The sequence below is a fragment of the Argopecten irradians genome, chromosome 3, assembly GCF_041381155.1.
Source record: "Argopecten irradians isolate NY chromosome 3, Ai_NY, whole genome shotgun sequence".
Classification (NCBI taxonomy): domain Eukaryota; kingdom Metazoa; phylum Mollusca; class Bivalvia; order Pectinida; family Pectinidae; genus Argopecten; species Argopecten irradians.
The window spans coordinates 64,337,973-64,406,139 of record NC_091136.1 but is presented as its reverse complement, the minus strand read 5'-3'; the positions used below and the strand labels follow the sequence as shown (position 1 = coordinate 64,406,139).

At 36.0% G+C, this 68,167-nt stretch overlaps 1 protein-coding gene across 1 annotated transcript; it reads left to right on the top strand.

The window, feature by feature from the left end:
* Window positions 1–40,292: 40,292 nt before the first annotated feature.
* On the top strand, window positions 40,293–59,848 carry LOC138320113 (serine/arginine-rich splicing factor 7-like). The gene is made up of 3 exons (XM_069263179.1): window positions 40,293–40,325; window positions 40,812–41,959; window positions 59,098–59,848. Exon 2 carries the CDS (start codon window positions 40,834–40,836, stop codon window positions 41,953–41,955), a length of 1,122 nt encoding a protein of 373 aa, XP_069119280.1. The 5' UTR covers window positions 40,293–40,325; window positions 40,812–40,833; the 3' UTR covers window positions 41,956–41,959; window positions 59,098–59,848.
* Window positions 59,849–68,167: the final 8,319 nt, after the last annotated feature.

Genomic DNA, 68,167 nt, shown 5'->3' with positions numbered 1-68,167 from the left:
TGTTTCCATTTCTCTCAAAAGTCGGATAGAACCATCATTAACTTAAACTGTATGACGTTGGCTGACTTATACGACAAACAAAAAAACTGCATGTACATCTACATATGGTCCCCAACAATACTGCCTAGTTTCATTGAAATCTGTCCAGTAGTTTAGGAGGAGTTGTCGGGACAAAAGTTATCTACATTAACTTGTGTAAAGTGACTTGGATACCATGACAACCAAAATTTCGACAAACAAAAACCTGAATGCACATCTACACTGTCCGAAACAATACTGCCAAGTTTCATTGAAAATTACTAAGCAGCGTAAGAGGGGTTGTCCGGACAAAATTAACCTGTATATAGTGACCTGATTAACATGGTAACCAAAATTTCGACAAACAAAAACCTGCATACACATCTACACATGGTCGCTACAATACTGCCTAGTTTCATTGAAATCGGTGCAGTAGCTTAGAAATTTTCAGGACAAAGTTTTTTTACGGACAGACAGACATGCAAGCTGATTCCTTACCAAGAAATTTGCCAATAGGATCTTTTAGAATCTACATATACCATAGCTCTTAGGCAAAGATACAGTGACCAACGTCATCAAAATGATGTTTAACCAAGAGAATATGCTTCTGATCAGATGTAAGACAAAATCACCTGGGACAAATGTATTGTACCAAGAAGTGATTTACCAGTGGAGGAAATGTCGCCACAGACATGGGAGATATTCTTGGTGAAGTTATTGTCCATAGCATCCGACAACAAAGATCAAACAACAGTCATCCAACTGGACTACTATAAAAAAAAACTAATCGGTAGTTTCCTAGTTTTCACTAATGCTATTCCTAAGATATCAGATCTGTTACCTAACTATTTATTAATGATATATATAATTCTATGGTAGAAGTGATTCAGAACTGGGCTATCAAAGGAGTTACCAATAAGATTGATGCTCTGAAAAATGGTATATCGGTTTCATGTTATAGAAATATTGAAATCTGCATTTCTGACACAAGAAAACCTCAAACCTTGTTTGCTATAAGTGCAACTCTTTACAGAACGTATCGAAGAGTTTATAACACCCATGCCCCAACATATGTACACCCTGTCTTTAGCTCGCTTATCTACATTGATCTATCGTTGTGCCATCCACCAATTCTTCTGGATTATGATTGGAGGGTCAACGATGATCTTTGTGGGAGAGATTACTTTCCAATTATACTAAAAAAAAAAGTAGGCCACCGATATTTTAGGAGCCCATTCTTCGTTAGAGTTTACATTAGGCGGACTGGGTCCAATTTAAAAAAAAAAAAAACTTATTCGCCGAGGAGCTCAGCGAAGATACATTTTAGAACCTCAATGCCACCATTACTCTGAAGGGCTCGCTTCTATCGCTACAAAAACTATATCAAAACCCCTCCCAAAACCTACAAAGTTCCTTCTCTCAAATGATTCATTTATCAAAGGATCTGGTAGAAAGCGGTACTTGCTTCGCCAACTGTCTCAAACTATAACAATTTTAAAATCTGGAGAGCAAAAAGACAAAAAACACCACCCTCCCACCTCATTAACAAAAATAATATTTTCTTCAAAATCCGAAATTGCCGACGCCTTTGCCAAAAATTTTGCTGAAAATTCACCTGTCAAAAATCATTTTAACAAGAGGCCCATGGGCCTTAACGGTCATCTGACTCATGGCACAAAACTAACAAAGTCACAGTATAAAGTAGTGGTTAACAATTAATATAAACTATACAAGGAACTCCTTAGTTGAATGTGTAAGTTTCTGAAATAGGTAAATGTCATTTGTTGAACAAACTTGGTAGCCCTTCATCCATATATGGTTGTAACCCATTCAAGGATTAATATATGGAGTCAGATTTTAAAGCCAAATTTCAGCAAAGCTCCCTTTTTGGCGAGGATCACCTCGCCATTGTGATCGTGGTTGCAAAATTCTCTTTCAGTCAATTTCCTCAATATGATTGGCTTAGAACTTGCTCGCAGATACTAGCGCTCCTAACGGCAGTGTATTCAACAACTTTGATTTTACCGGGAATTTTAAATAGCAAATTTTGAATATGAAAGTTACTGAAATAAGCGTATCTGTAATGTTGAAATAGGAGAAGTAGATAACTGCTTTCATATCCTTACCATATACACTATCCAAATGATCTTAGGTTGGAAAATTTTCACTTGAATTGTTTACAATGTATCTCGACTTTCCGTCCCGAAAATGTTGTTAACAATGCATGAAGACGTTTCGTCCCGAAAATGCTTCGCTTCGCCCCACGCGTTTTGTACCTATTAGTGACAATTATCCCGCAACGGAAAAATGAAATCAATGTTTCACCTCAAACATCAAAATTTTTACAATAATGATTTTTGTAATTTGAATCATATTAGTTCGGGAGCAAATAAATCTCAGGACGAAATGGAGATTTGTTTATCACGGCTGCGTTATGCCACATGTACGTGTAAATCCACAATGGAAGAAAGACAACTCTAAGAAAATTTAGGATAAACCTTTTAAACTGATCAAATAGCGCGTGAGAGACGATGAACATTTTCTAAATGTCCAAGCTGGCGTAATCTTCCAACTTACGGCAGTTAATAAGGTATGAATATTTACCACATCCATAATTATCGATAATTTTATAAGCACATGTATACATTATCAGATTATATATACATATTAAAGCACGTATAGAGGTTGTCACTAAAAACATTTTAGCCACTTTCATCACATGTAGGCCCACAGGAGCTTGACGTTCTGATAATATATATAACGTATTCAGTAAACTACGTAATGAACGAAGTATTTTTGGTCCGAATGACAAAAATCATACATAAAATGTTCGTATAACTCGAACTGAGATTTTTTTGGACTACTTCATTTGTAGATCGATGAAAATGCCGATTTCTTCTTCATAATTCTTCCGTAGAACGGCACTTAAAAAGCTGTTTCAATCTACAACAAACGTGGAGAAAACGGTTAAATGTTTAGCAATTATCCTGAGTTATATTTTATCAACAATCATCAGAGATTAGTAATTAAAACTTACATAAACATACTCCCGATTTTCACTTGCATTGTGTGATCACTCGAGCGGAACTAATCTCTACCACCTGGCACAGTCTTACAAAGGGGTGTTCTCTTAACGCCAACATATTTATCAACAACAGGTAGGTGTTGTTTTAGGAAACAATAGGAAGGCAATTATATACTGTTTCATATAAGCTGTCTTTATTTTCACCTGTAAAGTCACTTGAGATTTACCTGTATTTCAATCAGTATCATAGGTAACATTGGTGGGTTTTGGATAAAAATTCCTTCAATATATTCCGTATTATATACAACGTAAATTATTAATCAAAGATAATCAGTGCTTTAATATGCTAAGAATTAATATGGAGCTACATGTGGATTATTAAGAACGATGCATTTTGAGTTCCAGGTGAAATATTTTTTTACAAATCATATCTCAATTTTATCAGAAAACAGGTTTCTTGATCAGTGTATATTCTAATGTAACAGTATTCTGTTTTGACATAGGAGTTCCAGTAGGGCTACATTCTTAGCCAACTTTCATTTCTTGTGACCGTGCATAGTTGCGCATGATTTCTCTTATCGCATAGACGTACACCTTGAAGTATTTGGTTAGAAAATGAGTGAAAAAAACAATATCACAAAAGTTTAAATTAATATTGTCGGAAATTTTGACCTGTTGATTATAGTTTAAGTTGGTAATCTATTGAAGCCGACACAAACACACATATATGATGTTTTATAAACATTGGTAATAATATATCATTGGGGTTTAATGCTCTATATGTATTTTTGATACAAAATATTTTTAGAAGTCACTTAATAATGTAAAAATACTAAATGAAATGAGATTGAAGACTGTTACTTAGGGTCTTAACCATATTCATTTTAATACACATTATAGATGTTAATGTTGCAATACTGGCAAAATTATTTCAAGTCCATATGTTGAAGGTCTTGTAATTCTCAAAATGTTGCAAACTTTTAGTGCTCAGAATACCAAATTAACAGTTTTCTAATTTTTTCTGTTTAAAGATTATAGTACATATACCAATTTGTATCTAGTAACAATGTTTGACCGAAATTCAACCATAGGAAAGAAATTTATATGTTATTTCTAACATGCACAAAAATATATAATTTTACTGCGCTGTTAACGGACAACAGTTTAATTATTGGGTGCTCTTTAACTATAATGACATACATGTACATTTACATTATAATGTAACATCACGCTGATCTAGAAATACCATCTTAGGATAAGAAAACAGGAAAATTATATAATAATGATAAATGATGCATCCTAATGCAACTTTCAAAATATATTGTATGTTCTGTTAACTTAAAAAGGTCAGTCAAGTACAAGTAAAATTTGGAAATCATATTTGACATAAATTCACTTACTCTTTGGTAGGTTATTTACGCAGATGTTACATGTACATGTACTATATATGTATATAAGGTCACTTAACAGACATAAATGGAAGACCTTGTGGAAATATATCACGTTTCAACAGGCAAAAGGCTTATATTATTTCAAACTTTTAATCAAATTGGTGTTACACTAAGTTGAAATTGGATAATTCCTTTTTGGATTTTTTCTTTGATATTACTGAATGGTAAAGTTACTTCCATGTGAAATAAGTTTCAAAGAATTTTGCTTGATTTTAGTATCAATCTATTGAAAATCTAATGAGATTTATACCGGAGATTTTAGATATATCAAGGAAATCTTTAAAATTCTTGAAATAAAATCATTGTGAATTTAATTTAATTTCATTCATAGATTCTATTGTTATATTTTCATAGATATTAACAGAAAAATATATATTATGTATATATGTATCTGATATTAAATATGAACACTTATTGAAATGAAAATTAATCAATATACACTTAGATAAGTATCAATACAGGTAACTTTTATAGGTAAATTTACCTGTGGCATTGGGTCTGCCTTTAGGAAAAAGACTATAACCACTGTCACAACAAACTACCCTACAGCTAAATCAAAAATGTTGGCGTTCAGAGATACACCCCTTACAAATGCAATCACACAAAAGCCTACACGATCACTGTTTTTAGTGCGATTACATCTTTGAGTATGAACAATACTAGTTCTTTGAACTTTTTACTCGGCAAAATAAATTTATCACCGTGCCCATGCACACATGCATATGCATATACTTATACTTCTGTGTGCACATTATCAGATACATTATATGACAACTGCTGTATTACAATCAATTTATGAAGGACAAAACTCTAAAGAACAGGAGGACTAAAGAACAACAGAAAATAAATTTCAATAATATTTACTCTAAACTGGTATTGTTATTTATATATAAAAAAAAGTTTAATTATATGATATTAGCCTTTTCGGTAATTTCTCTGTTAATACATTTATTTTTTTCTTATGTTTTACAGAATGTCTACATGCAAGTATCATTTCAATTGGAACCAGTCCAGGAGAAAAAATGTGTGAACAAAATGAAAGAAATCATTTTCAACTGTGGTAGCTTAATACTGTAATAGTTTTTGATATGAAAATAATTACTATCATCATATTCAAATTCCATATATATAATACATTTAATGTTGTAAACATTTTTGATCCAAATAATTACCATCATCATCTTCATTCCATATATACAATACACATTAGTGTTGTGATTTGTGAATTTTACTTTAATATGCATATACTTGGTATTTGTTTATTTTCTATGACATCTACATGCTTGAAATAAAAAGAATAAATAAAACATTAAATTTATAACACAATATGACATTAGTTGTTCATATTTTTAGAAAACATATTAAGATTATTGTTAATAGTACACTAATCATCATCTTCGGCATACTTTTTCAAAATAAATTAGATATTAATTTGCATAACACAGGTTGTCTTATGTTTTCCCTCCTTGACTATCAATCTTCTCTGATCACTCTGAAAATGGTGATTTTACCTTTTTCGGTCGCCACATGAACTGCCTTAAATCAATTATATCCAATGCAATGAGACAACTGCATTTATTATAACGCTGTAAGGCAATTCTGCAAGATCAGCTTACATTGTTAATTTACATTGAAAATATACATGCACAGTATGGTACCTTATTTATATCTCCTTTCCTATTTTCAATATACCTTGATGACTTGGAATCTTATCTGGCGGAAAAAGAATGTTAATTGTCTGACAACTATTGACAAATTATTTACAGATAATATTGAAATGTATCCCAAACTTTTATCATTTTATATGGCGATGACACTGTTCTACAACAAATGTTAAACGGATTTGAATAATATTGCATTACAATTATTGCATTACATGGAAATTATAATCTAATATATCAGAAAGATAAAAGTTGTAATATTCTCAAAACGTAAATTGGCCCAACAACAAGAAGGGTATACATATCTATGATGTATATTTTTTAACATTAATGGTAGCGTTTTTAAAGAAAAGGAAAAAACTGCTGAACAAACAATTAAATCAGTGTCTACTATTTTTAAGAAACAAAGGAATGTATCCCTTCCTGTTGATTTTAAACTGAAAATATTTTAGTCACTTGTAATGCCAGTTTTATTATACTCATCAGAAGTATGGGGATTTGAAAATACAAATATTGTAGAAAAACTCATTTGTAATTTCCTCAAGTTAAAAAAGTGCATAAAACAATTCATGGTTTATGGCGAGCTAACAAGATACCCAATTGATATTGGAATAAAATGTAGAAGATTACTTTTTGGCATAATGTATACTTAACATGAAAATAGACCAGACGATTTTAGCTCGCCTATTCGAAGAATAGGGGGAGCTAATGTTGTCACCCCGGCGTCGGCGTCAGCGTTGGCGTCCCATTTCACGTTAAAGTTTTTGAGCAAGCTTCTGTTTCGTCAATTGTTTAAGCTTAAGTCATCATAAATGTTTCTGATTTTATTTTCCTAATGTGTATGGATGCTGAATGTGATAATACAACCAATTTTGGGCCCTTTAGGGGTTTTTTGAGTCTGTTAATTTGTCATATTTCACGTTAAAGTTTTTGAGCAAGTTTCTATTTTGTCTATTGTTTAAGCTTAAGTCATCATACATGTTTATGATTTTATTTTCCTAATGTGTATGGATGCTGAACGTGATAATACAACCAATTTGGGGCCCTTTAGGTTTTTTTAGTCTGTTAATCTGTCATATTTCCATGTTTAAATAGTAAATACTTGAACAACAACTTCTTCTGAATAGGCGAGCTTTGCTGTTCTCCGACAGCTCTTGTTTAAATGGCTATAAGATGTTTAAGATATTTTATCAGAGCTAGTTTAAATCATGTTTGGATATATCAATCAACTTGCTGTTTTACAAAAGACTAATTACAAAAACTTGTTAAAAGTAGACCAATTGACCAGTTTATTCAGAAATGGTATGACTATATTGATAAGTCTTCTTGAGGACTGACATATTCTATATTTAAGACATTTTGGCATAGAAAAATATGCCTCTTGTCTGTCTCTGCTGCAAAACAATACTTGTTAACTGATACTTTGGTCCCAGGAACTTAATGAGAATAGCAATTCAGAATGGATATTTTAATTGACATCAAATTAACAAGGAAAAGGTTAAAGATGCTATAAAGTCATTTGGCATATAACACCATAGGAAATATTAGAATGGGCTCCTAAGAGTTTAGTATATGCTTCTTATTTAACACCTTGGTGTCCAAGGAATCCTCAAAAGTCCAAACTGGAAGGAACACTAGCAAACTTTATTTCTTATTGTCCAAAAAATGTTGACTTTAGAAATATATCCTCCAATCATTGAGACCGAGCCATTTAGTACTTTCAGTACTTTGATTTTTTTTACCTCAGCCGTACTATCCGAATCCCCATGGGTCTTAGCTCGGTCCTTTATAAAATATTATTGTACTCACATAAAGTTCCCCCTTCTGAATCAATTAAAACCCATATAGACCAATTTTCATTGAGATATCGGAGATTGAACCCGAACACAGGAAGTGGGCCAGCGGCCATCTTCGAATACCAAAATATTATCGTAAATGTTTGCATGTTATTCAGCATCAATTAAAACCCCTATAGACCAATTTTCATTGAGATCGGAGACTGAACCCGAACACAGGAAGTGGCCCAGCGGCCATCTTGGAATACCAAAATATTTACGAAAATGTTTGCATGTTGTTCGGCATCAATTATAACCCCTATAGACCAATTTTCATTGAGATCAGAGACTGAAACCTTAAAACAGGAAGTGGGCCAGCAGCCATCTTGGAATACCAAAATATTTACGAAAATGTTTGAATGTTGTTCCGCATCATTTAAAACCCCTATAGACCAATTTTCATTGAGATCGGAGACCGAAACCTGAAAACAGAAAGTTGGCCAGCTAAAATTAAGAAAATTTGCCCTTTTGGGGCCTACCCCTCAGCTCCTAGGGGTCGGACCAGACTCATTTATATAAAATATGATTGTCCTTCCCCAATGATGTTTCACACCAAATATGGATGAAATTCATCCACGGATGAAGGAGGAGTAGGATTTTAAAGCTAAATTTAAGAATATTTCCCCATTTGGGGCCCCACTTCTCAGCCCCTAGGGGTTAGACCAGGCTCATTTATATAAAATATGATTGTTCTTCCCAAATGATATTTTACACCAAATATGAATGAAATTCATCCAAGGATGAAGGAGGAGTAGGATTTTAAAGCTAAAATTAAGAAAATTTGCCCTTTTGGGGACCACCACTCAGCCCCTAGGGGTCGGACCTATCTCATATATATAAAATATAATTGTCCTTCCCCAATTTTTCACACTAAATATGGATGAAATCCATCCAAGGATGAAGGAGGAGTAGGATTTTAAAGCTAAAATTAGAAAATTTGCCCTTTTGGGGCCCCACCCCTCAGCCCCTAGGGGTCGGACCAGGCTCATTTATATTAAATATGATTGTTCTTCCCAAATGATATTTTACACCAAATATGGATGAAATCCATTAGAGGATGAAGGAGAAGTAGGATTTTAAAGCTAAAATTAAGAAAATTTGCCCTTTTGGGGCCCACCCCTCAGCCCCTAGGGGTCGGACCAGGCTCATTTATATAAAATATGATTGTCCTTCCCGAATGAGGTTTCACACCAAATATGGATGAAATCAATCCAAGGATGAAGGAGGAAGAGGTTTTTTAAGCTTAAATTAAGAAAATTTGCCCTTTTGGGGCCCCACCCCTCAGCCCCTAGGGGTCGGACCTATCTCATATATATGAAATATGATTGTCCTTCCCCAATGATGTTTCAAACTAAATATGGATGAAATCCATCTAAGGATGAAGGAGGAGTAGGATTTTAAAGCTAAATTTAAGAAAATTTCCCCATTTGGGGCCCCACCCCTCAGCCCCTAGGAGTCAGACAAGGCTCATTTATATAAAATATGATTGTACTTCCCCAATGATGTTTAACACCAAATATAGATGATATCCATTAGAGGATGAAGGAGAAGTAGGATTTTAAAGCTAAAATTAAGAAAATTTGCCCTTTTGGGGACCACCACTCAGCCCCTAGGGGTCGGACCTTTCTCATATATATAAAATATGATTGTCCTTCCCCAATGATGTTTCACACTAAATATGGATGAAATCCATCCAAGGATGAAGGAGGAGTAGGATTTTAAAGCTAAAATTAGAAAATTTGCCCTTTTGGGGCCCCACCCCTCAGCCCCTAGGGGTCGGACCAGGCTCATTTATATAAAATATTATTGTTCTTCCCAAATTATATTTTACACCAAATATGGATGAAATTCATCCAAGGATGAAGGAGGAGTAGGATTTTAAAAGCTAAAATTAGAAAATTTGCCCTTTTGGGTCCCCACCCCTCAGCCCCTAGGGGTCGGACCAGGCTCATTTATATTAAATATGATTGTTCTTCCCAAATGATATTTTACACCAAATATGGATGAAATCCATTAGAGGATGAAGGAGAAGTAGGATTTTAAAGCTAGAATTAAGAAAATTTGCCCTTTTGGGGCCCACCCCTCAGCCCCTAGGGGTCGGACCAGGCTCATTTATATAAAATATGATTGTCCTTCCCGAATGAGGTTTCACACCAAATATGGATGAAATCAATCCAAGGATGAAGGAGGAGTAGGATTTTAAAGCTAAATTTAAGAATATTTCCCCATTTGGGGCCCCACTTCTCAGCCCCTAGGGGTCAGACCAGGCTCATTTATATAAAATATGATTGTCCTTACCTAATGATGTTTCACACCAAATATGGATGAAATCAATGCAAGGATGAAGGAGGAAGAGGTTTTTTAAGCTTAAATTAAGAAAATTTGCCCTTTTGGGGCCCCACCCCTCAGCCCCTAGGGGTCGGACCTATCTCATATATATGAAATATGATTGTCCTTCCCCAATGATGTTTCAAACTAAATATGGATGAAATCCATCTAAGGATGAAGGAGGAGTAGGATTTTAAAGCTAAATTTAAGAAAATTTCCCCATTTGGGGCCCCACCCCTCAGCCCCTAGGAGTCAGACAAGGCTCATTTATATAAAATATGATTGTACTTCCCCAATGATGTTTAACACACAAATATAGATGATATCCATTAGAGGATGAAGGAGAAGTAGGATTTTAAAGCTAAAATTAAGAAAATTTGCCCTTTTGGGGACCACCACTCAGCCCCTAGGGGTCGGACCTTTCTCATATATATAAAATATGATTGTCCTTCCCCAATGATGTTTCACACTAAATATGGATGAAATCCATCCAAGGATGAAGGAGGAGTAGGATTTTAAAGCTAAAATTAGAAAATTTGCCCTTTTGGGGCCCCACCCCTCAGCCCCTAGGGGTCGGACCAGGCTCATTTATATAAAATATTATTGTTCTTCCCAAATTATATTTTACACCAAATATGGATGAAATTCATCCAAGGATGAAGGAGGAGTAGGATTTTAAAGCTAAAATTAGAAAATTTGCCCTTTTGGGGCCCCACCCCTCAGCCCCTAGGGGTCGGACCAGGCTCATTTATATTAAATATGATTGTTCTTCCCAAATGATATTTTACACCAAATATGGATGAAATCCATTAGAGGATGAAGGAGAAGTAGGATTTTAAAGCTAGAATTAAGAAAATTTGCCCTTTTGGGGCCCACCCCTCAGCCCCTAGGGGTCGGACCAGGCTCATTTATATAAAATATGATTGTCCTTCCCGAATGAGGTTTCACACTCAAAAATATGGATGAAATCAATCCAAGGATGAAGGAGGAGTAGGATTTTAAAGCTAAATTTAAGAATATTTCCCCATTTGGGGCCCCACTTCTCAGCCCCTAGGGGTCAGACCAGGCTCATTTATATAAAATATGATTGTTCTTCCCAAATGATATTTTACACCAAATATGAATGAAATTCATCCAAGGATGAAGGAGGTGTAGGATTTTAAAGCTAAAATTAAGAAAATTTGCCCTTTTGGGGCCCACCACTCAGCCCCTAGGGGTCGGACCAGGCTCATTTATATAAAATATGATTGTCCTTCCCCAAATTTTCACACTAAATATGGATGAAATCCATCCAAGGATGAAGGAGGAGTAGGATTTTAAAGCTAAAATTAGAAAATTTGCCCTTTTGGGGCCCCACCCCTCAGCCCCTAGGGGTCGGACCAGGCTCATTTATATTAAATATGATTGTTCTTCCCAAATGATATTTTTACACCAAATATGGATGAAATCCATTAGAGGATGAAGGAGAAGTAGGATTTTAAAGCTAAAATTAAGAAAATTTGCCCTTTTGGGGCCCACCCCTCAGCCCCTAGGGGTCGGACCAGGCTCATTTATATAAAATATGATTGTCCTTCCCGAATGAGGTTTCACACCAAATATGGATGAAATCAATCCAAGGATGAAGGAGGAGTAGGATTTTAAAGCTAAATTTAAGAAAATTCCCCATTTGGGGCCCCACCCCTCAGCCCCTAGGAGTCAGACAAGGCTCATTTATATAAAATATGATTGTCCTTCCCAATGATGTTTAACACCAAATATAGATGATATCCATTAGAGGATGAAGGAGAAGTAGGATTTTAAAGCTAAAATTAAGAAAATTTGCCCTTTTGGGGACCACCACTCAGCCCCTAGGGGTCGGACCTTTCTCATATATATAAAATATGATTGTCCTTCCCCAATGATGTTTCACACTAAATATGGATGAAATCCATCCAAGGATGAAGGAGGAGTAGGATTTTAAAGCTAAAATTAAGAAAATTTGCCCTTTTGGGGCCCCACCCCTCAGCCCCTAGGGGTCGGACCAGGCTCATTTATATTAAATATGATTGTTCTTCCCAAATGATATTTTACACCAAATATGGATGAAATCCATTAGAGGATGAAGGAGAAGTAGGATTTTAAAGCTAAAATTAAGAAAATTTGCCCTTTTGGGGCCCACCCCTCAGCCCCTAGGGGTCGGACCAGGCTCATTTATATAAAATATGATTGTCCTTCCCGAATGAGGTTTCACACCAAATATGGATGAAATCAATCCAAGGATGAAGGAGGAAGAGGTTTTTTAAGCTTAAATTAAGAAAATTTGCCCTTTTGGGGGCCCCACCCCTCAGCCCCTAGGGGTCGGACCTATCTCATATATATGAAATATGATTGTCCTTCCCCAATGATGTTTCAAACTAAATATGGATGAAATCCATCTAAGGATGAAGGAGGAGTAGGATTTTAAAGCTAAATTTAAGAAAAATTTCCCCATTTGGGGCCCCACCCCTCAGCCCCTAGGAGTCAGACAAGGCTCATTTATATAAAATATGATTGTACTTCCCCAATGATAGTTTAACACCAAATATAGATGATATCCATTAGAGGATGAAGGAGAAGTAGGATTTTAAAGCTAAAATTAAGAAAATTTGCCCTTTTGGGGACCACCACTCAGCCCCTAGGGGTCGGACCTTTCTCATATATATAAAATATGATTGTCCTTCCCCAATGATGTTTCACACTAAATATGGATGAAATCCATCCAAGGATGAAGGAGGAGTAGGATTTTAAAGCTAAAATTAGAAAATTTGCCCTTTTGGGGGCCCCACCCCTCAGCCCCTAGGGGTCGGACCAGGCTCATTTATATAAAATATTATTGTTCTTCCCAAATTATACTTTACACCAAATATGGATGAAATTCATCCAAGGATGAAGGAGGAGTAGGATTTTAAAGCTAAAATTAGAAAATTTGCCCTTTTGGGTCCCCACCCCTCAGCCCCTAGGGGTCGGACCAGGCTCATTTATATATAAATATGATTGTTCTTCCCAAATGATATTTTACACCAAATATGGATGAAATCCATTAGAGGATGAAGGAGAAGTAGGATTTTAAAGCTAGAATTAAGAAAATTTGCCCTTTTGGGGCCCACCCCTCAGCCCCTAGGGGTCGGACCAGGCTCATTTATATAAAATATGATTGTCCTTCCCGAATGAGGTTTCACACCAAATATGAATGAAATCAATCCAAGGATGAAGGAGGAGTAGGATTTTTAAAGCTAAATTTAAGAATATTTCCCCATTTGGGGCCCCACTTCTCAGCCCCTAGGGGTCAGACCAGGCTCATTTATATAAAATATGATTGTCCTTACCTAATGATGTTTCACACCAAATTTGGATGAAATCAATCCAAGGATGAAGGAGGAAGAGGTTTTTTAAGCTTAAATTAAGAAAATTTGCCCTTTTGGGGCCCCACCCCTCAGCCCCTAGGGGTCGGACCTATCTCATATATATGAAATATGATTGTCCTTCCCCAATGATGTTTCAAACTAAATATGGATGAAATCCATCTAAGGATGAAGGAGGAGTAGGATTTTAAAGCTAAATTTAAGAAAATTTCCCCATTTGGGGCCCCACCCCTCAGCCCCTAGGAGTCAGACAAGGCTCATTTATATAAAATATGATTGTACTTCCCCAATGATGTTTAACACCAAATATAGATGATATCCATTAGAGGATGAAGGAGAAGTAGGATTTTAAAGCTAAAATTAAGAAAATTTGCCCTTTTGGGGACCACCACTCAGCCCCTAGGGGTCGGACCTTTCTCATATATATAAAATATGATTGTCCTTCCCCAATGATGTTTTCACACTAAATATGGATGAAATCCATCCAAGGATGAAGGAGGAGTAGGATTTTAAAGCTAAAATTAGAAAATTTGCCCTTTTGGGGCCCCACCCCTCAGCCCCTAGGGGTCGGACCAGGCTCATTTATATAAAATATTATTGTTCTTCCCAAATTATATTTTACACCAAATATGGATGAAATTTCATCCAAGGATGAAGGAGGAGTAGGATTTTAAAGCTAAAATTAGAAAATTTGCCCTTTTGGGTCCCCACCCCTCAGCCCCTAGGGGTCGGACCAGGCTCATTTATATTAAATATGATTGTTCTTCCCAAATGATATTTTACACCAAATATGGATGAAATCCATTAGAGGATGAAGGAGAAGTAGGATTTTAAAGCTAGAATTAAGAAAATTTGCCCTTTTGGGGCCCACCCCTCAGCCCCTAGGGGTCGGACCAGGCTCATTTATATAAAATATGATTGTCCTTCCCGAATGAGGTTTCACACCAAATATGGATGAAATCAATCCAAGGATGAAGGAGGAGTAGGATTTTAAAGCTAAATTTAAGAAATTTCCCCATTTGGGGCCCCACCCTCAGCCCCTAGGGTCGTCAGACCAGGCATTTATATAAAATATGATTGTTCTTCCCAAATGATATTTCACACCAAATATGGATGAAATTCATCCAAGGATGAAGGAGGAAGTAGGTTTTTAAAGCTTAAATTAAGAAAATTTGCCCTTTTGGGGCCCACCACTCAGCCCCTAGGGGTCGGACCTATCTCATATATATGGAAAATATGATTGTCCTTCCCCAATTTGATGTTCAAACTAAATAATGGATGAAATCCATCTTAGGATGAAGGAGGAGTAGGATTTTAAAAGCTAAATTTAAGAAAATTTCCCCTATTTGGGGCCCCACCCCTCAAGCCCCTAGGAGTCAGACTAGGCTCATTTATATAAAATATGATTGTACTTCCACAATGATGGTTAACACCAAATATAGATGAAATCCATTAGAGGATGAAGTAGAAGTAGGATTTTAAAAGCTAAAATTAAGAAAATTTGCCCTTTTGGGGGACCCACCCCTCAGCCCCTAGGGGTCGGACCTTTCTCATATATATAAAATATGATTGTCCTTCCAATGATGTTTCACACTAAATATGGATGAAATCCATCCAAGGATGAAGGAGGAGTAGGATTTTAAAGCTAAATTTAAGAAAATTTCCCCATTTGGGGCCCCACCCCTCAGCACCTAGGGGTCGGAACTAGGATCATTTATATTAAATTCTTTTTGTTTTCACAATATTATTACTTTACACCTAAAATATGGACTGAAATCCATCCAAAGGTTGAAGGAGGAGTTGGTTTTAATAGGCTAAAATTAGAAATTTGACCTTTTGGGTCACCCCACCCCTTCAAGCCCTGGGGTCGTAACAGGCCTCATTTATATCTAAATATGATTGTTATTCCACCAAATGTATTTTTACACTTAATATGGATGAAATCCATTACGAGGATGAAGGAGATACGTATGATTTTAAAGCTGAGAATAAAGAAAATTTTGCCTTTTGGGGCCCACCCCACAGCCCCTAGGGGTCGGACCAGGCTCATTTATTTAAAATTATGATTGTCCTTCCCCCCAATGATGTTTCACACTAATTATGGTTGTAAATCCATCCAAGGAATGAAGGAGGTGTAGGTTTTAAAAGCTAAAAATTAGAAATTTTGCCCTTTTGGGTTCCTCCACCCCATCAGCCCCTAGGGGTCGGACCCGGCTCAATTAATTTTAAAGTTTTATTGTTACTTATGCCCAATTATATTTAAACCACACAAAAGGATTAATTCCTAGAAGGATGAAGGAGAACTAGGATTTTAAAGCTTGACATTAAGAAAAATTTAGCCACTTGGTTGGGCCCCACCACCTCAGCCCTTAGGGGTCGGACTCACAGGCTCCATTTATAAAAATTATTATTGTTCTACCCTCGAATAATATAATTACACCATAATATGGATTAAATTCAATCCAATTGATGAAGGAGGAGTATGAATTTTAAGACAGCTAAATTTAAGAAAATTCCCCGCCATTTGGGAGACCCCACCACTCAGCCACTAGGAGTCAGACAAGGATCATTTATATAAAATATGATTGTACTTCCCAAATGATATTTTAACACCAAATATAGAATAGTTATACCATTTCCAGAGGATGAATGGAGAAGCTAGGATTTTAATGTCTAAAATTAAGAAAAATTTGCCCTTTTGGGAACACACCGTACTCAGCCCTAGGGGTCGGACCTTTTCTCATATATTTAAATATATGATTGTCCCTTCCCAATGAGTTTTTCACACTAAATATGGATGAAATCCATCCCAAGGATGAAGGAGGTGTCAGGATTTTTTTAAGCTAAAAATTAGAAAATTTGCCCTTTTGGGGCACCCACACCCTCAGCCCATAGGGGTCGGTACAAGGCTCATTTATTATTATATATGATTGTTCTTCCCAAATGATATTTTACACCAAATATGGATGAAATCCATTAGAGGATGAAGGACGAAGTAGGATTTTAAAGCTAAAATTAAGAAATTTTGCCGCTTTTGGGGCCCACCCTCAGCCCCTTGGGGTCGGGACCAGGGCTCATTTTATATAAAATATGAATTGTCCATTCGAATGAGGTTTCACAAGAAATATGGATGAAATCATCAAGGATGAAGGAGGAAGTAGGTTTTTTCAAGCTTAAATTTAGATATTTGCCCTTTTGGGGCACACCCCTCAGCCCCTAGGGGTCGGTCCTATTCTCTATGATTATGAAATATATGATTGTCCTTCCCCAATGATGTTTTCAAACTAAATAAGGATGAAATCAATCTTAGGATGAAGGAGGAGTCAGGATTTTAAAGCTAAATATTAAGAAAATTTCCCCATTTGGGGCCCCACCCTCAGCCCCTAGGGAGTCAGACAAGACTCATTTATATAATATGGATTGTACTTCCACAATGTGTTTACACCAAATTTAGATGATTTTCATTAGGAGGATGAAGGAGTGAGTTGGATTTGAAAGATAAATTAAGAAATTTGCCCTGTGGGTCCCCACTCATGCCCATAGGGGTCGGACCCTTTATCATATATATAAATATATGTTTGTCCTTCCCAATGTGTTTAACAACTACAATTGGATGTATGAATTCCATACCTAAGGATGAGGTAGGGAGTAGGTTTTTAAAGCTAAAAAAATAGAAAATTTGCCCTTTTGGGCCCCACCAACTCCCTCAGCCCCTAGGTGGTCGAGACAAGGCTCTTTTTTATAAAATATTATTGTTCTTCCCAAATTATACCTTTACACCAAATTATGGATGAAATTCATCCATAAGATGATGGTGGAGTAGGGATTTTATAGCTAAAATTAGAAAATTTGCCCTTTTGGGTCCCCACCCATCAGCCCCTAGGGGTCGGACCAGGCTTATTTATATTAAATTATGATTGTTCTTCCATCATGATATTTTTACCACCCAAATATGGGATGTAAATCCATTTGAGGATGAAGGTGAAGTAGGATTTTTAAAGCTAAAATAATTGAAAATTTGGCCCTTTTTTGGGGCCCCACCTTCAGCCCTAGGGCGTACGGAACCAGGCTCATTTATATAACATATGATTCGTCCTTCCCCGAATGAGGTTTCACACCAATAATATGGATGAAATACAATCCATAGGATGAAGGAGGAGTAGGATTTTAAACGCTCTATATTTAAGAAAATTACCCATATTTGGGGCCCCACCCCTCAGCCCCAAGGAGTCAGACAAGGCATCATTCTTTATATAATATGATTGATACTTCCCCCAATGATGTTTAACACCAATTATAGATGAGTTTTCCAATAGAGGAAATGTAAGGAGAAGTTAGGATTTTAAAGCTAATAGTTATGAAAATTTGCCCTTTTGGGGGTGACCACCACTCAGTACCCCCTATGTGGTCGGTCCTTCTCATCACACAAACAACAGCATGACCTTGTCTCACACCATTAGATGGTTACTCCACACTATATAAGGATCTGAAAAAATCATCCACGGATGAAGGAGGCGTAGGATTATAAAGGCAAAAAATTATGATATTCAGCCCGTTTGGGGCCACCACCACCCCACTAGCCCCTAGGGGTCGGGACAGGCTCATTTATATAAAATTTTATTGTTCTCATCCCAATTAAAATTTATATACTCGCCAAATAAGGATGAAATTCATCCACGGATGAAGTATTGAGTAGGTTTTTAAAGCTAAAATTAAGAAAATTTGCCCTTTCGGGGCCCGTCCCCTCTGAACCAAAGGAGTCGGTACCAATAGCCTCATTTATATTAAAATATAATTGCCCATCCCCAATGATGTATCACAGACGGACAGCCAGCAAATATGGGATGAAATCAACGCCCAAGTAATGAAGGAGGAGTATGATTTTAAAGCGTAATTTACTTGTAAGAATATTTTGTCCCTATTGGGACCCTCATACCCTACAGCCCCTTAGGGATAAGGTCGGTCCAAGGATACAACTCAAATAAAAATATGATTGTCCTTCCCCAATGTTGGGGTTTTCAAACAAAAAATAAAGGAAGAACACCCTTTAAAGGATGAGGGAGGAGTAGCATTATGTTTAAATTGTATTACGCACGACGACAAGGCGGGTTGACGGCGGACGGCGGACGGCTGACGCTCACGGCGCACGACGACGGATAAAACTCGATGACAATAGATCATCATGACCTTCGGTCAATGACCTAAAAAATAAATATGAGAAGGAAAAAGAGTGGACGTCTGATTGGATTCATCCAATGATGAATAGTTATAACAGGCCTTTCGAGTTACCAGAAACTGCTCGATAAACACCAAAGGAATTTTAAAAACAAATACCCGACCTTTTACTAAAATGCATTTTAATTACATGTATATTTAACGAAGTTTATTCTTCTGACAAAATTTCGGGTCTTTGAAGGAATTATTACTATTATACCCTTCCGTAGCCCGGGAAGGATGCCTACTGATTGCCAATAACTATCGTCCCTATTTCATACCGAGCTGCATTTATAAAACACATTGAACGTGTGATAAATACTAGTATTAGGTTTCGGTTTCCTAGAACCAAACAATATTTTAAGTCCACCTGCAAAAAGCGACTTCAGAAACAGTAGAGGTACGGTAGTAAGACCACCAGTGAGGCTAGAAACATTGATACGAGAAGCTTTTGCCAAGAAAAAAACATCTTGTAGTCGTATTTGTTGCAACTTTGAAAGGCATACGACACAACTTTGCAATATGGAATCATGTGACGATCTCCACGATGTTGGCATACGTGGTAATTTGCCACAATTTATTTCGAGTTTTATATCCAATAGATATTTTCGGAAACAGGAGATGGGTGTCCCTCGTGTTTGCATCCTGTACTGTAACATAACCTAAATGTCTCGGAATCTAATTTCTAGATCAAAGAACATGAACGACACGCACAACAATGCTTTAGGCAAATTTACAAAATTGAGCTGACGAAAATGGCAATAGATTTTCAAGATCATAAACTGTCTGCATGCATTTTATGTCAGAAACGAAAACCACAAAACTATCAGACCTCACCCTCAATGGTATTGAAATTCCAGTAGTTGACAATACTAAATTCCTCGGACTCATATTTGATTCGAAACCGTCCTTTAATTATTCCATACATCTAGTATTTGAAGGATAAGTGTTCGAATATTCTACGTGTCCTTTCCAATATTGATTGGTTTGCAGACCTGAAATGCTGCTGTGTATCTACAAAGCCCTTATCAGATTAATACTTGACTACGGACCTTGATTGTCTGTGGATCCTACAGATGCGTCTTGCACTTGGAGCTTTTCAAACATCACATGTGAAGAGTCTCCATGTGGAAGCTAATGAGCCATCTCTAGATGATCGAAGAAAGAAACTATTGTAACGTACCGGCGGGGGTTGTCACCAAGATATACTTGGGTCCTCTATTCAATGATTTACAAAACTATACTACAGCAGCCAATATATAAAGATCAGCTAGGTTTACAACCAGTAACACTAGTCAAATCTTCTATGTGACCAATACACGTTATAAGCACAATATGACAGAGTACCTCTCTGTACTACAATGAACTAGATGAAGGGAGACAACTCCCTATAAACAATAGAGCGCAACACACTGTCGGTTAAATGTGTACACCGACACACTTGTTAGCTCGTAGCCACGCTGACATGCGAGAGTGTCGCCAACACTAACACAGCTAGCTGTTACCCAAGCCCTACTCACGAACTACCTATGTCATGACCCTACTCACTTACTACCTATGTCGTGACCCCTACTCACGACTACCTAGCTAGAGGGTCGTGAGCTGATGTTCTGCGAGTAACCTCGCAACTTGTAGTCGATATGTGTGTACCAACTAAACTGTATAGCTAAGAGCTGCAAGCTCTAACCTTAACAGCTATACAATAACGACTACTGGTCCTGTCGCTCGGTATAACACTGATCACAGGCAAGACTTGTTCAGCACCACTTCTATATTCAGTACCTACTACCTTGTCGATGTTAACAGCTCGGACGTTCAGGACCAAAAAGTGACACAATCGCCAGCTCGCTCCCTCTTTATACTGCGAGAGAAAGCAGCGCCCCCCTAGCGGCAATTCATCGTAATTATATCGGAACTCATCGGGTTTAATTAAACGTATTAGAGGTGTTCGCGACATTAAAGTCACCCAAACTCTGTATATTGCCCTGACAATGAAGCGTCTGCCTAACGCTAACAATAACAACACACGTACAGCGAAGCACAATGTGTTACACATGACACTAGCGGTAAGGCCTATTTTCGCCACACTACCCATGCATCCGAAAAAACAAGCGACCTCGCTTGCCAAACCAACATTCATTAAGCATGAAACCAACGAAACTATGTAAAACAATTACAACCACCTTCACCACCGATATGTACCTCTGATATGTATTTCCTGGACAGTGGCTCAAGGAAACAGAAGTAAAGAATCCCTTGCTCATAAAGCTAATATGTTTTGCAAAGTCAGAGTGCCACGCTGGTGGACGTCTCGCTCGCCCAGTCCCGCCCTGAGGTTACTAAGCGTATCTCATCCTTCGATGAAGGTGTTGTCTGCCAACTCGGCATGAAGAGTTTGCATATGGCATGTCTCCTGTGATGTTGTAGCATCTTCTATTAAACAACTTCATCGACCTGGACCTTTGCATCTTCAGCTCCTCTTACGATCATCTGGGCACTCTCCCTTGGAGAATTTGCGGCTGTCGTCGCTTCAGCCGATCCGCATGTTTTTTTGTTACCAAATGGGATATCGACTGTCATTTTGCGACACATCACCGTACCCGCTGGTATGGTACATCAGTTAGCTTTGATAGTACTCTATAATCACAGGGACCTGGCACGATTTTTTTAATATCTAACAGTTATTTATTAATATATAATTTATAGTATCAAGGGTAATGGCAACTCGGCGATCGAGCAAAAACGACTAGATTTTTTTAAAACCGTGAATTATTTTAATAAATGGGTTCTATACAACATTGACGGATATCTTACCGTAAAGAGAAATAATTTCTATCTTTCCAATCGATGGCATGTATGTTTTATACCAAAAATGGCACAAGTATTGCCGAAGTTATGACTTGATGAATCGGGGCAATTTACGCAAAATTTGCTAGGTTGAACATTACCTGTCCGGTCGAAATGTCGTCTCGGCTCACATGGGCACCATCAAAAACCAAGCCAAAATCACAAAATCTAACGCGTTGATGTGAGTAAACAGAGTACGCCATAATTGTGATCTTCTACAATCTCCGTTGGAAGGTGTCATCAAACCGTACTTGTAGAAACTCCACTTTACACATCGTGTAAGCTCACGATACTTTAACCGTCACCGCCATGTTCCATTTTGTTTTTCGAACGCTTCTCGAGTTTATCACATAAGCGACAACAACATAACCATAATTTGCATAATGTAGTCACGACTAATGTAAAGTCGGAGAAGCGTTTCGAAGCAAAAATGAACATGGCGGTGACGTTAAAGTAACAGAGAGTTACAACGAGATTTACAAAGGAGTTTTTAACAAAGTACGGGTCATGACCGCCTCCCAAAGGAGATTGTGATGAACACAGTTATGGGAACTGTTTACCACCGTCAGAGCGTAATTTTTGTGGATTTTGGCTTGGATTTTGAGTAGTACCCATTAGAGCCGAAGACGACCATTTCGACCGGAAACAGGGAAATGTCTATACCTAGTCATATTTTTCGTAAATTTCCTCGATTCAACAAGCCATAAGACTTCGTCCCAATATTTGGCCTAATTTTGTTCCATCAAGCACTCAATGGAAAGATATAAAGTAATTGTCTCTTTAAGAAGAGAATATCTCGTCAAGTGTCGTTATAGAACCCATTTATTAAAATAATCACGGGTTTTAATAAAAATAGGTCCCGTTTTTCTCGACCGCAGAGTTCATACCCGTTGTGATCTATAATATATTATTATATGTATACTATTGGTTAAATAAACATTTTTCGTTGCCATGTCCCTGTGCTCATAATGGTCCCCACGCTTCAGCATGCCAAAATTAGGACTCAGTCTGCTTTTCATACATTGGAAAGAGAACACAAAAAACTTCATCACCAGGTTTAAAAACTTTACCCAGGACAGTTTTGTTGTCATGATTCCTCTTCTGTCTCTGCATAGCTCCCTTCGTGTGATCTCTCTCACTAGTTGATGGAATTCCTCCATGGTTTCCTGAAGGTGCCAAGCCCACTGGTTTGTGAGGTATAGCTTTCATTGCTCTGGTGATGGCATACGATGGATATTCCCGAGAGAGTGCTGGTTTCACTGCCAAGCATCATGAAGTTTGGAGTTATTTGACGTGGTCTCGTGTTCTGCTGGACCTGTACGCCATCATGACATAGGGAAGCTGTAGGTCCAAATCTCGTTGCTGTTTTCATTGACTCACTTGTTCCTAGCTTGGCTATTAATGTTCGGTTGAACCTTTGATCCATTCCATCACTTGATTTTGGGGGGGTGTAGGGCGGTTGTCCGTGTCTTTTTAGATCTGAAGAAGCTTGTACATCTTAGCTGAAACAAAGCCATCTATCAAATTGGACTCCCTGGGACGGAGTGTATCATGTTAGGACAACCGAAGCGACAGGACTAGAGCTACAGTTTTGTAGCCTCCAGGTTCGGTAGAGCGTGACTTTCGGTCCAAAATTGGTATATATAGGTCCGAAATTACCAAAAATGTGTTCGTTCCCAATGATCTGTTTCAGGCAGTTTTCAAACAAGATGCCTATTGCTATGCGCGCTCAATAGGAAGTCCAGTTTCAACTACCTGCATCGGCAGCTCTCTTTGCTGGTTAGGAGTTATGCCTTTACAAAACTGTAGGCAACCGACAAATATAGGGCTATCACATCACGCCTGGATCCCCGGCGCAGTAATAGGACTGCCTGATCTTTGCAAGTGTTTTTTTGTTTTTCTCAACCCCAAGTGTCCTGCAGCGTTATTGCCATGGGTATGCTCTCAGGCAGTTGCGTCCTATTCGATTTGGGAAGGACTCACCTTGCGTGGTGCCATTAGGACTTTTTCCTATATTGCAGGTTATCCTCTATAGATAATGCCTCAAACTGAGAGCACAAAAGTGATTTCACAGTTATGTTGCGGCTCTCAATACTCTTGAATGGGGGTATTATTCTATCCCGTCTGTTACCCACTCAATGGCACAAGTTTAATATCCTCCTCGTGCTTTCTTGTTGTTCTGTAGATATGGCTTTTGTTCGCTGTCTGCTCCGAGTTCCATCATACGCACAGGTTAGCAGTAGGCATGTTCTGAACTAGTGACCTTCCGACTAAAGCTGGTGTCCTCGTCCGTAAAAAGGTTTCGGCACCATCAACTCTATACGCATTTCTCCTCGGATATCGATCAACACTGGTGGGGTGCACACTCCATTCGGCACAATAACCTCATCTTTGCGGCAAACAAATTTGTCGTAGCGTAAATCGGAAGCAAACCCATTGCATGGGTGGCGATTTTCAGATCCCATCAATTCTAAACGACTTTCTTAACGTCTAGAGCCCATACATCTTTTCATGACATCCAAGCTGATATGGCATCTGTACTGATTTGGTCGACTGCCTTATTATTATATTCTGCAGTTCGAGTCGCACATGAATACTCAGCCGACAACGTGTAGCTTGTCACCCCCTGTCGTGAAAATATCTTGGTGTACCTTGGTAATGTTATGTATGACACTAAATACATGTAGTTATGAGATAAGGGAGATAACTCCTATAGCTTTATTATCAATATATCCTATAAAGGTCATATTATTAATCTAGGTTGTAGAACTTTCTAGAATATTATCATGTATAAACAAATATGTTTGTAAACATGTTGATTATAAGTAGAGATCTAGAATGATCTATTTCCAGAAAGTTCTGTGTGTTTATTTGTTTACTGTTTTTAGTTAGATATTTCTAGAAGAAGAAGGTTCTCCAATATTCTTGAATTAGGGTTTAGCTATATATACACCAGCTGCCCAAGGCTAATCAGAACTGTAATGAGACCTGTAATAAGACATATCAAGAATTGTACAGCGCCATATAAGATTCTATTGGGAGAGCTATTGTGACTTTATCTGTGGATTATTACAACACTTTGTGTGGATTTATTCATATTGCCTGGAACTTTACAAATCATCGGTGGACATTCAATTTCCTTGTGGATTTGTGATTATTGTTAATTTACCAGGACATTCGCATACAGATAAGTAACACTTTAAATCATCGTACTACTCTTGTACCACCACCAATTACTTTAGACATTGTAAACCATCTCTGTATAATATTGTATATATAATTAAATTGTGTTTTGAATTTAGCTGCTGGTTTCTCATTTCTGTTATTCGTTTATGTAACAGTAAGTTTCGGTCTGGCTGATGATGTGATGCTTTCAAACACTCGTTCTGAGATTATACTAACAGTTGCCCCGTTGTCTACCAAAAATTTCACCTTGAATCCATGTACATCTGCTTCTATGTACATACAAGCTTCATGAGCTGCTGCAGAGGCACCAATTGAAGCTTTAGATAGCTTCTTCCTACGCCTCACTCCAAATCGCTGGGCTGTTGGTCGGCTATCCTTTTTCTTCAGCTGTGGGCAACCCCGCTGGAAATGTCCTTCTTTCTTACAATTGTAGCAGTTATTTCCACTCGGTCTGCGCCTCCTCTCTTTCATTTTCTGAAAATCTGTCTCCAGTGTAGCGAGTTTCTTCTAAATATCTTCCAACAGTTTGACCATCTCACTGGACTCAGATTGTTTGGTAATAGCGATACCATCGCCGGCACCAGCCCTTTTACCTCACACACGCTAGCCCCTGTCTCAGAGGTGGTGGCAAGTAGGAAATTACGTCCATCTCTATGTTGTTTCTCACAACGGTTGTATGCCTCGAGTTCCACTGCTAACCGGGTTGCATCGGTCAAATTGCGGGGACGAGCTTGTTTGATGTGAATTCTCATGTCAGAATCGCTCAATGCCTCTATAAACTGCTGCTTAGCAAGAGTCTCCCGTACATCACTGGGCACTGTGGGGTATGCCAGCTTTACCAGCCTCCTAATTGCCTGTCCTATCTCAGGCAGTGTTTCTGAAGCCTTTTGCTTTCTTTCCATTAGCTGTACGCGGTATAGCTCTGTCTGGTCAGGCGGAGAGAAGCGCTCCTCCAATGCAGTCATCTAAGACTCGTAATCCTGCTGCTGAGAGACATCGAGATCCCCAAGTATACCTTGAGCTTGTCCTTGTAAAGCAACAGACAGGTACAAACCCTTCTCATAGTCCGACCAATTGTTGACTCTAGCACATGCTTCAAAGTGGGATTTATAATCAATCAATGCTGCAGTACCATCATAGGTCGAGGCTTTAACCGATACATGTTTAGGAGATCTGTCTGAGTTGATGCTCCGTCGTTGCCGACGTGTATCACCTTTCCTATAAGTCACTGGGTCATCATCACCATTGCTCTGATCATCATCAAATCTGAGGCCATGAGATTTCCTATCCTTGCTGTTGGTGTTGTGAGTTTGACTACTCGTAGCATGCAAAGGTTATGCAAAATATCCATACTATGTTGCTTCATAGACGAAATCTGGCTCCTTAGCATCTTGATCTCATCTTCAATTTCCCGAGTATTCTCACTAAAACTCTTTCCATTTAGCTCATACCCAAACTCATGGTCCTTGGTTTCAGAACTGGGTATAGTCTTGATACCCGAGTTCGGGGAGACCCACGGGTGATCGGACTACACTACGCTACACTTATCAACCCGTGGGGGATATTAACGTTAGTGTATATATCGGCTGGGTTACTGAGGATGCTTTCGGGAGTGCATTAGGACTTTCCCTGGTCATGTTCAGGTTTACACTGGCGGCTCGAAAGATAGTGATAAAGCGTCAGAAGCATGCTGTATATCTAATCACTGTTTCTCTATCCGACTTCCAGATGTTGCCTTCATTTTATGCGGAAGCATGTGCTATCGACCTGGCTCTTGACCACTTCGAAGAACGCCGCATTGAAAATCTGCATCATCTGTTCTGACTCTCTTTCGGTTCTTCGATCTCTGAAATCAAGAAACCCATTCTTATTCAAAATCTTTTAATCCGAACATTTCGATTATCTTGTAAAACCCAAATTACACATATCTGGATCCCCAGTCATGTGGACATAAAAAGCCAATAAAGGAACCAAGACTGCTCTTCGCTTATCACAAGCAGATTTGAAACGATTATACACTGACATCAAACCCTCAATTCAGTCAGCCATCAAACACCACTGGCAACAAAGGTGGTCTATAAACTGTTTAAAATACAACTTATACTTATTCCTAAACATACATATTTTACACATTCATATCTGTTGAGAGGGGAGGATTCTCCTCTCACAGTGGAACATATTTTAGTGCATTGTATTGAAATATTATGATTTTCAATTATCTCAAAGAAATCGGCATTTTTATCAAAACATGAACGTTAAATCCCATCTTATCATCGTATCAACTCAACATTTTATCGTTTCATCAACACTGCATGAGTTTTCTCATGTGTTTTAGCCAGGACTATTTTAAATCATACAATCTTTTTATGAAATCAACAGCTGTGTTTTAGTTCTTACTTGCCTATGTCTTATCCTGATCTTTTAGATGCAATCATTATATCTATTCTATCCGGGTCTTTAAAACATGATGCATCACTAAAAGTTGGACTCACAACATTACTAAGTTGTCTGCTGGGACTGTAAAAATCAAACAAACAATCAAAAGCCCTTGTATATAGGACGTGAACGTAATCGTGGCGAATAATGCTCCAGGATAAAAGAATTTTAACATTCATGTGGAAATGTGGCTTTTTGCTTAAAAAATCCATGCTTGGCGCCATTCGAGCGATAATTAGAACACGTGTTTGAAGGAGTACTTGATATTATATGGCTCGTCAGCGTTTAGAGGCATGCAGTCAAACATAGGACATTCTTCAGATTCTGGATACCAATCGAACGCGAATTAACGTCGGGAAATTAATAGTTGCTTTGTGCAACGTGTGAGTTTTGTAACCAAATCTTGCAATACACCAATTTAATAAGAACTCGCATGGAACTCCAATGGTGTTTCTCTGATGGCCGATTTGTAATATTTTCGATGTAAGTTACAACAAGATAAATAGACTTATCTGAACAGTTGATGACTATATTTTTCCATCCATTTTTAACCTTGCAGGTACTCTGCCGATTTATTGATGGTATTGATCAGATATGGTCGTTTGAATTAAGGACATTACGTACTCCACAGCGATTAGAACATAAAAACAAGATTATATAAGAAAACTCGTCTGATAGATAGTAGAAGAATATCCCTGGCACTAACCATGTGGCGCCCTGCATGTTAAGAATCGTGATAATGATTCTCACGGACAGCTGTAAAACCGATTTATTATAAAATTATCAATGTTTACTGCTGACTTGTATTATTCTCTACACTGGCTGTATGATATACTGGATTTTTATATTTGTGTGGGTGTGTGATCATTCCATTGAAGCTATCTTTACTCCCGAGAGTCTGAATTGACGACTGAATAAAGATGATGGTGACATTTGTGTTGGGGACAATAGACAATGCGAATTCCAAACCTATTTTGCAACACAGAAGGGACGAATACACCTATAAGTTGTTATTTTTTAGATAATGGTTAAAATACCAGATGGATTTTATTTTACAGTTTATAGTCAAAATAAATGTTACCTGGATCCATTCGTGGTGTACAGCTGTTCCGACATCATCAGCGCTCATTGTGGAAAACGTATTTCTGATGAAGATGCTTCTATTCAAGACTAGACATGTCTCGGAATATCTAAAATACTACCAATCTATAAAATAAAATAAAAACAAAATGTCTAAGATACATATTAAAAAGCAGCCTTACGTTGTTTTTTGTGGTTTTTTTTTTTTTTTTTTTTTTTTCAAGTTTAGAGTGTCACTAAACAGTTGGTAATAAAATTAAACTAAACACAATATTTTTGGGACCTACATCCGTTTGAAAAGGACATATATTAGTTGTAAAATCAAATGATTATCGACCTTTTATACTGGTAGTGCCTAGTGATTTTATATTAATCATCAAACAACATACCGATTTCTATAGCAAGTGATAAATGTATGTTGATTTTGAGAAACTGAAATAGCGAATTCTTTTAAAGGATATGTATGTATCTCTTTAGGGGGCATACATAAGATACAAAAGGATCAGCTGCATAGTGTATGCTTTACAGAACATTCGATTTTCTCTAAGTTCATAGTAATAGTCTGAGGTCAACTCTAAAGTTCATAGTAATGTTCAGAGGCCAAAAGGTGAATATTGTATGTCTTCATTAATTAAATATAAAGTAAAATGTCATCGTTATGCAGTTTATTGCCAGCAAATCACGGTCTTGGGATTTTGAGTTCATTAGAAAAGATGAAGATTGAATGGAAGCAGGTCGCAGTGACCTAGTTAAGCATTTGTTTAAATAAACAGCATTAAAAACAATTATTATTTTGCTGAAAACTTTCATCTTTGCATACGATTATATATATAAGTAATGCATGTTGATTATTGACATGACTTGCTTAAGAATTCATATTGAGCTGGGTGACGGGGATAAATTCAGGCCATTAATCAATTTAAGGTATCCGTCTGGCGAACTAAGCATCTTCTCTGGTTTTTTTTCAGTTGTTAACATTTGGTTGTATGGTCTATAACAGTTTTCTCATTTTGTCATAGAAACAAAAACATTTCACGTGTTCTACATATTTTTTGCTTCGCCTCTGTAAGTGTTTAAACTTTCCAAATTTACAAAAGATTGAGTTGTCAATTTTGGACCCTCTGGTGGCCGATGACCGTTTTATGCTATTATTTTTTGGTTACAGATTACCCCGGGGCGTTAGGGAACATCCATGGTATGGACTAAATGATTAAGTTTTCCAGGTCGGGAGTCCCTTGTGAGTTATTGGCGGTGGGGGTTTAATACAAGAGAAGAGCAATTGTTTCTGTTTTGTCCCGTAGTGGGGTGCTGAATTCAAATTTATATTGTTGTAATTACTTTTTATGAATTATAATGCATTTTATTATGTTAAAAAAAAACATTTTGGCAAATATAACTTAGTGTCTATAAAAATAGGGTCCACAGTGACCCTGATATTTGGTAAGTTTAGAATTGTAAAAGTTTTATCATAATAATCTAGGATTTAAATATTGATTTTCCATTTCCAGTGTGACAACTGAATAAAATAGCTCAGAAATCTCCCGAACTGTTCCGATCTATTCCCTATCGTGTACGGGTTATTGCCGATATTGATACATGTGATATCGACTCGGGAGGTTCCGGGTTCAAGTACGGTGTAATGTATATGTTCGGGTCATGTGATTTCCTTTATTACCCGAATATGTTTGAAATCATGGCGTTTGACTGTGGAGGTTCTTTCAAAACGTGTGATATTTCATGCGACATTATAACCACTATTGCCATTTTAGTATGATTGGTGCTTTTATGGATCTTAACCACCCAGTATATAAACATCCATATTTTTCCTATGATGTATACAGTTCATTTTCTAAAAACAATTTAACAACAGTCACTGGAAATGTTGTTCCACCACGACTGCAGTAACGTAGGTGAAAAACTGTGTGTTTTTTCTCTTTACAGTCCTTGTTACATTGTTGAGGGTATACTTTTATAAAGAATTTTCCTCTATTCCCGGGGACCGTCAGGAATCTTCACTGTGGTAGTTTTGTATCCATATCTCGCACTCTGTCTCCGTGACGCTAATGGTTTGTTGTAAACTGTAGATGTTTAAGTCTATCTGTGTATGAAAGGTGTAATATTTATCAGCGACCAGCTTTGTTGCCCTTCGTTTGTACTCCTTCGATTTTTTTCGGTGTATTTCGCTTTGTACGGAAAACCAAGATAGCACATTGCGAAATCAAGATGAATTATCACTTATGATTTTATATTAATAATAGAAAGGTTTCTTTGTCCAAATTTAGAAATGCTCTTCTTATTATTGCCATCATCATATGCGCTCGTTTGATATTTTATGGTTTTGAAATTCGAGACTGTTATCGATCATTATTCTTACGTCTTTTTTTCACTTGTGATTTCTTTGGAGTTTTTAACGGCAAGGTGGTACGTGCAAACTTTTACACTTGTCCTTCCTAAGTGCACGTGTAAACATTTACCCAATGGCCATTTTAAAAAAGCCCATGCTACCATATTATGGAGATCTTCTTGCAGAAAGGTATTTGAACAATTTTCTTCTGTCTGATATAAACTCTGAATTATTATCTATCCCATTGTCAATATGCGAACAGGTATGTCTCAGAGTGTTAGAGTATCCGTTGCGTGGTCCATTTATGCATACAAACAAACAATATCGGACCAATTACAGACCCTTGTGGAACTCCAAATGTGCCGGTACTTCTCCGATCCGATATTATTTTCCATTAATAACCAATGCACATGCTTCCCATACTTTTTAAATAGTAAGTCCTCACATTTAAACGACGAGGTGTGGGCGTGTGATGTGTGAGTTTGTTGATCTTCCCGGTATATCATCCATGGTTGTTTGTTTCTGAAACCCCTGTTAAAGTTGGCTTTTCATATGATTAATCAAGTTGTTTGCCGAACGAGCGTTTCCATTATTTTGCACACAACTGACCTGAGACTGACGGGTCTGTAATTTCCAGAGTGATTTGTTCCCTTTTTTGGTAGATCGCACATACATGTGCCTATTTCCCATCCCTGTAGAAACCATTTCCGTTTCTATACAAGTGATTGTATAATAGTGTTTAATGACGATGCTATCGTACTGGCCAGTTCCTTGAGAAGTCGTGGGTGTACTCCGTCTGGCCCCGGGGATTTATTAACATTGAGATTTAATAATGCTCTCTGTGTTTCCTCATTTGTAAATAACCAGTTTCCCATCTCTGTTCTGATACTTTTATTGTGGAATTTCGGGAATATCATCATTGAGTCACTGACATAAAATACACTACAGAAAAACTGGTAAAACAATTTCAGCCTTTCTAAAGTGAGAGCTACTTAAATTGCAAAAAAATTACAGCTTCATTATGGGTCCTTAAAACACTCCAAATGTTTTGTAATTTTAGTTATATGTTAAAACCTAATTTTTCTACAAGGGGTATCAGACTAAATAATAATCAATTTGAAATGCATTATCAAGCAAATACAGACGAGTATTGGATTAATATATAAACGTTGACACAGTTAGATTTTCGATGATTTAATTTAATGATCTCAAAGATCAGCATATTCATTATCATAATGTAATGTTATAATAAAACGCAAAAATTACCGTTCCACAATATTTCTGTAAATGTTCACACAGTTACTTCAGTTCAATGAGCCAACTTTTTAGAAAATATTTTTGGTGCACACAAAATGGTAAGTGGTGGAAATCACCCATTGAATTATAATTTGACACTGGCCGAAAATAACATGCATAATTTCGACATTTTCTGTCTTTAAAATGTAGCCCAAAATTTTATTTGTTACATTTTGCCTACATATTTGTGATCATAATATGTAATCATTTAAACTCTTCCGAAAATAATACAGTTTGATGACATAAAAACATTATTTTGATACCTTTTTGGATTTAAAAAGTTGAACCCTGTCATACACCTCTACAAGGCAATTTTTAAATGGGCCACAGCACAGGCCCCTGGGACCTTTTCATTTTTTAACGTATTCAAGTGTTTTAGCATTAATGTTGCTACAATGTAACATTTAGTTTTAATAAAATTGTGTTCGTGGGCAAATTTCATTGTTCGTGAAAGAGGTCCTTTGGCCAAGAACATCCTTTTGGAAGGGGAACAGATTTGGTATAAATTTTGGTTCCTGACGCTCTAGAGCAGAAAGATTGGGGCCCAATAGGTAAATTAGAGTTGAATCTTCATAATTCCTTCAGAAAATAAGTAATGATCCTGTATTCAGAACATTACTTAGCAAATACAAACCACCCAGGTGAGCGATACAGGCCCTCTGGGCCTTTTGTTTTCGTTTCTTCTTCGTTATTTCGTTCTTTACTTGATATAAAACAAACTCAAATACGAATTGGAAAACCTCTGTTGCAGATTTTTTTTTGTGAAACCCGTATATTTCCTGACGCGGTGGTGATTGAGAAAACGCAATGCTCTTCAGGACCACTTATTTCATTTTTTAGATCCATATATTTTCTCCTTCCTTTTTATATTTACTTTTGTATTTAAAATTTTGCTTTTATGCCATGTTCCATTTATTTGATTTTAGTCAGAAGGTTTAAATGGAGGCCATTCTCTGTAATGTTTTTTATTTAAATAGTTTTGAAACTCAGTTAACTAATTTCTACTCTATCAACCTTGTGAAAAGGCTGCACTCAGCAATCCGTGAACCTTACTAAATTGCACTCTTGGTATAGTATCCAGCGGTCCCAACTACAACGTTTACAATTCTTGAGTTTGGCTAAGTACGATTCCGTTACGACGTATTGTTAAATAATATGATTAGGCCTGTTCAAAGTGGTCAAAGTATTGACTTAGCAACACTTTCATGTCTAAAGTAAGATCTTTGATATTCGTCCGTGTGAGATATCAGGTAAGTGTATTTATACTATGGTTGATGGCAAAGATAATGGAGCTTTCCCATAATGTTATTAACGTAACACGTGCTTGAAGCGGTGTCAGCAATACCCAGTGTAATATTTATTCAGAGACTTTTCATAAAACTTCAATAACACGAATTAACAAATACAGCTAACACGAATGGTGGATGCTGGAAGTTATTTTGCATCTTACTTTATATAGATTCAAAACTAATACACTCTAGATTCGAAATGAACTTTTCGCTTACGTGAAAACATTTTTCGAGGTTGCTATAGAACCACGAATATCATATGTTTTGTGTGTTTTTGAAATGATCCCCTAATTACGACAAGAACTCCTTAATAAATAAATAAATAAACATTAAATTACGTTAACGGCGAAATATTACATCTTATATGGTATAAAACATGTGAAATATCACCATGCAAATCATTGAAATAACGTTAACGCGAATATTACAATCTTATATGTTATAACATTGTGAAATATCACATACAAATCATTAAAATAACGTGAACGCGAATATTACATCTTATATGGTATAACATGTGAAATGTCACATACAAATCATTAAATAACGTGAACGCGAATATTACATCTTATACAGTATAACATGTGAAATATCACATACAAATCATTAAATAAAGTTAACGCGAATATTACATCTTATACAGTACAACATGTGAAATATCACATACAAATCATTAAATAACGTGAACGCGACTATTACATCTTATACAGTACAACATGTGAAATATCACATACAAATCATTAAATAACGTTAACGCGAATATTACACCTTATATGGTATAACATGTTGAAATATCACATACAAAATCATTAAAAAACGTTAACGCGAATATTACATCTTATACAGTACAACATGTGAAATATCACATACAAATCATTAAATAACATTAACGCGAATATTACATCTTATACAGTATAACATGTGAAATATCACATACAAATCATTAAATAACGTTAACGCGAACATTACATCCTATACAGTACAACATGTGAAATATCACATACAAACCATTAAATAACGTTAACACGAATATTACATCTTATATGGTATAGCATGTGAAATATCACATACAAATCATTAAATAACGTTAACGCGAATATTACATCTTATACAGTTCAACATGTGAAATATCACATACAAATCATTAAATAACGTTAACGCGAATATTACATCTTATACAGTACAACATGTGAAATATCACATACAAATCATTAAATAACGTTAACGCGAATATTACATCTTATACAATACAACAGGTGAAATATCACATACAAATCATTAAATAACGTTAACGCGAACATTACATTTTATATGGTATAACATGTTAAATATCACATACAAATCATTAAATAACGTTAACGCGGATATTACATCTTATATGGTATAACATGTGAAATATAACAAACAAATCATTAAAAAACGTTAACGCGAATATTACATCTTATACATACAACATGTGAAATATCACATACAAATCATTAAATAACGTTAACGCGAATATTACATCTTATACAGTACATGTGAAATATCACATACAAATCATTAAATAACGTTAACGCGAATATTTACATCTTTATACAGTACAACATGTGAAATATCACATACAAATCATTAAATAACGTTAACGCGATATTACATCTTATACAACTGTATAAACATGTGAAATATTCACATACAAATCATTAAATAACGTTAACGCGAACATTACATCTATACAGTACAACATGTGAAATATCAATTACAAATCATTAAATTAACGTTTAATCGCGGAAATATTACATATAACGTTATCTTATACAGTACAACATGCGAAATATCACATACAGATCATTAAATAACGTTAACGCGAATATTACATCTTATACAGTTTAACATGTGAAATATCACATTCAGATCATAAAATAACGTTAACGCGAATATTACATCTTATACAGTACAACATGTGAAATATCACATACAAATCATTAAATAACGTTAACGCGAATATTACATCTTATACAGTACAACATGTGAAATATCACATACAAATCATTAAATAACGTTAACGCGAATATTACATCTTATACAATACAACAGGTGAAATATCACATACAAATCATTAAATAACGTTAACGCGAACATTACATTTTATATGGTATTAACATGTTAAATATCACATACAAATCATTAAATAACGTTAACGCGGATATTACATCTTATATGGTACAACATGTGAAATATCACATACAAATCATTAAAAAACGTTAACGCGAATATTACATCTTATACAGTACAACATGTGAAATATCACATACAAATCATTAAATAACGTTAACGCGAATATTACATCTTATACAGTACAACATGTGAAATATCACATACAAATCATTAAATAACGTTAACGCGGATATTACATCTTATATGGTACAACATGTGAAATATCACATACAAATCATTAAATAACGTTAACGCGAATATTACATCTTATACAGTACAACATGTGAAATTTCACATACAAATCATTAATAACGTTAACGCAAATATTACATCTTATACAGTACAACATGTGAAATATCACATACAAATCATTAAATAACGTTAACGCGAATATTACATCTGATACAGTACAACATGTGAAATATCACATACAAAGCATTAAATAACGTTAACGCGGAATATTACATCTTATACAGTACAACATGTGAAATATCACATACAAATCATTAAATAACGTTAACGCGAATATTGCATTCTTATATAGTACAACATGTGAAATATCACATACAAATCATTAAATAACGTTAACGCGGATATTACATCTTATACAGTACAACATGTGAAATATCACATACAAATCATTAATAACGTTAACGCGAATATTACATCTTATACAGTACAACATGTGAAATATCACATACAAATCATTAAATAACGTTAACGCGAATATTACATCTTATACAGTACAACATGTGAAATATCACATACAAATCATTAAATAACGTTAACGCGGAATATTACATCTTATATGGTACAACATGTGAAATATCACATACAAATCATTAAATAACGTTAACGCGAATATTACATCTTATACAGTACAACATGTGAAATTTCACATAAAAATCATTAAATAACGTTAACGCAAATATTACATCTTATACAGTACAACATGTGAAATATCACATACAGATCATTAAATAACGTTAACGCGGATATTACATCTGATACAGTACAACATGTGAAATATCACATACAGAGCATTAAATAACGTTAACGCGGATATTACATCTTATACAGTACAACATGTGAAATATCACATTCAAATCATAAATAACGTGAACGCGAATATTGCATCTTATATAGTACAACATGTATTACATACAAATCATTAAATACCGTTAACGTGAATTATATCTTACAGTACAAATCATTAACAAATCAACGTTAAATAACGTGAACGCGAATATTACATCTTATACAGTACAACATGCGAAATATCACATACAAATCATTAAATAACGTTAACGCGAATATTACATCTTATACAGTACAACATGTGAAATATCACATACAGATCATTAAATAACGTTAACGCAAATATTACATCTTATACAGTACAACATGTGAAATATCACATACAGATCATTAAATAACGTTAACGCGGATATTACATCTTATACAGTACAACATGTGAAATATCACATACAGATCATTAAATAACGTTAACGCGGATATTACATCTTATACAGTACAACATGTGAAATATCACATACAAATCATTAAATAACGTTAACGCGAATATTACATCTTATATAGTACAACATATCACAATGTTAACATATTAATATAAGTGAAAAATTAAATTACAATCATTTAATAAATACGTATAACGCGGATATTACATCTTATACAGTACAACATGCGAAATATCACATACAAATCATTAAATAACGTTATTACATCTTATACAGTCGTGAAATATTACATCAGATTAAATAACGTTAACGTATTACATCTATACAGTATGTGAAATATCACATACAGATCATTAAATAACGTTAACGCGAATATTACATCTTATACAGTACAACATGTGAAATATCACATACAGATCATTAAATAACGTTAACGCGATATTACATCTTATACAGCGTGAAATATCACATACAAATCATTAAATACACGTTAACGCGAATATTACATCTTATATAATAACAACATGTGAAATATTACATACAAATCATTAAATAACAAAGCGGATATTACATTTATACATACAACATGCGAAATATCACATACAGATCATTAAATAACGTTAACGCGAATATTACATCTTATACAGTTTAACATGTGAAATATCACATTCAGATCATAAAATAACGTTAACGCGAATATTACATCTTATACAGTACAACATGTGAAATATCACATACAAATCATTAAATAACGTTAACGCGAATATTACATCTTATACAGTTCAACATGTGAAATATCGCATACAAATCATTAAATAACGTTAACGCGAATATTACATCTTATATGGTATAACATGTGAAATATCACATACAAATCATTAAATAACGTTAACACGGATATTACATCTTATACAGTACAACATGTGAAATATTACATACAAATCATTAAATAACGTTAACGCGAATATTATACAATTATCGACCTATTTTCAGGTGGATACGGTGAGTTATCAACCCGAGTAAGTGATATATCCCGAGGCCGTAGGCCGAGAGTTATATAATTTTCGAGGGTTGATAACTCACCGTATCCACCTAAAAATAGGTCGATAACTGTTTTATTATATGACATTTACAGGATATTAACCCGGTTCTTCAAAAAGACTTTACTACAATAAACAGGATGATATTTGCAAATGTTCCTTTTACAAAATTTGCTGCCTTTCGTCAAATATGTTGCCGACTATTTATAATGACGTCACAATAATTCAATTTTGCTTGTTACGAGCATTTCCATTGGCTTAAAAATTTACTTTATCAGCCCATAAAGGCAAAAATGGCGTCGCCGTTTGTAACGTCGCTTCTGATTGGCTGAGATGACGGCGTAATAATTTCATAGACAAAAGAGTCCCAAAATGAATTTTAAATGTTGAAGAGATTATCTTTAGTTAATTGAATTATAAGGATTAATTTGAATAGATTTTTTATGTTATGGAGATATAACACAAAAATCTGAGTGTACTCTCATCATAAACCGCTTCGCGGTTTATTTAGAGTACACTCAGATTTTTGTGTTATATCTCCATAACATAAAAAATCTATTCAAGTTAATCCTTAAATAGATTAATCCGACGTCTTTGAATAAGGAAACTCCCGTAACGTTATATTTGGGTACGACTCGACGTCAAAAGTAATTATGACGTCACATATAAAGGGAGTTTCCCTCGATCTATTTTTGACACAGGTTACTGGACTCGCGAGAGGTATCTGGACCGAGTCCAGTAACCTCGCGTGCTTTTTGCCGCCGATTTCGGGGTTGATATCGCAGTTGATGAATACTTCTGAGAAACGTATTGGCCAATCAAAATACAGCAAAAGCACCAGTCATATAATAATACATCTTATACAGTACAACATGTGCAATATCACATACAAATCATTAAATAACGTTAACGCGAATATTACATCTTATACAGTACAACATGTGAAATATCACATACAAATCATTAAATAACGTTAACGCGAATATTACATCTTATATGGTATAACATGTGAAATATCACATACAAATCATTAAATAACGTTAACGCGAATATTACATCTTATACAGTACAACATGTGAAATATCACATACAAATCATTAAATAACGTTAACGCGAACATTACATCTTATATGGTATAACATGTGAAATATCACATACAAAGCATTAAATAACGTTAACGCGAATATTACATCTTATACAGTACAATATGTGAAATATCACATACAAATCATTAAATAACGTTAACGCGGATATTACATCTTATACAGTACAACATGTGAAATATCACATACAAATCATTAAATAACGTTAACGCGGATATTACATCTTATACAGTACAATATGTGAAATATCACATACAAATCATTAAATAAATAACGTTAACGCGAATATTACACCTATACCAAATGAGATCTTACTTTCAGTTAAGACGCGTTCTTTCACTCTGGGATCCCACTGTAGTTAATATTCTCGTCAATAACAGAGCTATGTAAAACCAATCATGATGTTTATAAGAATTCCAGCCATATATGATAAAACACACACATATATATATATCTATATTAATCCTTATAGTTTATTTTTTTACCTGTAATTCGACTTTTATTGTCGGACTCTTTTCTGTTATAAATTATTACGCTGTTGTATCAACCAATCAAGTACGACGCTAATAACGGCGACGTCACTTTTTACGTGATGGGCGAATGACATGATTTTAAGCCAATAGAAATGCTTGTAACAAGCAAGGTTAAATTACATAAGGAAAACAGAAACTAACAAAGATTTAAAAAGAATTTAATTTCGTGTAGAAACGAAAACGGTGTTAGGACGAGAAAACGTTTTTGATTAGTTCTGAAGCATAATGAATTGCCATTATAGAAACACACAAAAAATCAATTGGTAATGTTTTTGATAACCACCACATTTAAAGCATCCATCTAGTCACCGATGTTTAACACGTGTACATTTAAATACTTTGTGAAATAAGCATAACAATGCGCGGCAATGTATCGTTGAGTTTACTGGACCAAACAGCTTGATACAAATCCAGACGCATTCTATTCAGAAGCAAATCACCAATCGTTTCAGAGGTAATCAGATCGATTTTAGGCAGCCACAAATAATTCGCGGACCAGCTGTTACTAACACTAGATAGTCGATGTATTAAAATCAAAAAGTCAAAATCACTCTGTATGTGAAGTGTTGATTGTCAGGGGAACGGGTAAGTTTGTTGACATACTTATCGGATGTTGCTTTAAGTTGATAGTGTTACATTTGAGTATGTATTTATACGTTGGTAAGTATAACAAACTTAACGATACTCTAAACCTTATGAGCATAATCATATGTACAATATGTCACAAAATAATATTTCCAGTGGTGCATGGTATTTCGTAGTCAGTAGGGAAAATATTTGTGAATACCTTGCATATTGAACTAATCCTGTCTTTAATTGAGCTTCTAAGAATACATGCTGATGTAGGTAATTACAGTGCTGGTGCATTTGTTTACATTCTATTAAATTGTTTTATTAACAAATTCTTTTGAAAAATAAACAGTAATTGTAATATAGCATATCACAATTTCATTCTTCACAAACAAAATTCAGTATGCTTAATCTAGACAGTTTACATCCCGCATACTATCTCACTAGTACAAATATGTTACACCTATGTTTCATGCATACCGTTCTTGTTTCGACCTTCAGCCATCGCCAGGCAGCTTTGGAAATGTCGAAAACCAAAGTATATGTAGGTGGCCTTGTGGACGATGTTGGGAACGACCGACTTCACAGAACCTTCGAAAAATTCGGAAAAATTAAGAAAGTTTGGGTGGCTCGTAATCCTGGTTCAAGAGGTTATGCTTTTATTGACTTTTATGAACCAGAGCATGCGCTTACTGCCTCGGAGGAAATGAATGGAAAACACGTGTTTGGTACGAATTTAAAGGTGGAACTATCAACCAATGGTATTGACTATACAAAATTCTCCGAAAAATATCGTAACTATGACGACAGGAGAGGGGGGCGTGACCATGACAGCAGAAGGGTAGACAGAGAGAGAGAGAGACGGAGGAGTGAACGAGATCGTGATTACCGGAGACGGTCTCCTCCATATCACAGCAGGAGGAGGTCGATACAGGAGGACGATGAGGATGACAAGCTGACGGATGTAGGCCATATCCGATCATCGGATCTTCCTCGAACTATTAACATTATTAGGGAACTTGAAAGAGTCACACGTCTGAGAATTGAGCGTGAATTATTAGACAAAATTCGTAATTCTTCAGCACTTCTGTCAGACATTGAGTCAAAAGACTTTATTTCACGCTCTTTAAACGATGGTGATAGGAATCCTCCGTCTCCTCGAAACAGAGACACAGTACATGACGACCTGTTTGTAACGTCGCTAGATCCCATATTTCAGGATCATCATAATCAGACTTTAGACGATGACAAACCAAATAGGTTTGATTCAAAGCCAGGCCAATTTTACTCACACTATATAGATAGTCCAAGAGGTCCCCCGCGTTGTCTCTTACCGACGCCAAACTTTCCAAGGCCAAGGCATCAATCCTTCCATGGAGCTCCCTCCATTCCACCCTGGAACTTTCCCCCTGACCACACCAGAGCACCATTCCGCTCACGATATAACCCGTATGGTAACCGAGGAAGCCCCAGTGTGAATGGTAATCTAAAAAAGAATGACTGGTATGGCAAGAAATACTACGGCTTTGGATTTTTACCCATCTCTGCTCATTCTTCGACCCCCACTACACCCACTACTCATGATTCACCACCTTCAGAAACGCCACAGCAAGCTGAGCCATGCCAAACCGCCGACTCTTCATGAACAGGTATTTTATCTTCGCCATTTTCTATCATTCCTTTCTTTATCTTCCGTATTAAACATTTTAAAATCAAAATTTCTCAATCATATTTTTCTCTTACAAAACACTACACTACTTTGCTGTGCTCATGAACAATGCGTTAGTTCTATTGACAGTTACTTATAATGCCATCACACACTGCCTTTAAAACATTGGGCTTTTTAAAAAACACAAATCATATCTTGAAGAATCGAAACTTTAGTACATTTAAGTATTTGTTATTTTTCATATCAGCGTATACATGTTACGTTAGCAGTAATACAAGTAGTAGAGAGGTCTCTCGTGTCACTTATAGTAATAAGCTACCTTCTGTTGTCGTATTGATTGTGTATTGACATCATAACCCATTGATACTTTACCACGGGTAACCACTGTGCTGTTGAGCTGGATTATACAAAACCAAACATAGTTTGACAACACTTCTAGAACTGTGAAACACAATAGTGTCCAGTGTATAATAATCAAAATGAGGGCTATAAATTTGTGCTATTGAACATTTGTGAATGACCGTTCTTTTGTCATCTACAGTTAAATGGTAATCAATATTCCACGCTAGGATAACCAACTCATGATAACCTTGTAATAATTTACACTCGATATCTATACAATGGTTATGATAAACCGCACCCGTATGTTTAAAATACACGTGTGCCAATTCATAACATCTATTTTAAATCTTTTCTTTTTTTGTAGTATGAAATAATGAGCAAAAATAAAACAGACACCAATTAACCGACTGAATCACAACACTATATCGCTCTCACAAGTATTGTAAAAAAATATCAAAAAGTTAAATATTGGTTGTTTTTTTAACAGTGGTCACATGAGCTTGGCCTACATGCTGATCAATCCTGATGAAAGAAGGCGAATACCATTTTATTACACCATTCCTCTTGCTCTAAACTTCGCTGTTTTAATACCGAATAATACACAGAATAACATCCCTACAAATATTATACTCGCCTATTTGCTCCTTCTACAAAAGAAAATCCTCAACTTCATTTAAACCTTTCTAGTTTTTGGAGGCCACCAAAATAGGAATGGCTTTAACACTCATTAATATGGTGTCATATTGGGATTTCAAAATGATAAATACTAACGTAATTTGTAAAATGCATTAAGCTAAAGTCAATATATAGTCAAATATCAAAATGATCACTAGTTTTCAAAAATGTTAAGAGAGAACTTGAATATTATTTGGGGAAAGACAAATATACTAATAAAATAATCTAACCATAAATGTATTTCATAAACGGTTCGAATACTTAAAAGACCTTATTTTGAAACGTTTGTAGCGTTTGGGATAATTGCACGAACTGTGTGATTGGATGCGAGTGATTTGTAAATCTTTTCTGTATTTCAATCATCTCTGTTTTTCTTACATAAATTCATTCATAGTTGAGTATGAGAACGTCGTCCTTAAGCTTTTAATGGCTTATTAACTAACTTATCCGTTCTATCATCGACACGTATCTAACGAGTAAATATGGCTGACAGGGTTTTTGTTGGCCTCCTAACATAAACACCAATTTAACGTACTATGAAGAATAGATTACAAAAAAGATCAATTGAGAGACACAGATTATTATGGATGTTGTGATAATAATCAACCACAGTGTTATCACTACAGTAATTATTTATAAGCTTTTATAATTAAATTAAATTAATTTCACCATATTCATAATGTAATTGTAATTGTCGGTTTCTAACGGATATATTTCATGGATTGATTGAGTGGTTAAGTTTCTTAGTTATTCTGTTTATAACTAATGTAGTTATGTCATCATTCTTTTGATCATTACACCAGTTGAGGTAAAGATCATTTGTAGATAGTATTTTTTATAATGGTGATTAATCGTAACTGCTCAGTAGACTTTGACATCGACAGTCTTGACAAACTCACCAACAAAACGATTTAAGATATCGACAATTAAAGCACCTAATGTATGGAGAAGCGCTTGGTTGTGTAATATAGTAAGACCTAAGTTGGATTTAATATGTTTTTACAATGGCTGCCACATCCGCTACATCCATTTAAATCTTTAGCCTTATTTTATAGATTTTTAACTTCTTTTTTGTAGTTTTGTTCAGAAATTATATGGTTCAGTCCAAAATCTAAAAAGTTTGAAAACCAGTCCAAAATCTAAAAAGTTTGAAAAATGCGTTATGTAAAACGTTTTATTATAAATTGATTGAAAAGCGGATTATGTAAATAAGTATGCGTATTACAATAATTTACACAATGGTCTTTGGTAATGCAGGCAATGTCTTGGTCATATTTGTAATATCGTAATAGTGGACTGTTATATTTATTATTTCAAAGAACCCTTTCGCTCATTTTCACAAAGGATTTTGCTCCAGATGCATGTTCAAATAAAACAAATATGAAACAATAGACGGGCACTGAGGATGAAACAAGAGACGGGCACTGAGGATGAAACAATAGACGGGCACTGAGAAGCCGATTCTTTAATAATAAACATAAACATTACTACTAATCTAGCTCCGGGACAATTTAACAACCTTACTGGCGGTAAGCTTTAGCTCAACAAAAATATAATAACGTTACTTTATATAGCATTTATGTCAAAATCCGTTTCATGTTCTTTGTGTGTAATCATGTTGGTAAATCATGTGGATTAACTAATGCTCAAACATCTCTCTTGGTTGGTCCTCCGTTAGTAACTGGATTAACTAATGCTCAAACATCTCTCTTGGTTGGTCCTCCGTCAGTAACGTACACTGTATTACCTGATAATGATTAACCCTTATGGTATGGTCCGTCAGTAACGTACACTGTATTACCTGATAATGATTAACCCTTATGGTATGGTCCGTCAGTAACGTACACTGTATTACAGGATAATGATTAACCCTTATGGTATGGTCCGTCAGTTACGTACACTGTATTACCTGATAATGATTAACCCTTATGGTATGGTCCGTCAGTAACGTACACTGTATTACCTGATAATGATTAACCCTTATGGTATGGTCCGTCAGTAACGTACACTGTATTACCTGATAATGATTAACCCTTATGGTATGGTCCGTCAGTTACGTACACTGTATTACCTGATAATGATTAACCCTTATGGAATGATCCGTTAGTAACGTACACTGTATTACCTGATAATGGTTAACCCTTATGGTATGCTCCGTCAGTTACGTACACTGTATTACCTGATAATGATTAACCCTTATGGTATGGTCCGTCAGTTACGTACACTGTATTACCTGATAATGATTAACCCTTATGGTATGGTCCGTCAGTTACGTACACTGTATTACCTGATAATGATTAACCCTTATGGTATGGTCCGTCAGTTACGTACACTGTATTACCTGATAATGATTAACCCTTATGGTATGGTCCGTCAGTAACGTACACTGTATCACAGGATAATGATTAACCCTTATGGTATGGTCCGTCAGTAACGTACACTGTATTACCTGATAATGATTAACCATTATGGTATGGTCCGTCAGTTACGTACACTGTATTACCCGATAATGATTAACCCTTATGGTATGGTCCGTCAGTTACGTACACTGTATTACCTGATAATGATTAACCCTTATGGTATGGTCCGTCAGTTACATACACTGTATTACCTGATAATTATTAACCCTTATGGTATGGTCCGTCAGTTACGTACACTGTATTACCTGATAATTTGAAGATGAACCCTTATGGTATGGTCCGTCAGTAACACACACTGTATTACCTGATAATGATTAACCCTTATGGTATGGTCCGTCAGTAACGTACACTGTATTACCTGATAATGATTAACCATTATGGTATGGTCCGTCAGTTACGTACACTGTATTACCCGATAATGATTAACCCTTATGGTATGGTCCGTCAGTTACGTACACTGTATTACCTGATAATGATTAACCCTTATGGTATGGTCCGTCAGTTACATACACTGTATTACCTGATAATTATTAACCCTTATGGTATGGTCTGTCAGTAACGTACACTGTATCACTGGATAATGATTAACACTTATGGTATGGTCCGTCAGTAACGTACACTGTATTATAGGATAATGATTAACCCTTATGGTATGGTCCGTCAGTTACGTACACTGTATTACCTGATAATGATTAACCCTTATGGTATGGTCCGTCAGTTACGTACACTGTATTACCTGATAATGTGAAGATGAACCCTTATGGTATGGTCCGTCAGTTACGTACACTGTATTACCTGATAATGATTAACCCTTATGGTATGGTCTGTCAGTAGAGTACACTGTATTACCTGATAATGATTAACCCTTATGGTATGGTCCGTCAGTTACGTACACTGTATTACCCGATAATGTGAAGATGAACCCTTATGGTATGGTCCGTCAGTAACGTACACTGTATTACCTGATAATGATTAACCCTTATGGTATGGTCCGTCAGTTACGTACACTGTATTATCCGATAATGTGAAGATGAACCCTTATGGTATGGTCCGTCAGTAACGTACACTGTATTATAGGATAATGATTAATCCTTATGGTATGGTCCGTCAGTTACGTACACTGTATCACAGGATAATGATTAACCCTATGGTATGGTCCGTCAGTAACGTACACTGTATTACCTGATAATGATTAACCCTTATGGTATGGTCCGTCAGTAACGTACACTGTATTACCTGATAATGATTAACCCTTATGGTATGGTCCGTCAGTTACGTACACTGTATTACCTGATAATGATTAACCCTTATGGTATGGTCCGTCAGTAACGTACACTGTATTACCTGATAATGATTAACCCTTATGGTATGGTCCGTCAGTTACGTACACTGTATTACCTGATAATGATTAACCCTTATGGTATGGTCCGTCAGTTACGTACACTGTATTACCTGATAATGATTAACCCTTATGGTATGGTCCGTCAGTTACGTACACTGTATTACCTGATAATGTGAAGATTAACCCTTATGGTATGGTCCGTCAGTAACGTACACTGTATCACAGGATAATGATTAACACTTATGGTATTGTCCGTCAGTAACGTACACTGTATTACCTGATAATGATTAACCATTATGGTATGGTCCGTCAGTTACGTACACTGTATTACCCAATAATGATTAACCCTTATGGTATGGTCCGTCAGTTACGTACACTGTATTACCTGATAATGATTAACCCTTATGGTATGGTCCGTCAGTTACATACACTGTATTACCTGATAATGATTAACCCTTATGGTATGGTCCGTCAGTTACATACACTGTATTACCTGATAATGATTAACCCTTATGGTATGGTCCGTCAGTTACGTACACTGTATTACCTGATAATTTGAAGATGAACCCTTATGGTATGGTCCGTCAGTAACACACACTGTATTACCTGATAATGATTAACCCTTATGGTATGGTCTGTCAGTAACGTACACTGTATCACAGGATAATGATTAACCCTTATGGTATGGTCCGTCAGTAACGTACACTGTATTACCTGATAATGATTAACCCTTATGGTATGGTCCGTCAGTTACGTACACTGTATTACCTGATAATGATTAACCCTTATGGTATGGTCCGTCAGTTACGTACACTGTATTACCTGATAATGTGATGATTAACCCTTATGGTATGGTCCGTCAGTTACGTACACTGTATTACCTGATAATGATTAACCCTTATGGTATGGTCTCTCAGTAGAGTACACTGTATTACCTGATAATGATTAACCCTTATGGTATGGTCCGTCAGTTACGTACACTGTATTACCCGATAATGTGAAGATGAACCCTTATGGTATGGTCCGTCAGTAACGTACACTGTATTACCTGATAATGATTAACCCTTATGGTATGGTCCGTCAGTTACGTACACTGTATTACCCGATAATGTGAAGATGAACCCTTATGGTATGGTCCGTCAGTAACGTACACTGTATTACCTGATAATGATTAACCCTTATGGTATGGTCCGTCAGTTACGTACACTGTATTACCTGATAATGTGAAGATGAACCCTTATGGTATGGTCCGTCAGTAACGTACACTGTATTACCTGATAATGATTAACCCTTATGGTATGGTCCGTCAGTTACGTACACTGTATTACCCGATAATGTGAAGATGAACCCTTATGGTATGGTCCGTCAGTAACGTACACTGTATTATAGGATAATGATTAATCCTTATGGTATGGTCCGTCAGTAACGTACACTGTATTATAGGATAATGATTGACCCTTATGGTATGGTCCGTCAGTTACGTACACTGTATCACAGGATAATGATTAACCCTTATGGTATGGTCCGTCAGTAACGTACACTGTATTACCTGATAATGATTAACCCTTATGGTATGGTCCGTCAGTTACGTACACTGTATTACCTGATAATGATTAACCCTTATGGTATGGTCCGTCAGTTACGTACACTGTATTACCTGATAATGATTAACCCTTATGGTATGGTCCGTCAGTTACGTACACTGTATTACCTGATAATGATTAACCCTTATGGTATGGTCCGTCAATTACGTACACTGTATTACCTGATAATGATTAACCCTTATGGTATGGTCCGTCAGTTACGTACACTGTATTACCTGATAATGATTAAGTCTTATGGTATGGTCCGTCAGTAACGTACACTGTATTACCTGATAATGATTAACCCTTATGGTATGGTCCGTCAGTTACGTACACTGTATTACCTGATAATGATTAACCCTTATGGTATGGTCCGTCAGTTACGTACACTGTATTACCTGATAATGTGAAGATGAACCCTTATGGTATGGTCCGTCAGTAACGTACACTGTATTACCTGATAATGATTAACCCTTATGGTATTGTTACATTAACGAATAACAAAAAGGAGAAACCAGCAGCTAAATTCAAAACACAATTTATTATATACCAGAGAGGTTTTTAAATGTCTAAAGTAATTGGTGGTGGTACAAGAGTAATACAATAAAGGTGTTACTTATCTGTATTGCGACAAAGGTTTCAAATTAACAATAAACAAATCCACAAGAAATTGAATGTCCACCGATGATTTGTAAAGTTCCAGGCAATATGAATAAATCCACAACAAAGTGTTGTAATAATCCACAGATAAAGTCACAATAGCTCTCCCAATAGAATCTTATATGGCGCTGTACAATTCTTGATATGTCTTATTACAGGTCTCATTACAGTTCTGATTAGCCTTGGACAGCTGGAGTATATATAGCTAAACCCTAATTCAAGAATATTGGAGAACCTTCTACTTCTAGAAATATCTAACTAAAAGCAGTAAACAAATAAACACACATAACTTTCTAGAAATAGATCATTCTAGATCTCTACTTAAAATCAACATGTTTACAAACATATTTGTTTATACATGATTATATTCTAGAAAGTTCTATAACCTAAATCAATGATATGACCTTCATAGGATGTATTGATAAAAAAAACTATAGGAGTTATCTCCCTTATCTCATAACTACATGTATTTAGTGTCATACATAACACACCCCTCCTTAAAGAAAAGAAAGTTTTCTTGAAAAGGAAACTTTCTTGACATATCAAGTAATATTTAAATCCTTGATAAAGCATCTGCTAGAATATTGTCTTTCCCTTTGATATGTTTGATGTCAAGATTGTATTCTTGCAAAGTCAAACTCCACCTGAGAATTCTTTGGTTTTTGTTTTTCATTTTCCCAATGAATGTCAAAGGGTTGTGGTCGGTGAAGACCAACACAGGCACAACTGTAGTGCAGAGATACACATCAAATTGGTTCAAGGCCAAAATCAACGCTAAACATTCTTTCTCAATGGTGGAATAATTTCTCTGGTGTTTGTGAAACTTTTTCGAGAAATAACAAATTGGATGGTCAATTTGTTCAGTACCTTCTTGCATCAAAACAGCACCAACACCTACATTGCTGGCGTCAACAAACAGTTTAAACTGTTTATTAAAATCTGGAGCAGGCAGAATTGGTGAGTTCGATAGTATGGCTTTCAATTTCTCAAAGGCAGACTTACATTCGTCTGACCAAACAAATTTGACATTTTTCTTTAACAAAACAGTAAGTGGAGCTGCTATAACAGAGAAATTTTGACAAAATTTTCTGTAGTATCCAGCCATACCAAGAAACCTCATCAGCTCTCTCTTGTCTCCAGGAGCTGGAAAATCTATAATTGATTCTACTTTGGCCTGAACAGGTTTAACCTGCCCCTGTCCTACAACATGGCCTAAAAATTCAACAGTTGCATGACAAAATTCACATTTCAATAAGTTTACAGTCAATTTCATGGTAGTGAGTCTTTCGAAGAATTCACGAATCCCGCGTAGATGGTCTTCCCACGTGTCGTGGTAGTTGATGACGTCATCAATGTATCCATCACAGCCTTCCAGGTCTGATATCACGCTGTTAAGAAGACGTTGAAATGTTGCCGGGGCATTCTTCATACCAAATGGCATAACTTTGTACTGGTACAAACCTTGCGAGGTTACAAATGCCGACACTTCTTTAGCTCTTTCTGTTAATGGCACCTGCCAATATCCTTTCAACAGGTCAAACTTGCTTACGTACTTGGCTTTGCCAACTTTGTCAATACACGAGTCAATCCTTGGAATTGGATAAGAGTCTGTTTTACTGACAGAGTTTACTTTTCTGAAGTCAGTACAGAACCGGTATGTCTTGTCTGGCTTTGGCACCAGAACACATGGAGAGCTCCATTCACTTTTGCTTGGTTCAATAATATCATTGTCCAACATGTATTGAATTTCTTTCTTTAAGTGTTCTTCTTTCAAAGGATTGACACGGTAAGGATGTTGCTTGACAGGTGGCGCATCGCCTACATCCACGTCGTGATAGATAGCATCTGTTTTTGCCTGGTGTATCCGGAAACAAATGTTTATACTCAAGTATCAAATCTTTAAGTTCATTGCGTTCCTTTTCTGATAGATGACACAGTTTCTTGTCCAAGTTCGCGAGCACATCTGAATTCCGTAACTTAACACCACAGTCTAAACCTACATCTTGTACACCACCATCTAAGTCTAATTTACAAATATCAGCTGTACTTTCACTTTGTGATGGTACAGAGGCCAAAGTAGCAATAGGTTGAGAGGTCTTGCTCTCTTCTCTATCTACATATTTCTTAAGCATATTAACATGACATAATTGAGTTTTCTTGCGCCTCCCTGGAGTTTGTACAATGTAGTTAACATCATCGACCTTTTTCTCAACAACATAAGGTCCAAAATATCTAGCTTGCAAAGGCTGACCCGGTATTGGTAATAAAGCCAAAATTTTGTCACCTGGATCAAAACTTCTTGCACGGGCGTCTTTATCATACCATGTTTTCATTTTGGTTTGAGTAACGGCCAAATTTTCTTTTGCCAGTTCACATGCCCTTGTCAACCTTTGCTTAAAGTTAGACACATACTCTAAGAGATTCACTTTAGAATCTTCGTCCAAAATTTTGTCTTTCAAAATTTTCAAAGGACCACGTACAGTATGTCCAAACACAAGTTCAAAAGGACTGAAGCCAAGAGATTCTTGTACAGATTCTCTAACGCCAAACAACAACATGTGTATACCTTCGTCCCAATCTCTTTTGTTTTCAAAACAATAAGATCTCATCATATTCTTCAATGTCTGATGAAAACGTTCTAAAGCACCCTGAGACTCTGGATGATAAGCACTAGACTTATACTGCTTGATCTGGAGCTGGTACATGACTTGTTGAAAAATACCAGACATGAAATTCGAACCTTGGTCCGATTGGACAGCTTTTGGAAGACCAACCAATGTAAAGAATTTAACCAAAGCCTTGACTATGTTAGGGGCTTTAATATTCCTGAGTGGAATGGCTTCAGGAAAGCGTGTGGAAGCACACATAATAGTTAAAAGATACTCATTCCCAGACTTAGTTTTGGGTAGAGGACCTACACAGTCTATAATGACTCTACTAAATGGTTCCTCAAATGCTGGAATGGGGTGCAAAGGTGCAACAGGGATTTTCTGATTAGGTTTCCCTACCACCTGACAAGTATGACAAGACCTACAAAAATCAGCCACATCCCGTTTCAACTTGGGCCAAAAGAAGTGATCTAAGATCCTGTTATAAGTCTTGGTCACACCTAGATGCCCTGCCATAGGTACGTCATGAGACAAACTTAGAATATCTTGCCTATACCTCGGTGGGACAACTATTTGATTGACAACCTTCCAGTCTTCCTCGGGAGACACATCAGGGGGACGCCACTTGCGCATCAACACACCTGACTGATGGAAGTAACAAACCGGGACTTTCTCAGCCTCTTCCTCACTCAAAGCCCGATTACACAATAAGGAGATTTCAGGATCTTTCTCCTGTTCTACTATAAGCTCCTCTCTAGACAAAGATGATTTACTCATCATGTCAGACAAAGAAGTACCCTTGTTAGGAACAACTCTATCACTATCAAAGTCTACAGGATTGCTCAAAAGATCACACTTGCTCCCGACATCCTCTATATCATGAGCCAAGAAAGTGTCACCTAACCCTGGACTATAATGATCCTCAACTACTGCAACATCAGAAACCTTCTTACTCATTGAACGAGTTACAGCACAAGAAGGGAAATACCAGGAAATTCCTGTTGAATAGTCTCAGCATCATCTGTTTTATCAGGGATACTGGACACTAAGGGATCTACCCTAACTTTCTCTCCAGCCAAGTCATTGCCTAAAATGAGCGACACGCCCTCTATGGGAAGTTCCGGTCTAACACCAATGGTGACAGGCCCAGTAACCAAGTCTGACTTTAAATAAACAGAATGGAGAGGCACATTAACAAAACCTAACTCTACACCTTGAAGCAAAACACTACTACCACATGAGGTCTCCTCAGACAAAGGCACTACGCCATCTAATATCAAAGAATGAGAAGCCCCAGTATCTCGCAAAATCTTCACAGGTTTCAAGTTGGTAATATCACTAGTAAGTGAAACAAAACCTTCAGAAATGAAGGGAGAGTACTTCTCCAAGACACTATCAGACTCTGAGCTCTTAATCTCAACAGACACTTTAGAATCTTCCACAATATTACTAAGTTTCTGACTAGGCTTTGACATAGCTAACACAGAAGGAACTGACTGTTTACGCCTTTGCTCCTTACGCTGGAGAGAATAACATTCAGACATTACATGCCCTACTTTCTTGCAGTAATTACAAACAGGACCAGAAGGAGACCCCACACCTGCCCTATGATCTGTTTTAGAATCAGACTTAGCCTTATCACCTAATTTAGGTTTGTCGTTAGAAGGGCCACTAAAGGTTGGGTTCCTAGGCTGACCAAATTTACTAGTACCTGTGGTACTGTTTTTGTCTTGAGAACTGTTTTTAACAAATGAGCCTTTGTGGGTGAGAGCGTAATCATCAGCCATTGTAGCTGCTTCACTAAGTGTTTCAACTTTTCTCTCATCTAAATGAGTTTTTATGTTTATGTGGACACAACGTTTAAACTCCTCTATCAACAATAATTGCCTCAATTTACCGAAATCCTCATCAATTTCTTTAGAATCACACCACCTATTAAATAATTGTTCTTTTTCTCTGGCAAATTCTACATGAGTTTGTTCATCTCTCTTTCTTGAGTTTCGAAATTTCTGGCGGTAAGCCTCAGGAACTAACTCATAAGCTTTCAAAATAGCTTTCTTGACTACTTGGTAATTTGAAATCTCATCTACAGATAAAGAAGAATAAATGTCTCTAGCTTTACCAATCAGGACACTCTGGAGAAGCATTGTAAGCTTATCTTCAGGCCATTTCATACTGTCAGCTATTTTCTCAAAATGTAGAAAATACTTGTCAACTTCTTTCTCTTGAAAAGGAGGAACTAACCTAATGTTTCTACTGACATCAAAACCTCTGTTTCCTTGTAAACCCCTAAAAGTTAGATTACTTGAACTTTCTTGAGAAGCTAGCTCTAATTCTTTCATTCTAAGTTCTGTTTCAGCTTGAATTTTCTGCTTCTCTAGCTCTAACATCTGATCTCTCTCAATTTCTTTTTCTCTTAACTCTCTTTCTTTGTCTATTTCTTTTTCTCTTAACTCCTTTTCTATTTCTCTTTCTCTCATTTCTTTCTCTATTTGTTTCATTTTCATTTCATGTTCAAGTTCCATTTGTCTAATTTGGATTTCTGAAGTGACTGTTTCCTCTATACTATCTAATGCACTAGAGTCAAATTTGCCATTGTCAACAAAATATCTTATAATTACATTCCTAATTTCAGCTTTCCTCAAATTAGTTTTGATAGTAAGGCCTAAATGTTTACCCAATAACAGTAAATCCTTCTTACTAACTTGCAAAAGAACTTCCAGGGATGGCGCTTTAACAAACTGTTCTACCTGCATAGTAGTCATATTTATCTAGCTGTTGGTTTCAAATGTAAACTCAAAGTTTGTACACAAATTTTGAAAATTTCTTAATTAATTTTTCAAAGTTAGATTTCACAAATTGAATATCGATCTCGGACACGAGCCCCCAATTTCTGTTACATTAACGAATAACAGAAAGGAGAAACCAGCAGCTAAATTCAAAACACAATTTAATTATATATACAATATTATACAGAGATGGTTTACAATATCTAAAGTAATTGGTGGTGGTACAAGAGTAATACGATGATTTAAAGTGTTACTTATCTGTATGCGAATGTCCTGGTATAATCCTTGATCCTTCCAGGTTTCAAATTAACAATAATCACAAATCCACAAGGAAATTGAATGTCCACCGATGATTTGTAAAGTTCCAGGCAATATGAATAAATCCACACAAAGTGTTGTAATAATCCACAGATAAAGTCACAATAGCTCTCCCAATAGAATCTTATATGGCGCTGTACAATTCTTGATATGTCTTATTACAGGTCTCATTACAGTTCTGATTAGCCTTGGACAGCTGGAGTATATATAGCTAAACCCTAATTCAAGAATATTGGAGAACCTTCTACTTCTAGAAATATCTAACTAAAAGCAGTAAACAAATAAACACACATAACTTTCTAGAAATAGATCATTCTAGATCTCTACTTAAAATCAACATGTTTACAAACATATTTGTTTATACATGATTATATTCTAGAAAGTTCTATAACCTAAATCAATGATATGACCTTCATAGGATGTATTGATAAAAAAAACTATAGGAGTTATCTCCCTTATCTCATAACTACATGTATTTAGTGTCATACATAACAGTATGGTCCGTCAGTTACGTACACTGTATCACCTGATAATGTGAAGATGAACCCTTATGGTATGGTCCGTCAGTAACGTACACTGTATTACCTGATAATGATTAACCCTTATGGTATGGTCCGTCAGTAACGTACACTGTATTACCTGATAATGGATTAACCCTTATGGTATGGTCCGTCAGTTACGTACACTGTATCACCTGATAATGTGAAGATGAACCCTTATGGTATGGTCCGTCAGTAACGTACACTGTATCACAGGATAATGATTAACCCTTATGGTATGGTCCGTCAGTTACGTACACTGTATTACCTGATAATGATTAACCCTTATGGTATGGTCCGTCAGTAACGTACACTGTATTACCTGATAATGGTTAACCCTTATGGTATGGTCCGTCAGTAACGTACACTGTATTATAGGATAATGATTAATCCTTATGGTATGGTCTGTCAGTAACGTACACTGTATCACAGGATAATGATTAACCCTTATGGTATGGTCCGTCAGTTACGTACACTGTATTGCCTGATAGTGATTAACCCTTATGGTATGGTCCGTCAGTAACGTACACTGTATTATAGGATAATGTGAAGATTAACCCTTATGGTATGGTCCGTCAGTCAACGTACACTGTATTACCTGATAATGATTAACCCTTATGGTATGGTCCGTCAGTAACGTACACTGTATTACCTGATAATGATTAACCCTTATGGTATGGTCCGTCAGTTACGTACATAACTGTATTACTGATAATGATTAACCTTTTAGGTATGGTCCGTCAGTAACGTACACTGTATTACAGGATAATGATTAACCCTTATGGTATGGTCCGTCAGTTACGTACACTGTATTACCTGATAATGATTAACCCTTATGGTATGGTCCGTCAGTTACGTACACTGTATTACCTGATAATGATTAACCCTTATGGTATGGTCCGTCAGTTACGTACACTGTATTACCTGATAATGATTAACCCTTATGGTATGGTCCGTCAGTTACGTACACTGTATTACCTGATAATGATTAACCCTTATGGTATGGTCCGTCAGTTACGTACACTGTATTACCTGATAATGTGAAGATTAACCCTTATGGTATGGTCCGTCAGTAACGTACACTGTATTACAGGATAATGATTAACCCTTATGGTATGGTCCGTCAGTAACGTACACTGTATTACCTGATAATGATTAACCCTTATGGTATGGTCCGTCAGTTACGTACACTGTATTACCTGATAATGATTAACCCTTATGGTATGGTCCGTCAGTAACGTACACTGTATTACCTGATAATGATTAACCCTTATGGTATGGTCCGTCAGTAACGTACACTGTATTACAGGATAATGATTAACCCTTATGGTATGGTCCGTCAGTAACGTACACTGTATTACCTGATAATGATTAACCCTTATGGTATGGTCCGTCAGTTACGTACACTGTATTACCTGATAATGATTAACCCTTATGGTATGGTCCGTCAGTAACGTACACTGTATTACCTGATAATGATTAACCCTTATGGTATGGCTCCGTCAGTAACGTACACTGTATTACCTGATAATGATTAACCCTTATGGTATGGTCCGTCAGTTACGTACACTGTATTACCTGATAATGATTAACCCTTATGGTATGGTCCGTCAGTTACGTACACTGTATTACCTGATAATGATTAACCCTTATGGTATGGTCCGTCAGTTACGTACACTGTATTACCTGATAATGATTAACCCTTATGGTATGGTCCGTCAGTTACGTACACTGTATTACCTGATAATGTGAAGATTAACCCTTATGGTATGGTCCGTCAGTTACGTACACTGTATTACCTGATAATGATTAACCCTTATGGTATGGTCCGTCAGTTACGTACACTGTATTACAGGATAATGATTAACCCTTATGGTATGGTCCGTCAGTAACGTACACTGTATCACGGATAATGATTAACCCTTATGGTATGGTCCGTCAGTTACGTACACTGTATTACCTGATAATGTGAAGATGAACCCTATGGTATGGTCCGTCAGTTACGTACACTGTATCACAGGATAATGATTAACCCTTATGGTATGGTCCGTCAGTTACGTACACTGTATTACAGGATAATGATTAACCCTTATGGTATGGTCCGTCAGTTACGTACACTGTATTACCTGATAATGATTAACCCTTATGGTATGGTCCGTCAGTTACGTACACTGTATTACCTGATAATGATTAACCCTTATGGTATGGTCCGTCAGTTACGTACACTGTATTACCTGATAATGTGAAGATTAACCCTTATGGTATGGTCCGTCAGTTACGTACACTGTATTACAGGATAATGATTAACCCTTATGGTATGGTCCGTCAGTTACGTACACTGTATTACAGGATAATGATTAACCCTTATGGTATGGTCCGTCAGTAACGTACACTGTATTACCTGATAATGATTAACCCTTATGGTATGCTCCGTCAGTTACGTACACTGTATTACCTGATAATGATTAACCCTATGGTATGGTCGTCAACCACTGTATTACGATGGTATGGTCCGTCAGTTACGTACACTGTATTACCTGATAATGATTAACCCTTATGGTATGGTCCGTCAGTTACGTACACTGTATTACCTGATAATGATTAACCCTTATGGTATGGTCCGTCAGTTACGTACACTGTATTACCTGATAATGTGAAGATTAACCCTATGGTATGGTCCGTCAGTAACGTACACTGTATTACAGGATAATGATTAACCCTTATGGTATGGTCCGTCAGTAACGTACACTGTATCACAGGATAATGATTAACCCTTATGGTATGGTCCGTCAGTTACGTACACTGTATCACAGGATAATGATTAACCCTTATGGTATGGTCCGTCAGTTACGTACACTGTATTACCTGATAATGTGAAGATGAACCCTATGGTATGGTCCGTCAGTTACGTACACTGTATCACAGGATAATGATTAACCCTTATGGTATGGTCCGTCAGTTACGTACACTGTATTACCTGATAATGATTAACCCTTATTGTATGGTCCGTCAGTTACGTACACTGTATTACCTGATAATGATTAACCCTTATGGTATGGTCCGTCAGTTACGTACACTGTATTACCTGATAATGTGAAGATTAACCCTATGGTATGGTCCGTCAGTAACGTACACTGTATTACAGGATAATGATTAACCCTTATGGTATGCTCCGTCAGTAACGTACACTGTATTACCTGATAATGGTTAACCCTTATGGTATGGTCCGTCAGTAACGTACACTGTATCACAGGATAATGATTAACCCTTATGGTATGGTCCGTCAGTTACGTACACTGTATTACCTGATAATGATTAACCCTTATGGTATGGTCCGTCAGTAACGTACACTGTATTACCTGATAATGATTAACCCTTATGGTATGGTCCGTCAGTTACGTACACTGTATTATCCGATAATGTGAAGATTAACCCTTATGGTATGGTCCGTCAGTAACGTACACTGTATTATAGGATAATGATTAACCCTTATGGTATGGTCCGTCAGTAACGTACACTGTATTATAGGATAATGATTAACCCTTATGGTATGGTCCGTCAGTTACGTACACTGTATCACCTGATAATGATTAACCCTTATGGTATGGTCCATGTTTACAGGTGCTAAGTTTTGTTCCTGAATCACGAGGATGTAATGAACCAAACATTGATAAATAACAAATATTGACTAACACAAATGGTCAGGTTTGGATGGTTTGTGACTTGGACAATAAAAATATGGCTGCATTATTGAACGATAGACAGCGGCTATATAATACATTTAACATATCATAAATGTTCAATTTTGATACAATTATTGATGGTATTATTTTTATTTCAGGTTCTTCCCAGTATGTAGAATATCCAGACGGGCATCAGTGTGAACACATGGTGTATCATTCTAGTGGTGAAATGACTTCAGACATTGATTCTATTCTTCTTGATGCCACATTGATTAAATCTAATACGTACGTTCAATGTTCAGCATCTTACAACAAAAATACTTTTACAAAAATACAACAAAAAGTATTTTTTGATATGTACAAATGCAAGAATACTTACAAAGTAAGTAATTACGCTTTATACATGTATATTTTATAAATAATGCTTAAAGAATCTTATAGAGAAAAGCCATTTATATCATAAAAGAATACTGAACCATTAAAATAAGAAGGAAAAGAAACGTTATGCTGTTGCATTTGGAAGTTAATTGTATTTCTAGGAGAGTTTCATCAAACATCTGATAGACAGAGGATGTTGCCGTATATTGACGCACATTGCAAAAATGCGACTGATGTAAATTGTAAAAATTGTTAAATATGGAGAAAGTATAAGGAAGATATAAAACTTCACATAATTTTCGTCTTCATGATGGAGAATGAAAAAGTCTGTAAAACATACATGCTCTTAATCCATATTTAATCGGAACGCCACGCAACGGATAGGACCATCCTCGATACTCCAGGGGTTACTATCACTGACGTTATGTGGAGATGGGACAGGACATCTGTCTCCCAATATCATATCTGGTGTATTATCATATGATTTTATTAATAAAGAATCCCAACAAGTCACTCAAATTTGTACTGAATATAGAAATATGAACACTAATATAACTGCTGTTCTCGTTTTGTTTTTATGCATCCAAAGAGAATCGTCGAATCACTACATCGTGTTTGGGACACAGTAATCACATCGAATTTGATCCGGCTGAAATCATATCATAGAATCAGTATATCAATTTAATTTCTGTCAGTGATGAACCAACTATCGTGACATCACACAATTAATAAGGTGTTCCTTAGTAGTCGGATAAAAAGGAAATATATGCATGTATGATTTGTTATAGATTTGTTACTCACGTTCAGTTATATATGTCTTATGTTACCGATATATCACATTAACCAAATCAATAGTGGTGAGGCAAGTCATGTGTTCTGTAGTGTGTCCGTGTTCAGTTATATATGTCTTATGTTACCGATATATCACATTAACCAAATCAATAGTGGTGAGGCAAGTCATGTGTTCTGTAGTGTGTTCGTGTTCAGTTATATACGTCTTATGTTACCGATATATCACACTAACCAAATCAATAGTGGTGAGGCAAGTCATGTGTTCTGTAGTGTGTCCGTGTTCAGTTATATATGTCTTATGTTACCGATATATCACACTAACCAAATCAATAGTGGTGAGGCAAGTCATGTGTTCTGTAGTGTGTCCGTGTTCAGTTATATATGTCTTATGTTACCGATATATCACACTAGCCAAATCAATAGTGGTGAGGCAAGTCATGTGTTCTGTAGTGTGTTCACGTTCAGTTATATACGTCTTATGTTACCGATATATCACATCTAACCAAAATCAATAGTGGTGCTGAGCAAGTCATGTATTCTGTAGTGTGTCCGTGTTCAGTTATATATGTCTTATGTTACCGATATATCACACTAACCAAATCAATAGTGGTGAGGCAAGTCATGTGTTCTGTAGTGTGTCCGTGTTCAGTTATATATGTCTTATGTTACCGATATATCACACTAACCAAATCAATAGTGGTGAGGCAAGTCATGTGTTCTGTAGTGTGTTCCGTGTTCAGTTATATATGTCTTATGTTACCGATATATCACACTAACCAAATCAATAGTGGTGAGGCAAGTCATGTGTTCTGTAGTGTGTCCGTGTTCAGTTATATATGTCTTATGTTACCGATATATCACACTAACAAAATCAATAGTGGTGAGGCAAGTCATGTGTTCTGTAGTGTGTCCGTGTTCAGTTATATATGTCTTATGTTACCGATATATCACACTAGCCAAATCAATAGTGGTGAGGCAAGTCATGTGTTCTGTAGTGTGTCCGTGTTCAGTTATATACGTCTTATGTTACCGATATATCACACTAGCCAAATCAATAGTGGTGAGGCAAGTCATGTATTCTGTAGTGTGTCCGTGTTCAGTTATATACGTCTTATGTTACCGATATATCACACTAGCCAAATCAATAGTGGTGAGGCAAGTCATGTGTTCTGTAGTGTGTCCGTGTTCAGTTATATATGTCTTATGTTACCGATATATCACATTAACCAAATCAATAGTGGTGAGGCAAGTCATGTGTTCTGTAGTGTGTTCGTGTTCAGTTATATACGTCTTATGTTACCGATATATCACATTAACCAAATCAATAGTGGTGAGGCAAGTCATGTGTTCTGTAGTGTGTCCATGTTCAGTTATATACGTCTTATGTTACCGATATATCACACTAGCCAAATCAATAGTGGTGAGGCAAGTCATGTATTCTGTAGTGTGTCCGTGTTCAGTTATATATGTCTTATGTTACCGATATATCACACTAACCAAATCAATAGTGGTGAGGCAAGTCATGTGTTCTGTAGTGTGTCCGTGTTCAGTTATATATGTCTTATGTTACCGATATATCACACTAACCAAATCAATAGTGGTGAGGCAAGTCATGTGTTCTGTAGTGTGTCCGTGTTCAGTTATATATGTCTTATGTTACCGATATATCACACTAACCAAATCAATAGTGGTGAGGCAAGTCATGTGTTCTGTAGTGTGTCCATGTTCAGTTATATACGTCTTATGTTACCGATATATCACACTAACAAAATCAATAGTGGTGAGGCAAGTCATGTGTTCTGTAGTGTGTCCATGTTCAGTTATATACGTCTTATGTTACCGATATATCACACTAACAAAATCAATAGTGGTGAGGCAAGTCATGTATTCTGTAGTGTGTCCGTGTTCAGTTATATACGTCTTATGTTACCGATATATCACACTAACAAAATCAATAGTGGTGAGGCAAGTCATGTGTTCTGTAGTGTGTCCATGTTCAGGAATAGAAATAATCTAGTTTAGCAACAAATCGACGAATCGATGTGATTTTAATTAGATTGGGAGTGTTAGATGTCCGATATAGATCTATCAACGAAATTATATTTCTTTATATACAGTAAAACGTCAATAGCACGAGAACTATTTGTTATTCTGTGTAGCTTACAGACAGAATCATGCAGGGTCATTGCTCATACTAGACCTCAGCATTGTACATACGATTGACACAAAGGCATCATATGTTAGGAAAAAAAAGGAAAACGCCGAGTTAAAATAGACGAACAAACTAAAGATGTTTATTGTAATTCAAAATGATTCATTTCATACGCAACCTCACACCCGACAGCTGTACGGTATCTCATTGTACATCTGTCATCGCCCAAACAAAACATCTCATTTGTAAGAATAAACTATCAAAGCCGATTTACAGGAGCTAGCACAGTGGTCAATACACAAACAGAGGGCGTCATGATTACATCTGCTCTGGTGACATTGTTTATATTTGATACATGTACATTAAAGTGATAAAAAAATCACACAATTGATAGAATACTAATAAGTGTTGGCGTGAATAACACGTTATATTATTTACTTAATAATATATATATATCTTTTGTGAGATATGTTGTTTTTTTTGCAAGATATCTCATAAAATATTGCACCCAACCTTGATACTTCGGGGGTTATTATAATTGATATTATATACACCCCTGGACTATCTCATAGTAAACCTAGAGGCAACATAACAGAACAGGAAATTTAGTCTTCAAAGAAAGTCTTTGCAAGCCTGTGATTGGTTCAGATTGTTTCTCCTAAGCTGCCTCCAGTTTTACCAGAGATTTAAATAGTAGGGATAAGAAGGTACCTCATAGCCTTACTTAACGACGCCCGCAGCGGAAGCTATCCCAGAGTGCATCGCGTGTCTACAGTAGAGTACAGTCTAACGACGCCATATTGAAACTACGCTTCGTCCGATGAAGCGATCTAGGCTATAATTCAGGTGATGAACAGAAAATAAACCAAATAGCATAAAGTTTGCTCTTTATTGAAAATGTAATTTATTTGAATAATCCATCACATTTTTCATAATTGTAGAGATGTTACACTAAATAAACGTAATGCTAACTGTGAATGTCCTCATCCCGGCATGATTACTTCCTTGATCGATACAATGGATCGCCCCGTGAAATATTAATATAATAAAACCCACATACTCTGATTTCAATAATTGACCGATTTCCATTTAGTTTTCAAATATTTGTTGCTTGGTAAATTTTAAATGTTAATATATTAAATTGATATAATTTGAACATATTGAACCTTTTGAATTTTGGTGGTAAATCTGTACACAAATCATCGAAGTTACCCTAAATTTATAATGGCGATGATACTGTTCAGATAGGGTCGTGAAAGATAGCACAGTATAAACCACGTACTCTGATTTCAATAATTGACTGATTTCCATTTATTTAGTTTTCAAATATTAATTTTCTATTGATTGAGTTTGTACATATGGAAACTTTTAAAGCTCAAGTACAAGTGTTAACAAATTATCGAAGGTACCCAATATATCATGGCGAAGAGATACAGTGCCGATCGAGCTGTGATAGATAGCATAATTTGATATCTAATTAACGGAAAGTGATTTGCAATTGCTATAATCGTATACATTTATGGTTTAAATTGTCAAAGTTAGGAATACGAGGGAAACTCCTCAAATTGATTAAATCCTTATATGGGCATGTGAAATCATGTGTAAGTCTTAATGGTCAAATCTCAGACTTTTTTGATAACAAAATCGGTCTCTTCCAAGGAGAAATTCTCTCCCCAATACTTTTTTCTTTATATGTTAATGATTTTGAATCCTTCTTCATATCTCATTGTAATTCGCAATATGACTTTCAAGATCTGAGTTTATTTCTGATGCTTATGCTGACGATATGGTGTTATTTTCGGAGACTGTTCAGGGTCTGCAAGATTTACTAGATAACCTAGGAAGGTACTCTAATAAATGGAAACTAGCTGTTAATATAGAAAAGACAAAGGTTATTGTTTTCCGAAAAGGTGGTGCTGTACATGCTAACGAGAAATGGACATATCAAGGCAGTGATCTTGTTTGTGTTAATGAATTCACATATTTAGGAGTATGTTTGAAATTCAATAATAAATTTCAAAGTATCCAAAGCCAATTATCAAATCAAGGCCGCAAAGCCATGTTTGCCCTCTTTAAAAAATCTAACAATATGAAATTAAATATTGTAACTATACTACATCTTTTTGATACATATATAGGGAGTATCTTAAACTATGGTTGTGAAGTATGGGGCTCGTCAAAAGCAAAGGACATTGAAAAGGTTCATACTCATTTTTGCAAACAAATACTTAACGTTAAAAAATCTACCACAAATTCTATGATTTACTGTGAGTTAGGACGATATCCATTGGAATATTACAGGAAATTTAGAATTATCAAATATTGGTTTTAATTAATTAATTCAAAAAATTGTATCTTTAAATCGATCATATGAATTTCTAAGAAATGGTAACACAAGAAATTGTTTTAATTGGGTCACTGCTGTTAAAAATGAACTTTTTTCACTTGGTTTTGGATATGTTTGGGAAAACCAGCAACTATATGGAAATTGTAGTAATAACATTTTGCCAATGATTAAGCTTAGAATTTTTGATCAAGCCAAACAACATTTACATTCTTTATTGGAGGCATCTCCAAAATGCCATATATATAAATATGTTGTTGATAATATTACCTTGCCTTTTTATCTCACGAAATATATTGATAAACGGTATAGAGTTTGTCTTACCAAGTTGCGTTTATCTTCACACTGTTTAGCTATTGAAGCTGGTAGATATAATAATACTCCAAGATTAAGACGTTTTTGTAGTATGTGTGATTCAAGAGAAATTGAAGACGAATATCATTTTATCCTGCAATGTAACAAATACAATAATGTCAGAAAAAAATATATTAAGAGTTACTACTGGAAAAAACCCATCTGTATTTAAATTAATTGAGTTATTAAGAGTGAAAAATATAAAGGAGTTATGTTCATTAGGAAAATATATATACGAGGCAACAAAACTAAGAAATAATCAAGGTACCTACTGATATGTAGTCATTATAATTCATTTGTTAGATAATAGTACATGTTGTAACTATACATTTATATTACATTCTCTATATGATATAGTATTGTATATGTCATGCTGAAATTTATGTTCAATATTTGTATGACTGATAGGCCGAATGGCCGAAAGTAATAAAAGAATTGAATTGAATTGAATAATCACAGGTGTCTTACTGTCATCAGGTGAACCGTCGGCCAGAACACCTGGCCACCGCCCCAGGTCATCGCCTCACTTAACTCAACGGGGGTCTATTTACCTGTGTTTGAGTCTCGAAGGCTATGCAGTAAGTTTGTAAATTAGATAATATTTTTCTAATCTTAATTTTCCCAAACAGTTTTATTCATAATGCATAGAACCATGTTGAAATAAAAGTGAAATCTAATTGAAATGTAAATATTCCGCTTTACCAGAAATTTGAATATAATTCATTTAAATATCTTGCTTTACCAAGCAATTTTTTTTTACTAAAGCAAAATTGAATTTCCAGGGTTAAACTCATTAAATTTATATGTGTCGTACTTTTCATTCTAACGAATCAAGAAAAGCTTTTATAATATGTCATTAATCACCAAAATTTACCAACATTTTGATCATTGCTTACAGAATGTTCAATGCATAGGTTTTAATTTTACAATTTTTCATAAAAAATAACACAGAAATATCTCATCAGTATCTCATCAGTCCAACATCATTGGAAAGCCATTTTTGGCTTATATAGATATATGGTAATATTTACATAAATGGTTAAATATACATGCATGAGATTAGCGTCTCTAATGCAACAGTAAAAAAGCTATGAGATACTTTTCGATGTTTAGTGGTTTGTATATATTCGTATAGTCATATATAGTAGTAAAATGCCGTACACAGCTTCATGGGCTAACACTATCACTGTGGGTACCCGTACACGGGATATTGGTATCGACGAAGCGGTGGCCTGTCACAGCAAGGGGAAGTATTGCAATATTTTCACAGTTTTAATGTATCTGTAACTATTGGTCAGTTCAAGCTAAGTATATATCGCGTCCGTATGCGATCTGTCAACCCCCAGCGTCATATAGTTATTGAGGAATAGACAGGAATCCAGGGTCACATGCAGGGGGGTACCGCAGTGAAAAAGGCGGTTCAAAATAAATCAGTGATATAAAGATTTTATGCTTTTCTGAAAACGGAATTCATTTTCTATGGCTAATTCACAACATAGGAAAACAACTCACACCCCGATGACAAATTTTGAGGTCATGAAGATTGCAAAATAAATCCGTGAAAATCACGTTGTGTACGGGGGCTTGCTTGTTGTTAAAAATCAAGTGTACGGGGGCTTGGATGTTGATTGTACGGCAGCATGGTTGAAGATTGTACGGCTATTTAGTTTATGAGTTGAGAAACGCAGCTTTTTAAGCCAAATATTCCTTTCTAGATATCAATATATAGCGTTCTATATGATTATCAAATTACTGATTGAAACGATACGATATGTAGAATGATTAATCATTTTGATTTTGATCAAATCAGGCAAAAACTGTTCTTTTCAATTAATTTTTAAGTCTGGGCAACTAAAAGTATTAACGTATTAAAACATTATCTTCAGATAAAGATAAATAACAGCAAATGATAAACAATAAATCTGACAAATAAGGATAGGATGCAAAATTAAAATGGAAAATGTAAGAAACGGAACCATATCAGTAAAGGGTGACATCTGGACAAGTGTGTATTAAACTGAAATTCCGTGTTGTATTCTAGAATTATAGAGTTTCTTTGGCATGATACATCGTCAATATTTAAAACTGTAATTACGAGTTTTGCAGCTGCTGAGAGTCACAGACTTTCCGTCAAACATAGCACCGTAAATATCATTACATATTATAATTAACTATGCTAAAATATACTACTCACCTTCGTTGTGTTGGAGGATTGTGGAAAATACCTGATTGGAGTTTTTCTTGTACAAACGCGATGTCAAAACAACGCTATGACAAATATGTATTCGTAGCCATTGTTTACAATTCAAAAGTAAAATTACTTGAATCCCCCCAGATGAAGTTATATTTCTTATCGAAATCGGCGCTATATGGTTGTGTGTTAATATAAGTACAGGAATTCCTTCCTCAAAATGATCCCCTCCGTTAAAGAATTTAACAAAATTGCCTTCAAACAAACAAACTGATCTTGTATATACAGAATCTACAGACTTACCAACATCCATCATCTTTGTCTGGAAGGCCTACTATTCCATTGACATCTTTACATAAGATCTACGAAGACATAGACGTCGGAAGAAAACTTTACATCTGTCTTTTGGACGACTAGACGCTTTGTTTTAAAATATATTGTGAAGTCCTTGTCATTTTAATTATACCAAGCCCCCGTACACCATATTTATCACATAAACCAAGTCCCCGTACACCAGTTTAGCAAGCCCCCGTACAAAAGCTCACAAAGTGATTTGCAATTGCTATAATCGTATACATTTATGGTTTAAATTGTCAAAGTTAGGAATACGAGGGAAACTCCTCAAATTGATTAAATCCTTATATGGGCATGTGAAATCATGTGTAAGTCTTAATGGTCAAATCTCAGACTTTTTTGATAACAAAATCGGTCTCTTCCAAGGAGAAATTCTCTCCCCAATACTTTTTTCTTTATATGTTAATGATTTTGAATCCTTCTTCATATCTCATTGTAATTCGCAATATGACTTTCAAGATCTGAGTTTGGTGTTATTTTCGGAGACTGTTCAGGGTCTGCAAGATTTACTAGATAACCTAGGAAGGTACTCTAATAAATGGAAACTAGCTGTTAATATAGAAAAGACAAAGGTTATTGTTTTCCGAAAAGGTGGTGCTGTACATGCTAACGAGAAATGGACATATCAAGGCAGGGATCTTGTTTGTGTTAATGAATTCACAT

Excerpts from the sequence above, each read along its gene's own strand:
- LOC138320113 (XM_069263179.1), top strand. The coding sequence starts at position 40,834 with ATGTCGAAAACCAAAGTATATGTAGGTGGCCTTGTGGACGATGTTGGG.